Source organism: Phyllobates terribilis, unplaced genomic scaffold (genome assembly GCF_046119375.1).
Source record: "Phyllobates terribilis strain yellow unplaced genomic scaffold, ASM4611937v1 Scaffold_3__8_contigs__length_932513732, whole genome shotgun sequence".
Lineage (NCBI taxonomy): Eukaryota > Metazoa > Chordata > Amphibia > Anura > Dendrobatidae > Phyllobates > Phyllobates terribilis.
In genome coordinates this window covers 20749705-20821793 of record NW_027362763.1, presented here as the reverse complement: position 1 = coordinate 20821793, position 72089 = coordinate 20749705, and the positions used below count along the sequence as shown (strand labels likewise).

Here is a 72089-nt window from a genome sequence, read left to right as displayed (position 1 = left end):
CAAACTGATGAAGGCAACTTATCTCAAATTACAGCCACCTCGCCTCCCCCAGCGAACCTCGCCTCCCCCAGCGAACATCGCCTCCCCCAGCGAACCTCGCCTCCCCCAGCGAACCTCGCCTCCCCCAGCTAATCTCGCCTCCCCCAGCTAATCTCGCCTCCCACAGTGAACCTCGCCTCCCACAGCGAACCGCGCCTCCCCCAGCTAATCTCGCCTCCCCCAGCGAACCTCGCCTCCCCAGCGAACCTCGCCTCCCCCAGCGAACCTCACCTCCCCCAGCTAATCTCGCCTCCCCAGCGAACCTCGCCTCCCCCAGCTAATCTCGCCTCCCCCAGCGAACCTCGCCTCCCCCAGCGAATATTGACGCGGTTCCCCTCTATTCCCCAGTATTGCAGGATATCTTTTTTGCCACTGGACACCGATCTTCTCCTGATGAACCTTTATCATGTGGGGAAACGCGTTGAGATACACTGGGGGAGGTGAGATGGCTTTAATTTCAGATAAGTTGACTTTATCAATTTTACCTGCTCAGATCTTCAGCCCCAAATGCAGGACCAGGGTGCAGCAAACCCACATAAAGATGGCGGATACACAGGTACAATACTGATGAGACAATCACTCACAACCGACCATTTCATGGAGGGGTTGACGGCTTAGTATTTGCATTGCACACACAAAGGCTTGTATAGGGTGCTGTTCACACTGTGTTTTTTCTTGAATTTTTGTGGGAATTTTAATTCTTCTTATTATGGCTTTGCTTTTTGTGTTTAGTGTAGGGACTCGTAAGTATGAACACCCTTGACGCGGGTTATGAGCTTGCGTATTTTGGCCAAAATATATAACTAATGCCTCATATATTATATATATGCATTTTTGCACTTTTTTATTCCGGGGTGCAGCCAGGCCCATCAGTGCTGGCATTGAAAACTTGGGTGTCTGTTCCCATAGGATGTACTCAGATAGTACCGGGCAGCCCGCCTAATCTAATAGTATGGGCGTAACTAATAGGCTGTAAGCCGGATACTGTGCACTACCCAGGGGCGGACACTGACAGCTTGGGGCCCCTGTGCAAGAAATGTGTCTGGGCCCCCCACCATTTATGGCGACAAAGCTAAAGATGTGTATATAGCCACACACACATATATACCTCTTACATAGCCTCCTTTATTATGTATATGGTCGTCCCTTATTACACAGTACCCTCTCTTGTTATGTACAGCACCGTCCCTTACATATTGGATTATCTATAGCGCCCTGTTCTTTATTACATACCGTCTTTTCTTGTTCGATATATAATGCAGTGACGGCTGATGGAGCAGGGGAAAGCTTCTTTTCTGATGGAGGAGCTATAATCTCCACCGGCCAATAATATAAATGATTCAGTCTCTGTGACTCTCCCCAATTAACTGTAAGGCTGTGTGCACATGGAAAACATACAAGCACCCCTATCATTGCTCTGTCCCAGCACCCCCGTCATTGCTCTCTCCCAGCAACCCCCGTCATTGCTCTCTCCCAGCACCCCCATCAATGATCTCTCCCAGCACCCCCATCATTGCTCTCTCCCAGCACCCCCATCATTGCTCTCTCCCAGCACCCCCATCATTGCTCTATCCCAGCACCCCCATCATTGCTCTCTCCCAGCCTTTCCACATTGCTCTCCCCAGCCTCTCCACATTGCTCTCTCCAGCCTCTCCACATTGCTCTCCCCAGCCTCCCCTTATTGCTCTCCCCAGCTTCATCTCATTGCTCTCCCCAGCCTCATCTCATTGCTCTCCCCAGCCTCATCTCATTGCTCTCCCCAGCCTCATCTCATTGCTCTCCCCAGCCTTCTCACATTACTCTCCCCAGCCCCCTTCATTCTCTTGTTCCTCTCCCCAGCTTCCCCAGGTTCAGTTAAAAAAATAAAAAACACAACTTACCTCAGCTCACTCCCCTGCAGCATCCTTCTCGTCTCCGGTAACTTTCTCCCTGACACACAGGCCCGCGCTGCATAATGGTGTCATCAGGGTCTGTGTCAGGGAGGAAGCACCGGGCAGGAAGCAGAGGTGAGGATGAATCTCTGCAGCTCTGCTGACATTCTCCTCCTGTCAGCAGCGGAGCTGCAAGGATCGCTCCATGCCCACCGCATATGATGAGGGCAATCTGGCCATGGGCCCCCCGGAGCCTGGGGCTCCGAGAAGTAGGCTAGATTGCCCTCACTATCAGCCACCCGGCAAGGGCCCCCCTGCACCGCTGGGCCCCGGTGCAGCTGCCCCGGCTGCAGGTCTGCCCCTGTCACTTACGCTGAGTGCTGTATGTATAACATACTGATAATACAGGGGATGTACTCAATTATACTGAGCCCTGTATATATAATGTACTGATAATACAGGGGTGTACTCTTATACTAAGCGCTGTATATATAATGTACTGATAATACAGGGGTGTACTCACTTATACTGAGCACTGTATGTATAACACACTGAGAATACAGGGGTGTAGTCACTTATGCTGAACGCTGTATATATAACGTACTGAGAATACAATGGTGTACTCACTTATACTGAGCCCTGTATATATAATGTACTGATAATACAGGGGTGTACTCACTTATACTGAGCGCTGTATATATAATGTACTGATAATACAGGGGTGTACTCACTTATACTGAGCCCTGTATATATAATGTACTGATAATACAGGGGTGTACTCACTTATACTGAGCGCTGTATATATAATGTACTGATAATACAGGGGTGTACTCACTTATACTGACCGCTGTATATATAATGTACTGATAATACAGGGGTGTAATCACTTATACTGAGCGCTGTATATATAATGTACTGATAATACAGGGGTGTACTCACTTATACTGAGCCCTGTATATATAATGTACTGATAATACAGGGGTGTACTCACTTATACTGAACCCTGTATATATAATGTACTGATAATACAGGGGTGTACTCACTTATACTGAACCCTGTATATATAACGTACTGAGAATACAATGGTGTACTCACTTATACTGAGCCCTGTATATATAATGTACTGATAATACAGGGGTGTAATCACTTATACTGAGCGCTGTATATATAATGTACTGATAATACAGGGGTGTACTCACTTATACTGAGCCCTGTATATATAATGTACTGATAATACAGGGGTGTACTCACTTATACTGAGCGCTGTATATATAATGTACTGATAATACAGGGGTGTACTCACTTATACTGAGCGCTGTATATATAATGTACTGATAATACAGGGGTGTACTCACTTATACTGAGCGCTGTATATATAATGTACTGATAATACAGGGGTGTACTCACTTATACTGAGCGCTGTATATATAATGCACTGATAATACAGGGGTGTACTCACTTATACTGAGCGCTGTATATATAATGTACTGATAATACAGGGGTGTACTCACTTATACTGAGCACTGTATATATAATGTACTGATAATACAGGGGTGTAATCACTTATACTGAGCGCTGTATATATAATGTACTGATAATACAGGGGTGTACTCACTTATACTGAGCCCTGTATATATAATGTACTGATAATACAGGGGTGTAATCACTTATACTGAGCACTGTATATATAATGTACTGATAATACAGGGGTGTACTCACTTATACTGAGCGCTGTATATATAATGTACTGATAATACAGGGGTGTACTCACTTATACTGAGCGCTGTATATATAATGTACTGATAATACAGGGGTGTACTCACTTATACTGAGCACTGTATATATAATGTACTGATAATACAGGGGTGTAATCACTTATACTGAGCGCTGTATATATAATGTACTGATAATACAGGGGTGTACTCACTTATACTGAGCGCTGTATATATAATGTACTGATAATACAGGGGTGTACTCACTTATACTGAGCACTGTATATATAATGTACTGATAATACAGGGGTGTAATCACTTATACTGAGCGCTGTATATATAATGTACTGATAATACAGGGGTGTACTCACTTATACTGAGCCCTGTATATATAATGTACTGATAATACAGGGGTGTACTCACTTATACTGAGCCCTGTATATATAATGTACTGATAATACAGGGGGTGTACTCACTTATACTGACCGCTGTATATATAATGTTCTAATAATACAGGGGTGTACTCACTTATACTGAGCACTGTATATATAATGTACTGATAATACAGGGGTGTACTCACTTATACTGAGCGCTGTATATATAATGTACTGATAATACAGGGGTGTACTCACTTATACTGAGCCCTGTATATATAATGTACTGATAATACAGGGGGTGTACTCGCTTATACTGAGCGCTGTATATATAATATACTGATAATACAGGGGGTGTACTCACTTATACTGAGCGCTGTATATATAATGTACTGATAATACAGGGGTGTACTCACTTATACTGAGCGCTGTATATATAATGTACTGATAATACAGGGGTGTACTCACTTATACTGAGCGCTGTATATATAATGTACTGATAATACAGGGGTGTACTCACTTATACTGAGCCCTGTATATATAATGTACTGATAATACAGGGGTGTACTCACTTATACTGAGCCCTGTATATATAATGTACTGATAATACAGGGGTGTACTCACTTATACTGAGCCCTGTATATATAATGTACTGATAATACAGGGGGTGTACTCACTTATACTGACCGCTGTATATATAATGTTCTAATAATACAGGGGTGTACTCACTTATACTGAGCCCTGTATATATAATGTACTGATAATACAGGGGTGTACTCACTTATGCTGAGCGCTGTATATATAATGTACTGATAATACAGGGGTGTACTCACTTATACTGAGCACTGTATATATAATGTACTGATAATACAGGGGTGTACTCACTTATACTGAGCCCTGTATATATAATGTACTGATAATACAGGGGTATACTCTCTTATACTGAGCCTTGTATATATAATGTACTGATAATACAGGGGTGTACTCACTTATACTGAGCGCTGTATATATAATGTACTGATAATACTGGGGTGTACTCACTTATACTGAGCCCTGTATATATAATGTACTGATAATACAGGGGTGTACTCACTTATACTGAGCCCTGTATATATAATGTACTGATAATACAGGGGTGTACTCACTTATGCTGAGCGCTGTATATATAATGTACTGATAATACAGGGGTGTACTCACTTATACTGAGCCCTGTATATATAATGTACTGATAATACAGGGGTGTACTCACTTATACTGAGCCCTGTATATATAATGTACTGATAATACAGGGGTGTACTCACTTATACTGAGCCCTGTATATATAATGTACTGATAATACAGGGGTGTACTCACTTATACTGAGCCCTGTATATATAATGTACTGATAATACAGGGGTGTACTCACTTATACTGAGCGCTGTATATATAATGTACTGATAATACAGGGGTGTACTCACTTATACTGAGCCCTGTATATATAATGTACTGATAATACAGGGGTGTACTCACTTATACTGAGCCCTGTATATATAATGTACTGATAATACAGGGGTGTACTCACTTATACTGAGCCCTGTATATATAATGTACTGATAATACAGGGGTGTACTCACTTATACTGAGCGCTGTATATATAATGTACTGATAATACAGGGGTGTACTCACTTATACTGAGCGCTGTATATATAATGTACTGATAATACAGGGGTGTACTCACTTATACTGAGCGCTGTATATATAATGTACTGATAATACAGGGGTGTACTCACTTATACTGAACCCTGTATATATAATGTACTGATAATACAGGGGTGTACTCACTTATACTGAGCGCTGTATATATAATGTACTGATAATACAGGGGGTGTACTCACTTATACTGAGCGCTGTATATATAATGTACTGATAATACAGGGGTGTACTCACTTATACTGAGCCCTGTATATATAATGTAATGATAATACAGGGGTGTACTCACTTATACTGAGCCCTGTATATATAATGTACTGATAATACAGGGGTGTACTCACTTATACTGAGCGCTGTATATATAATGTACTGATAATACAGGGGTGTACTCACTTATACTGAGCGCTGTATATATAATGTACTGATAATACAGGGGTGTACTCACTTATGCTGAGCCCTGTATATATAATGTACTGATAATACAGGGGTGTACTCACTTATACTGAGCCCTGTATATATAATGTACTGATAATACAGGGGTGTACTCACTTATGCTGAGCCCTGTATATATAATGTACTGATAATACAGGGGTGTACTCACTTATACTGAGCGCTGTATATATAATGTACTGATAATACAGGGGTGTACTCACTTATACTGAGCACTGTATATATAATGTACTGATAATACAGGGGGTGTACTCACTTATACTGAGCCCTGTATATATAATGTACTGATAATACAGGGGTGTACTCACTTATGTTGAGCCCTGTATATATAATGTACTGATAATACAGGGGTGTACTCACTTATACTGAGCGCTGTATATATAATGTACTGATAATACAGGGGTGTACTCACTTATACTGAGCCCTGTATATATAATGTACTGATAATACAGGGGGTGTACTCACTTATACTGAGCGCTGTATATATAATGTACTGATAATACAGGGGGTGTACTCACTTATACTGAGCGCTGTATATATAATGTACTGATAATACAGGGGTGTACTCACTTATACTGAGCGCTGTATATATAATGTACTGATAATACAGGGGTGTACTCACTTATACTGAGCTCTGTATATATAATGTACTGATAATACAGGGGTGTACTCACTTATACTGAGCCCTGTATATATAATGTACTGATAATACAGGGGGTGTACTCACTTATACTGACCGCTGTATATATAATGTTCTAATAATACAGGGGTGTACTCACTTATACTGAGCACTGTATATATAATGTACTGATAATACAGGGGTGTACTCACTTATACTGAGCGCTGTATATATAATGTACTGATAATACAGGGGTGTACTCACTTATACTGAGCCCTGTATATATAATGTACTGATAATACAGGGGGTGTACTCGCTTATACTGAGCGCTGTATATATAATATACTGATAATACAGGGGGTGTACTCACTTATACTGAGCGCTGTATATATAATGTACTGATAATACAGGGGTGTACTCACTTATACTGAGCGCTGTATATATAATGTACTGATAATACAGGGGTGTACTCACTTATACTGAGCGCTGTATATATAATGTGCTGATAATACAGGGGTGTACTCACTTATACTGAGCCCTGTATATATAATGTACTGATAATACAGGGGTGTACTCACTTATACTGAGCCCTGTATATATAATGTACTGATAATACAGGGGTGTACTCACTTATACTGAGCCCTGTATATATAATGTACTGATAATACAGGGGGTGTACTCACTTATACTGACCGCTGTATATATAATGTTCTAATAATACAGGGGTGTACTCACTTATACTGAGCCCTGTATATATAATGTACTGATAATACAGGGGTGTACTCACTTATGCTGAGCGCTGTATATATAATGTACTGATAATACAGGGGTGTACTCACTTATACTGAGCACTGTATATATAATGTACTGATAATACAGGGGTGTACTCACTTATACTGAGCCCTGTATATATAATGTACTGATAATACAGGGGTGTACTCTCTTATACTGAGCCTTGTATATATAATGTACTGATAATACAGGGGTGTACTCACTTATACTGAGCGCTGTATATATAATGTACTGATAATACTGGGGTGTACTCACTTATACTGAGCCCTGTATATATAATGTACTGATAATACAGGGGTGTACTCACTTATACTGAGCCCTGTATATATAATGTACTGATAATACAGGGGTGTACTCACTTATGCTGAGCGCTGTATATATAATGTACTGATAATACAGGGGTGTACTCACTTATACTGAGCCCTGTATATATAATGTACTGATAATACAGGGGTGTACTCACTTATACTGAGCCCTGTATATATAATGTACTGATAATACAGGGGTGTACTCACTTATACTGAGCCCTGTATATATAATGTACTGATAATACAGGGGTGTACTCACTTATACTGAGCCCTGTATATATAATGTACTGATAATACAGGCGTGTACTCACTTATACTGAGCGCTGTATATATAATGTACTGATAATACAGGGGTGTACTCACTTATACTGAGCCCTGTATATATAATGTACTGATAATACAGGGGTGTACTCACTTATACTGAGCCCTGTATATATAATGTACTGATAATACAGGGGTGTACTCACTTATACTGAGCCCTGTATATATAATGTACTGATAATACAGGGGTGTACTCACTTATACTGAGCGCTGTATATATAATGTACTGATAATACAGGGGTGTACTCACTTATACTGAGCGCTGTATATATAATGTACTGATAATACAGGGGTGTACTCACTTATACTGAGCGCTGTATATATAATGTACTGATAATACAGGGGTGTACTCACTTATACTGAACCCTGTATATATAATGTACTGATAATACAGGGGTGTACTCACTTATACTGAGCGCTGTATATATAATGTACTGATAATACAGGGGGTGTACTCACTTATACTGAGCGCTGTATATATAATGTACTGATAATACAGGGGTGTACTCACTTATACTGAGCCCTGTATATATAATGTAATGATAATACAGGGGTGTACTCACTTATACTGAGCCCTGTATATATAATGTACTGATAATACAGGGGTGTACTCACTTATACTGAGCGCTGTATATATAATGTACTGATAATACAGGGGTGTACTCACTTATACTGAGCGCTGTATATATAATGTACTGATAATACAGGGGTGTACTCACTTATGCTGAGCCCTGTATATATAATGTACTGATAATACAGGGGTGTACTCACTTATACTGAGCCCTGTATATATAATGTACTGATAATACAGGGGTGTACTCACTTATGCTGAGCCCTGTATATATAATGTACTGATAATACAGGGGTGTACTCACTTATACTGAGCGCTGTATATATAATGTACTGATAATACAGGGGTGTACTCACTTATACTGAGCACTGTATATATAATGTACTGATAATACAGGGGGTGTACTCACTTATACTGAGCCCTGTATATATAATGTACTGATAATACAGGGGTGTACTCACTTATGTTGAGCCCTGTATATATAATGTACTGATAATACAGGGGTGTACTCACTTATACTGAGCGCTGTATATATAATGTACTGATAATACAGGGGTGTACTCACTTATACTGAGCCCTGTATATATAATGTACTGATAATACAGGGGGTGTACTCACTTATACTGAGCGCTGTATATATAATGTACTGATAATACAGGGGGTGTACTCACTTATACTGAGCGCTGTATATATAATGTACTGATAATACAGGGGTGTACTCACTTATACTGAGCGCTGTATATATAATGTACTGATAATACAGGGGTGTACTCACTTATACTGAGCTCTGTATATATAATGTACTGATAATACAGGGGTGTACTCACTTATACTGAACCCTGTATATATAATGTACTGATAATACAGGGGTGTACTCACTTATACTGAGCTCTGTATATATAATGTACTGATAATACAGGGGTGTACTCACTTATACTGAGCACTGTATATATAATATACTGATAATACAGGGGTGTACTCACTTATACTGAACCCTGTATATATAATGTACTGATAATACAGGGGTGTACTCACTTATACTGAACCCTGTATATATAATGTACTGATAATACAGGGGTGTACTCACTTATACTGAGCTCTGTATATATAATGTACTGATAATACAGGGGTGTACTCACTTATACTGAGCACTGTATATATAATATACTGATAATACAGGGGTGTACTCACTTATACTGAGCTCTGTATATATAATGTACTGATAATACAGGGGTGTACTCACTTATACTGAGCACTGTATATATAATGTACTGATAATACAGGGGGTGTACTCACTTATACTGAGCCCTGTATATATAATGTACTGATAATACAGGGGTGTACTCACTTATACTGAACCCTGTATATATAATGTACTGATAATACAGGAGTGTACTCACTTATACTGAGCTCTGTATATATAATGTACTGATAATACAGGGGGTGTACTCACTTATACTGAGCCCTGTATATATAATGTACTGATAATACAGGGGTGTACTCACTTATACTGAACCCTGTATATATAATGTACTGATAATACAGGAGTGTACTCACTTATACTGAACCCTGTATATATAATGTACTGATAATACAGGGGTGTACTCACTTATACTGAGCCCTGTATATATAATGTACTGATAATACAGGGGTGTACTCACTTATACTGAGCACTGTATATATAATGTACTGATAATACAGGGGTGTACTCACTTATACTGAACCCTGTATATATAATGTACTGATAATACAGGGGTGTACTCACTTATACTGAACCCTGTATATATAATGTACTGATAATACAGGGGTGTACTCACTTATACTGAACCCTGTATATATAATGTACTGATAATACAGGGGTGTACTCACTTATACTGAACCCTGTATATATAATGTACTGATAATACAGGGGTGTACTCACTTATACTGAGCGCTGTATATATAATGTACTGATAATACAGGGGTGTACTCACTTATACTGAGCGCTGTATATATAATGTACTGATAATACAGGGGTGTACTCACTTATACTGAGCGCTGTATATATAATGTACTGATAATACAGGGGTGTACTCACTTATACTGAGCCCTGTATATATAATGTACTGATAATACAGGGGTGTACTCACTTATACTGAGCACTGTATATATAATGTACTGATAATACAGGGGTGTACTCACTTATACTGAGCCCTGTATATATAATGTACTGATAATACAGGGGTGTACTCACTTATACTGAACCCTGTATATATAATGTACTGATAATACAGGGGTGTACTCACTTATACTGAACCCTGTATATATAATGTACTGATAATACAGGGGTGTACTCACTTATACTGAGCCCTGTATATATAATGTACTGATAATACAGGGGTGTACTCACTTATACTGAGCCCTGTATATATAATGTACTGATAATACAGGGGTGTACTCACTTATACTGAGCGCTGTATATATAATGTACTGATAATACAGGGGTGTACTCACTTATACTGAGCCCTGTATATATAATGTACTGATAATACAGGGGTGTACTCACTTATACTGAGCGCTGTATATATAATGTACTGATAATACAGGGGTGTACTCACTTATACTGAGCGCTGTATATATAATGTACTGATAATACAGGGGTGTACTCACTTATACTGAGCGCTGTATATATAATGTACTGATAATACAGGGGTGTACTCACTTATACTGAACCCTGTATATATAATGTACTGATAATACAGGGGTGTACTCACTTATACTGAACCCTGTATATATAATGTACTGATAATACAGGGGTGTACTCACTTATGCTGAGCACTGTATATATAATGTACTGATAATACAGGGGTGTACTCACTTATACTGAACCCTGTATATATAATGTACTGATAATACAGGGGTGTACTCACTTATGCTGAGCACTGTATATATAATGTACTGATAATACAGGGGGTGTACTCACTTATACTGAGCGCTGTATATATAATGTACTGATAATACAGGGGTGTACTCACTTATACTGAGCGCTGTATATATAATGTACTGATAATACAGGGATGTACTCACTTATACTGAGCCCTGTATATATAATGTACTGATAATACAGGGGTGTACTCACTTATACTGAGCCCTGTATATATAATGTACTGATAATACAGGGGTGTACTCACTTATACTGAGCGCTGTATATATAATGTACTGATAATACAGGGGTGTACTCACTTATACTGAGCCCTGTATATATAATGTACTGATAATACAGGGGTGTACTCACTTATACTGAGCTCTGTATATATAATGTACTGATAATACAGGGGTGTACTCACTTATACTGAGCACTGTATATATAATATACTGATAATACAGGGGTGTACTCACTTATACTGAGCACTGTATATATAATATACTGATAATACAGGGGTGTACTCACTTATACTGAACCCTGTATATATAATGCCCATCACCAGCCGCACTGATCCCACGACAGCTTTCTTTCCGGCACTCGCCTCATTCATTCAAGCTTCCCGCCATTGCAGTGCTCACGGCTTATCCACAGCGTTGGTCTATACGATCTGTCTTGTGCAATCAGCTCCTCTGCTCGGATTATGGTGGCTGTCACGCTCAGCTCCCGACACGTTCACCGAATCCGGTGGATGCCTCCATCTGGGTTACAGGCTCCAGACAGTTTCTGATCAGTAGAAGCTCCTGCTGCTTTATACTTCTGATGACAATGTTTGGTTCATTATCACCGTTGTCTTATTGAACCTTGTATTATCTGGGCTTCCTTTTGATTACTGGTCTCACACATTGTTTATCCCTTTATATATTGTGGATTGTTTCCCATCCTTTTTTTTTATTTAAATTTGTATATACTTTATTTATTCCTTTTAATTAATTTGTGCATTCTTTTTACTAATCTATATGTACAGTGCCTACAAGTAGTATTCAACCCCCTGCAGATTTAGCTGGTTTGATAAGATGCAAATAAGTTAGAGCCTTCAAACTGCAAACGAGAGTAGGTTTTATGAACAGAAGCATAAATCTTACAAACCAAAAAGTTATGTTGCTCAGTTGAATTTTATTAAATTTTAAACATAAAAGTGTGGGTCAATTATTATTCAACCCCTATGTTTAATATTTTGTGGAATAACCCTTGTTTGCAATTACAGCTAATAATCGTCTTTTATAAGACCTGATCAGGCCGGCACAGGTCTGTGGAGTTATCTTGGCCCACTCCTCCATGCAGATCTTCTCCAAGTTATCTAGGTTCTTTGGGTGTCTCATGTGGACTTTATTCTTGAGCTCCTTCCACAAGTTTTCAATTGGGTTAAGGTCAGGAGACTGACTAGGCCACTCCAACACCTTGACTTTTTCCCTCTTGAACCAGGCCTTGGTTTTCTTGGCTGTGTGCTTTGGGTCGTTGTCTTGTTGGAAGATGAAATTACGACCCATCTTAAGATCCTTGATGGAGGAGCGGAGGTTCTTGGCCAAAATCTCCAGGTAGGCCGTGCTATCCATCTTCCCATGGATGCGGACCAGATGGCCAGGCCCCTTGGCAGAGAAACAGCCCCACAGCATGATGCTGCCACCACCATGCTTGACTGTAGGGATGGTATTCTTGGGGTCGTATGCAGTGCCATCCAGTCTCCAAACGTCACGTGTGAGGTTGGCACCAAAGATCTCGATCTTGGTCTCATCAGACCATAGAACCTTGAACCAGTCTGTCTCAGAGTCCTCCAAGTGATCATGAGCAAACTGTAGACGAGCCTTGACATGACGCTTTGAAAGTAAAGGTACCTTACGGGCTCGTCTGGAACGGAGACCATTGCGGTGGAGTACGTTACTTATGGTATTGACTGAAACCAATGTCCCCACTGCCATGAGATCTTCCCGGAGCTCCTTCCTTGTTGTCCTTGGGTTAGCCTTGACTCTTCAGACAAGCCTGGCCTCGGCACGGGAGGACACTTTCAAAGGCTGTCCTGGCAGTGGAAGGCTAACAGTAGTTCCATAAGCCTTCCACTTACGGATGATGCTCCCAACAGTGGAGACAGGTAGGCCCAACTCCTTGGAAAGGGTTTTGTACCCCTTGCCAGCCTTGTGACCCTCCACGATCTTGTCTCTGATGGCCTTGGAAAGCTCCTTTGTCTTTCCCATGTTGACCATGTCTGAGTGCTGTTCACAAGTTTGGGGAGGGTCTTAAATAGTCAGAAAAGGCTGGCAAAAGCGATCTTTAATCCACACATGTGAAACTCATTATTCTTGGTGCCTGAACTACTTCTTAATACTTTAGGGGGACCAAACAGAATTCTTGTGGTTTGAGGGGTTGAATAATAAATTACACTCTGAATTAACTTTTAACGTTTTTAAAAAAAAACAAAAAACAAAAACAAAATTTGCTGCAGTGCATTTCCCACTTCCAGGCTGATCTACAGTACAAATGTCACAATGCCACGTTAATTCCGCATGTGTCAACCAGCTAAATCTGCAGGGGGTTGAATACTACTTGTAGGCACTGTAATGTACTGATAATACAGGGGTGTACTCACTTATGCTGAGCGCTGTATATATAATGTACTGATAATACAGGGGTGTACTCACTTATACTGAGCCCTGTATATACAGTTATATGAAAAAGTTTGGGCACCCCTATTAATCTTAAGCTTAATGTTTTATAAAAATTGGTGTTTTTGCAGCAGCTATTTCAGTTTGATCTATGTAATAACTGTTGGACACAGTAATGTTTCTGCCTTGAAATGAGGTTTATTGTACTAACAGAAAATGTGCAATCTGCATTCAAACAAAATTTGTCAGGTGCATAAGTATGGGCACCCTTATCATTTTCTTGTTTTAAATACTCCAACCTACTTTTTACTGACTTACTAAAGCACTTTTTTGGGTTTTGTAACCTCATTGAGCTTTGAACTTCATAGCCAGGTGTATGCAATCATGAGAAAAGCTACTTAAAGTGGCCACTTGCAAGTTGTTCTCCTGTTTGAATCTCCTCTGAAAAGTGGCATCATGGGCTCCTCAAAACAACTGTCAAATGATCTGAAAACAAAGATTATTCAACATAGTTGTTCAGGGGAAGGATACAAAAAGCTGTCTCAGCGATTTAACCTGTCAGTTTCCACTGTGAGGAACATAGTAAGGAAATGGAAGAACACAGGGACAGTTCTTGTTAAGGCCAGAAGTGGCAGGCCAAGAAAAACATCAGAAAGGCAGAGAAGAAGAATGGTGAGATCAGTCAAGGACAATCCTCAGACCACCTCCAGAGAGCTGCAGCATCAACTTGCTGCAGATGGTGTCACTGTGCATCAGTCAACTATACAACGCACTTTGCACATGGAAAAGCTGTATGGGAGAGTGATGTGAAAGAAGCCATTTCTGCAAGCACGCCACAAACAGAGTCGGCTGAGGTATGCAAAAGCACATTTGGAGAAGCCAATTTCTTTTTTGAAGAAGGTCCTATGGACTGATGAAACCAAGATTGAGTTGTTTGGTCATACAAAAAGGCATTATGCATGGCGGCAAAAAACCACAGCATTCCAAAAAAACACTTGCTACCCACAGTAAAATTTGGTGGAGGTTCCATCATGCTTTGGGGCTGTATGGCCAATGCCGGCATCGGGAATCTTGTTAAAGTTGAGGGACGCATGGATTCCACTCAGTATCAGCAGATTCTTGACAATAATGTTCAAGAATCAGTGACAAAGTTGAAGTTACGCAGGGGATGGATCTTTCAGCAAGACAATGATCCAAAACACCGCTCCAAATCTACTCAGGCATTCATGCAGAGGAACAATTACAATGTTCTGGAATGGCCATCCCAGTCCCCAGACCTGAATATCATTGAACATCTGTGGGATCATTTGAAGAGGGCTGTCCATGCTCGGCGACCATCAAACTTAACTGAACTGGAATTGTTTTGTAAAGAGGAATGGTCAAAAATACCTTCATCCAGGATCCAGGAACTCATTAAAAGCTAAAGGAAGCGACTAGAGGCAAAAGGAGGATCTACTAAATATTAATGTCACTTTTCTGGTGAGGTGCCCATACTTATGCACCTGTCAAATTTTGCTTGAATGCAGATTGCACATTTTCTGTTAGTACAATAAACCTCATTTCAAGGCAGAAACATTACTGTGTCCAACAGTTATTACATATATCAAACTGAAATAGCTGCTGCAAAAACACCAATTTTTATAAAACATTAAGCTTAACATTAATAGGGGTGCCCAAACTTTTTCATATAACTGTATAATGTACTAATACAGGGGTGTACTCACTTATGCTGAGCCCTGTATATATAATGTACTGATAATACAGGGGTGTACTCACTTATACTGACCGCTGTATATATAATGTACTGATAATACAGGGGTGTACTCACTTACGCTGAGCCCTGTATATATAATGTACTGATAATACAGGGGTGTACTCACTTATACTGACCGCTGTATATATAATGTACTGATAATACAGGGGTGTACTCACTTACGCTGAGCCCTGTATATATAATGTACTGATAATACAGGGGTGTACTCACTTATACTGAGCCCTGTATATATAATGTACTGATAATACAGGGGTGTACTCACTTATACTGAGCCCTGTATATATAATGTACTGATAATACAGGGGTGTACTCACTTATACTGAGCCCTGTATATATAATGTACTGATAATACAGGGGTGTACTCACTTATACTGAGCCCTGTATATATAATGTACTGATAATACAGGGGTGTACTCACTTATACTGAGCCCTGTATATATAATGTACGGATAATACAGGGGTGTACTCACTTATACTGAGCCCTGTATATATAATGTACTGATAATACAGGGGTGTACTCACTTATACTGAGCCCTGTATATATAATGTACTGATAATACAGGGGTGTACTCACTTACGCTGAGCCCTGTATATATAATGTACTGATAATACAGGGGTGTACTCACTTATACTGACCGCTGTATATATAATGTACTGATAATACAGGGGTGTACTCACTTACGCTGAGCCCTGTATATATAATGTACTGATAATACAGGGGTGTACTCACTTACACTGAGCCCTGTATATATAATGTACTGATAATACAGGGGTGTACTCACTTATACTGAGCCCTGTATATATAATGTACTGATAATACAGGGGTGTACTCACTTATACTGAGCCCTGTATATATAATGTACGGATAATACAGGGGTGTACTCACTTATACTGAGCCCTGTATATATAATGTACTGATAATACAGGGGTGTACTCACTTATACTGAGCCCTGTATATATAATGTACTGATAATACAGGGGTGTACTCACTTATACTGAGCCCTGTATATATAATGTACTGATAATACAGGGGTGTACTCACTTATACTGAGCCCTGTATATATAATGTACTGATAATACAGGGGTGTACTCACTTATACTGAGCCCTGTATATATAATGTACTGATAATACAGGGGTGTACTCACTTATACTGAGCCCTGTATATATAATGTACGGATAATACAGGGGTGTACTCACTTATACTGAGCCCTGTATATATAATGTACTGACAATACAGGGGTGTACTCACTTATACTGAGCCCTGTATATATAATGTACTGATAATACAGGGGTGTACTCACTTATACTGAGCCCTGTATATATAATGTACTGATAATACAGGGGTGTACTCACTTATACTGAGCCCTGTATATATAATGTACTGATAATACAGGGGTGAAGTTGACGCGCCCCCTGGGCCAGTGCTGTTAGGGATACCCGGAGCCGGATCAGATGGGGGTTGTAGTATCCGAGTGGCTGTGACCCGGTCCGTGCCCAGGGTGTCAAGCTCAGTGTGTGGCAGTCCTTATGATGTTACTAGATGTTCTTTTGTGTCGACTACGCCACCCGTTGATTTGCGGTCAAAAGGCCGCCGCTGCAGCAGGGTCCACTGAGGCTGGTGATGTGTGTGCAGCTTAGGTAGTATAACCCCCAACGGGAGGGGTATAGCCTCAGGGGGTCAGCCGTGGAGGATGGTGGTTGTGAAGGTGCAGCAAGGAGACTCAGAGGCATAAAATGCAGTTCCAGGGTTTTACTTACTGGTGTTGCTCGGGTCACTGTGTACAGCAGTGACCACCCAAGCCGTGCTGCGTCCACCAGGTCCTGGACTCGGTCAACTCCCAGGCAACTCCGGAGTGTGTTCCTGAGCTCCTTTCTGTCTCTCCCTTCTTCTGGCCGTTCCCACCAGGGATCCACCTAAGTCCGGCTCCCTCGGGCCTCTTGTTGGTCAAGCCTCCTCTGGGCTCCCTGACCCTATTCTTGGTTTGCCTTCCGGGTGGATTTAGTGGGTGGTCGTGGCAGATCCTGCCCACGACCTCCGGTTCCTGGCTAAGGTGTGCTGTAGCCTCTGCCAGCTTGGGATCCGGTACCCTGTTGCCGACCCTTCACCCTATTAGCTCTCTTATGGGCTCTTGGGGTCCCCTCTGCGCCTCTGGGTCTCTCTCTCTTCTCCTCTGCTCTGCTTCTCAGGCTCTCAGACAGACTGTCTGACTGACTGACTGTGGCTGACTGACCCTGATCTAAGATGGTGCCCACCTTATATACTCCCTCTATGTGTGAGCTCAGGTGACCAGCACCCAATGAGCTCCTAGCTTTACCCAGGCTGCTCCCCCTATCTGCCCCTACACTACTGGGATGTTCCACCCCCCTCCCACTCCAGCCAGGAACAGACACTGTCGTACCTGCACATTTCTCTAGTGGGAGTACCATCGGTCTGTTCCCCGGAAATGGGATGTGTGTAGTGCATGCAGCCTACTAGCTCAGTTCCACACTCCATCCTTACCCGGGAGTGGAATATCACACCTCTGGGTTGAGGTGCAATACCCCTGTAGCAGCCGAATCCTCAGGGTGCTACATTCCCCCCTGGTAAACCACAGCACGTCCTCGGGCTGTAAAATATAAACATCCAAAACATACAATTTTTTTTTTTTCATAAACATAAACATAGAAAACATCATATAGATATATCAGCAATAAACTTTTCATATAAATAACATTCTTGTTTCTGGTTCCTCCGGTCACTGTGCAACTTGTGACCGGGTAAAGTGCGACAGTCTCTCTTGGAATAAAACAGTTCCCTATAAAACCGGTAGGGGGCGCTTTAGGAAGCGCAACTATATACAAGGGGATATGGCCGCTCTCAGTCCTCGGCCAGGTATTAGGGAGGATTGACCGCTCTCAGTCCTCGGTCAGTGGGAATAGGGACACACGGGTTTCAGTTCAATCGGCTGGTCCCAACGGGGACTATATTTTAACTAGAACAGTTCTTATACCCTGACGGGTAACTATGTACAGTCTCTCTCTACCGTACTTCAACGACGGCGTCCTCCTGCTCTTTCTTGTTGGTTGGTTTCAGTTTCAGACCCGTCCGGGTCCTCTTGCTCCTCCTCACACCGCAGCTCCTCCTCCGTCAGGCGATGCACATGGAGGGCGTAGGGTTCTTTGGCACACTTGTGCCGGGTGAAGGTGACCTCGTCCCCTACATACAGGTCACGACCTCTGTGTCCCTCCGGCAGATGGCTTTCTACGTCTCTGCGGGTTACAAAGACGTCGCCGGGGGTCTGATGGTCTCTAATGAAGCCCCATCCGTGCTGCATGTTGAATTTTATCACAGTCCCGGTGGAAGGGGGACCATGAGCTGCACGGGGATTCCTCCTGGTCCGGCTCTTCTGCTCCGCGCTCCTTATCTGCGCTTGCTGTTCCCGGACCCGCCTCTCTCTCCGCTCCCTCTCGAAGACCTCGAGCTGCTGGCTGCAGCACTCTGCACGCTCTGCTGCGGCCGCCCGAGTCTCCTGAGTGAACCCCATGAGGTCTTCTCCGGTGGGGTCCCACTCGAACTGTGCCTCCTCCAGCGGGGGCGAGGTCCTCCTTGCGGGCTTCGGAACCGGAATCAGGGGTTCGTCTAGGGGTCTCTCTTTCCGGAGTCGGGGATGGTGAAACTCCGGTGGCCATATAAAGGGCTGCCCATCCGGGCACGTATGCTGGGCAAATAGATTTTCACCCAGGTGCGGCACTCTAGATGTTGAGGGCGCATTGATGGTAGCGGCGCCCGGGTTGACCAGGCCTTGCGACCAGGCTTGGGGCACCCTAAAGGCAAAGGGCACCGTAAGTACGGCGGCGCCCGTGGTTACTCGGCCCTGCGGCCAGGCCGGTGGCTCCGCGGAGGTAGGGGGCGCTGTTGGTATTGCGGCGCCCGGAGGTACTAGGCCTTGCGACCAGGCCGGTGGTATTTCCTGCTTGGCCACGCTCGAGGTCGAGGCGTGTGACGTCACAGGGGTCGCTGCCGCGGTTTCCGGTTGAGGCCTAGTCTGCGGCGGTGACGATGCAGCGACGGGCACGGCAGGGGGAATTTCGGGCTCTGCGACGGGGAGCTGGGGCAGGCACGCGGTTTTCCGGCTCGGGGTAGAGACGTCCCCTTTACCTGCCTCCGTCCGTTCAGCTCCCTTCTCGGCGCCGTCTCCGGCCTTCACTCCTCCTGCACCATCCTCAGAGGCGGTCTGTCTCCTCGTCTCGGGTGGCGTGCTCCGCTGACGGGTTCCGGTCTGCTGGGCCATCTCTCGGCTCCACTCCGCCAACGTCTCTCGCTGCACCCGGGCCATCCTCCGTGCGAGGCCCTCCAACGCGGTCTGTGCACACTCCCGGTCTCGGGGGAGCTGTGCTAGGATCTCCAGCAGGCCTTCTGGAGTGGCGACCTGCAACAGGCTCCTGACCACTGGGTCGGTGCTGCCTGACTCTCCCTCCATCTCCGGGTAGGCTCTCTCTGGACTCTCTTCCAGACGTCTTGTCTCCGGGTGCGCTCTGTCCAGACTGCTCCAGGCGACACCCATCTTTGTTCTCTTGTTCTGTCTCCGCCCACATCGAGGGTGGTCCCGGGGCAACTTTGTGATTGTCAGTTCCAGGGGCAGTTCTCTTACGCTGATGGACACTTCCAGCATCACAGTCTCTGTTGGTGGGCGCGGTTTCCGCTTTTGGCGCCATTCTTCGACCTGGCCCACGATGGGAGGTGGCCTTTTGCCACCCTCTGGCACGCCCATAATGGCGTCCGCTCTTCCAAGGCGGGAAATCTTTGGAAATGGCGGGAATCGTCTCCCAGTGGCGGGAAACTCCATGGATGGCGGGAAAAAGCTGCAAATGGCGGACAACCGGCGGGAAACGACCTGTGATGGGGCCCGTTGGCGGGGACCCTCCGGAACCGGCGGGAGACTTCTTTTTAAGGTAACGGTGAACTTTTCTTCAGGCACGCAGTACCCGGTTGTTGCGGGCACGTAATCCTGCCGGCTACGCCAAAGTTGACGCGCCCCCTGGGCCAGTGCTGTTAGGGATACCCGGAGCCGGATCAGATGGGGGTTGTAGTCTCCGAGTGGCTGTGACCCGGTCCGTGCCCAGGGTGTCAAGCTCAGTGTGTGGCAGTCCTTATGATGTTACTAGATGTTCTTTTGTGTCGACTACGCCACCCGTTGATTTGCGGTCAAAAGGCCGCCGCTGCAGCAGGGTCCACTGAGGCTGGTGATGTGTGTGCAGCTTAGATAGTATAACCCCCAACGGGAGGGGTATAGCCTCAGGGGGTCAGCCGTGGAGGATGGTGGTTGTGAAGGTGCAGCAAGGAGACTCAGAGGCATAAAATGCAGTTCCAGGGTTTTACTTACTGGTGTTGCTCGGGTCACTGTGTACAGCAGTGACCACCCAAGCCGTGCTGCGTCCACCAGGTCCTGGACTCGGTCAACTCCCAGGCAACTCCGGAGTGTGTTCCTGAGCTCCTTTCTGTCTCTCCCTTCTTCTGGCCGTTCCCACCAGGGATCCACCTAAGTCCGGCTCCCTCGGGCCTCTTGTTGGTCAAGCCTCCTCTGGGCTCCCTGACCCTATTCTTGGTTTGCCTTCCGGGTGGATTTAGTGGGTGGTCGTGGCAGATCCTGCCCACGACCTCCGGTTCCTGGCTAAGGTGTGCTGTAGCCTCTGCCAGCTTGGGATCCGGTACCCTGTTGCCGACCCTTCACCCTATTAGCTCTCTTATGGGCTCTTGGGGTCCCCTCTGCACCTCTGGGTCTCTCTCTCTTCTCCTCTGCTCTGCTTCTCAGGCTCTCAGACAGACTGTCTGACTGACTGACTGTGGCTGACTGACCCTGATCTAAGATGGTGCCCACCTTATATACTCCCTCTATGTGTGAGCTCAGGTGACCAGCACCCAATGAGCTCCTAGCTTTACCCAGGCTGCTCCCCCTATCTGCCCCTACACTACTGGGATGTTCCACCCCCCTCCCACTCCAGCCAGGAACAGACACTGTCGTACCTGCACATTTCTCTAGTGGGAGTACCATCGGTCTGTTCCCCGGAAATGGGATGTGTGTAGTGCATGCAGCCTACTAGCTCAGTTCCACACTCCATCCTTACCCGGGAGTGGAATATCACACCTCTGCAATAGCAGCCGAATCCTCAGGGTGCTACATACTCACTTATACTGAGCCCTGTATATATAATGTACTGATAATACAGGGGTGTACTCACTTATACTGAGCCCTGTATATATAATGTACGGATAATACAGGGGTGTACTCACTTATACTGAGCCCTGTATATATAATGTACGGATAATACAGGGGTGTACTCACTTATGCTGACCGCTGTATATATAATGTACTGATAATACAGGGGTGTACTCACTTATACTGAGCCCTGTATACAGTGCATTGTGAAAGTATTTGCCCCCTTGAACTTTTCTACCTTTTGCCACATTTCTGGCTTCAAACATAAAGATATCAAATGGGATATTTTAAACTTTAACAAATTAAAAACTGAAGAGTGGGGCGTGCAATATTATTCGGCCCCCCTGAGTTAATACTTTGTAGCGCCACTTTTTGCTGCGATTACAGCTGCCAGTCGCTTGGGGTATGTGTCTATCAGTTTTGCACATCGAGAGGCTGAAATTCTTGCCCATTCTTCCTTGCAAAACAGCTCGAGCTCATTGAGGTTGGATGGAGGGCGTTTGTGAACAGCTGTTTTCAGCTCTTTCCACAGATTCTCGATTGGATTCAGGTCTGGACTTTGACTTGGGCATTCTAACACCTGGATACGTTTATTTTTGAACCATTCCATTGTAGATTTTGCTTTATGTTTGGGATCATTGTCTTATTGGAAGATAAATCTCCGTCCCAGTCTCAGGTCTTTTGCAGACTCCAACAGGTTTTCTTCCAGAATGGTCCTGTATTTGGCTCCGTCCATCTTCCCATCAATTTTAACCATCTTCCCTGTACCTGCTGAAGAAAAGCAGGCCCAAACCATAATGCTGCCACCACCATGTTTGACAGTGGGGATGGTGTTTTGAGGGTGATGAGCTGTGTTGCTTTTACGCCAAACATATCGTTTTGCATCGTGGCCAAAAAGTTCGATTTTGGTTTCATCTGACCCGAGCACCATATTCCACATGTTTGGTGTGTCTCCCAGGTGGCTTGTGGCAAACTTCAAACGAGACTTTTTATGGATATCTTAGAGAAATGGCTTTCTTCTTGCCACTCTTCCATAAAGGCCAGATTTGTGCAGTGTACGACTGATTGTTGTCCTATGGACAGACTCTCCCACCTCAGCTGTAGATCTCTGCAGTTCATCCAGAGTGATCATGGGCCTTTTGGCTGCATCTCTGATCAGTCTTCTCCTTGTTCGAGATGTAAGTTTAGAGGGACGGCCGGGTCTTGGTAGATTTGCAGTGGTCTGATACTCCTTCCATTTCAATATGATCGCTTGCACAGTGCTCCTTGAGGTGTTTAAAACTTGGGAAATCTTTTGGTATCCAAATCCGGCTTTAAACTTCACCACAACAGTATCTCGGACCTGCCTGGTGTGTTCCTTGGTCTTCATGATGCTCTCTGCACTTGAAACAGAACCCTGAGACTATCACAGAGCAGGTGCATTTATACCGAGACTTGATTACACACAGGTGGATTCTAGTTATCATTACCAGTAATTTAGGACAACATTGGATCATTCAGAGATCCTCACTGAACTGCTGCACTGAAAGTAAAGGGGCCAAATAATATTGCAAGCCCCACTTTTCAATTTTTATTTTTTTAAAAAAGTTTAAAATAGCCTGCGTGGAGCATTATGTGGGGGGAACAGCCTGCATGGAGCATCATGTGGGGGCACAGCCTGCATGGAGCATTATATGGGGGCCAGTATTCTGTATGGAGCATTTTATAGGGGCCAGTATCCTGTATGGAGCATTTTATAGGGGTCAGTATCCTGTATGGAGCATTTTATAGGGGCCAGTATCCTGTATGGAGCATTTTATGGGGGCCAGTATTCTGTATGGAGCATTTTATGGGGGCCAGTATCCTGTATGGAGCATTTTATGGGGGCCAGTATCCTGTATGTAGCATTTTATGGGGGCCAGTATCCTGTATGTAGCATTTTATGGGGGCCAGTATCCTGTATGTAGCATTTTATAGGGGCCAGTATCCTGTATGGAGCATTTTATAGGGAACAGTATCCTGTATGGAGCATTATATGGGGGCCAGTATCCTGTATGGAGCATTTTATGGGGGCCAGTATTCTAGATATCGCTCATGTAATGTAAGAAGTGTAATCTTAGGCCTTGTACTATATATATAGTTCTCTGTGGTATCTGTGCATCATGAATCGTGGTATGTGTTAAAGGGGCCCACTGAGACTCTTTCGCCCAGGGCCCACAAAAACCTGAAGCCGGCCCTGCTTCGGAGTGTCCAAGTGTGGGATCAGTTTTCTCCGAGCACTCGGCATGGTGGGAGGAAGGAGGATCAGGGTGAGGAATATGCGGTCCAGACTCACGGCTACTGAGACTTGACTTTGTGGATGACAGGGTGGTGGTGGCTAAGTGACTGGAAGCATTATCCGCTATCCAACCAATAACCTTTTCACACTGGTCTGGCTTCAACAGTGGTGTTCCTGTCCCACTTTCTAGGAGGGACACAGAAGCTAGGTTTACCTGATGTGGGTGTTTGTTGTGCTCCCGCAGCAGGCACAGTTTCATCTTGCCCGCGGCCTTGGTGTGCACCATCAGCATCACATCCACTTTCCTGTCCCTTACCTCGCGCCTTCCCCATTTTAAGTGGAGTATAATATTTCACAGCTTCCAAAAAATTATAGGATTATTACGGCAGTAATATTTCATCACCTCTGATGACTAAGTTTCTCTGTAATAGCAGTATAGTGATGCTATTGGTCAGCAGCCAAGTCTGGATATATGTTTTGAAAGCACAACTGGCACACTTTAAATAAAGTATAATATTTTGAATACTCGGGGTCTTCTGTGGGCATAATACTACTCAGGCAACACAGGGTGCGGGTAAATCAGTGTGGCAATACCTTACTGAACCACACAGCGACCAATAAACACATAAAACAGTCCCAGCAAATACACACACAAGATGGTGGAATATTACACAATCTCACCCTTCTGCTGGCCCGCATGGGATAGAGCAATGAGATATGTGGTCAGGTGACCGGATTGTTCCAACCTGGATTTCTTCATAACGTCTCTGGAGTTCAGTGATATTCTGTGGAGCAGATCTGTATTCCTCTTGATGGAGCCATGTGTCCAGGTTACTGTCTTCAAGAGTCTATCTTTTTGTCAAGTCTCCCTGGTACAGAGGCATGTGCTCCTTAAATAGTTCACAATTGTGCTTTCAAGTACACATCCACAGATCAAGGATAAGGGATGATGATGTTATTTCACAGGGCTCGAGTATCCACAGCTCATCCCGCAATGTCGACTGGCAAACACCCTACAATGGTATTTAACATATCTAGCAGACATCCATTGTTCAGAGTCCCTGTACTGCAAAACTGGCAGACGATAGATTGTAAGAGCTGATATAAGATGTAGATGACAGCCATTCATCAAATACCAAGTATCACCTCAAGTGATCAACATTCAGGTTTATACGAACAATCGTCTGTGCTGAGCAACCAAAGAACACAAATTAAAAAGTCAACATAAAAATAAAGGTGTATGGCTCCCGGCCTACTGATTTGTATGTCTGGATAATTAAGAGGAAAATCTGTGTCATCACAAATATTTCACAGCTTCCAAAAAATGTCAGGATTATTACTGCAGTAATATTTGACCACCTGAGATGATGGAGAAGTTTCTCTGCTTCCACAATATAGCAATGCGAATAAAATCAACCAAATCTGGCTGTATGCTGCTAACAAGCAAATGGAGCAGTATAAATGGTGTATTAGATTGCGTTTCACAAAAATGATCAGGATTAAGAGCTAAAAGATTATCAGCCCTGATATCTAGGGCTATGGATAGGAGATCCTGCAGCAGGAAGAACGTGCAGTGGACCCTATTCTGTACTATAGGAGGTCTCCACCATCTCTCCCTAGCTCAACAGCAGCTCTCCCTACACTGTCTGATCCGGAGTGACTGTGATGAGCATGGCGGCGCCAGGTCTGATATACACCTGATGACGCTGTGCGGCCAGCCAATCACTGTAATGCCACAACCAACATGGCTACGGCATTACAGTGAGTGGCAGGCAATCCCTGCATGTTCATTGGCTCTCTAAAGACCACCAAACATGCAGGGACGGGGACCCGAGCTCCGAGTATTTCCAGCTGCTCGGGGATATGTCTGAATCGCTCCGTGTGATGATTTGTGACTGTTTGACAGCTTTATTACATGTGAGGAATGTGTAAGAAACAGACAAGAAATAGCCATTCCTCACATGTAATAAAGCTGTCAAACAGTCACAAATCATCACACGGAGCGATTCAGACATATCCCCGAGCAGCTGGAAATACTCGGCGAAAGGGTTAATAGAACAAACTGCTCACCACTACAGCGCACAGCTGAGGACAGGACACCAGGGGGCGCTGCACGGTCACCGGGGAAGGGGGAGAACGCGCTGACCTCATCACAGCTCCTTCATCACTAATCCACAGAGCCCCGCCCCCTGATCACATGGCGCTGACGTCACCACAGGTCCTTCATTACCACTGATCCATAGAGCCCCGCCCCCTGATCACATGGCGCCGACGTCATCACAGGTCCATCGCCACTGACCACAGAGCTCCGCCCCTGATCACATGGTGCTGACGTCATCACAGGCCCATCGCCACCACAGGTCCTTCATCACCACTGTTCTATAAAGCTCCTCCCCTGATCACATGGCGCTGACGTCATCACAGGTCCTGCAGTCTCGCCGTGCAGTGGGTACAGCTGATGTCTCCGGTGTGAGCCCTGCGCACAGGACGCGTTCACACGGCTGCGGTATCAGGTGAGGTGACAGCAGCCAGGACTCGGCTCTCACACACAGTCTGCTGCAGTCATGGCTTCCTCTTCCTCAGTCACACAGTGTCCGCCGGTGTTCTGCTCACTCCCTGCAGTCTCTGTGTCCCCTCTGTGACCGCAGACGTCTGAGTCCTCCCCGCGGTCCGCACACTGTCAGGAGGAGGAGGGACCGCCCCCTTGTCAGCTCTGGAGAAGGGACCGCCCCCTTCTCTGCCCTGCAGGAGGAAGTACCGCCCCCTTGTCTGCTCTGGAGGAAAAGGAGGAACCGCCCCCTTGTCTGCTCAGGAGGAGGAGGGGCCGCCCCCTTGTCTGCTCTGGAGGAAGAGGAGGAACCGCCCCCTTGTCTGCTCTGGAGGAAGAGGAGGAACCGCCCCCTTGTCTGCTCTGGAGGAAGAGGAGGAACCGCCCCCTTGTCTGCTCTGGAGGAGGAGGAACCGCCCCCTTGTCTGCTCTGGAGGAGGAGGAGGGACCGCCCCCTTGTCTGCTCTGGAGACTGTGCCTGTCTGTGACTGTATGAGGGGAGCGGTATACAGGAGGGATAGTGTGAGGTCGGTGTATGAGGGGAGCGGTATACAGGAGGGATAGTGTGAGGTCGGTGTATGAGGGGAGCGGTATACAGGAGGGATAGTGTGAGGTCGGTGTATGAGGGGAGCGGTATACAGGAGGGATAGTGTGAGGTCGGTGTATGAGGGGAGCGGTATACAGGAGGGATAGTGTGAGGTCGGTGTATGAGGGGAGCGGTATACAGGAGGGATAGTGTGAGGTCGGTGTATGAGGGGAGCGGTATACAGGAGGGATAGTGTGAGGTCGGTGTATGAGGGGAGCGGTATACAGGAGGGATAGTGTGAGGTCGGTGTATGAGGGGAGCGGTATACAGGAGGGATAGTGTGAGGTCGGTGTATGAGGGGAGCGGTATACAGGAGGGATAGTGTGAGGTCGGTGTATGAGGGGAGCGGTATACAGGAGGGATAGTGTGAGGTCGGTGTATGAGGGGAGCGGTATACAGGAGGGATAGTGTGAGGTCGGTGTATGAGGGGAGCGGTATACAGGAGGGATAGTGTGAGGTCGGTGTATGAGGGGAGCGGTATACAGGAGGGATAGTGTGAGGTCGGTGTATGAGGGGAGCGGTATACAGGAGGGATAGTGTGAGGTCGGTGTATGAGGGGAGCGGTATACAGGAGGGATAGTGTGAGGTCACGACCAGGAAAGAGATGGACTTTTCCAATTGGTCCGGGAGGCTTTTGGTACCTTGTAGAGATGCTTTTCCTCTGCACTGGTTCTTCTGCAGCCTGACGTCACTCAGCCATTCAGTGTCGGAGTTGATGCGTCTGAAGTGCCGGTGGGCGCTGTGTTGTCGCCTGGTGCATCTACTAGTAAATGGCGCCCGTGTGCATATTTCTCTAACTATTGTCCGCTGAGAAAAACCAGGGCTGTGGAGTCAGTGAGCCAAACCTCTGACTGCTCAATTTCCACGACTCCGACTCCCTCATACTTGGCTCATGTTTAACCCCTTTCCGACATGATACGTACTAATACCTATGTGCGCCCTGGGCCTTATGGACCAGATACTTATTAGTACGCGTAATCTTTAATGCGGTCCCACAACTTCGGTCGCGGTGATCGCATTAAATTTCCGGCGCCATCTTACCTCAGGGTAGATGGCGCCGGCATCCCGGGGGATGTCGCCGCCTCCCCGCAACCACGATCGCTGTGATTGTCTGTTCAATTCTGAACAGCCAATCACAACATTCTCACTGTTTCCGGCAATCAGATTGCCGGAAACAGTGATGTGCAGCCTAGGATCGGTGCAACTAAGGGCACCGATCCTAGGCTATTGCCTAGAAACCCCAGCCCTTGCCCCAAAGCTCGAAGATCTGTGCGATCGTCGGTTTCATAGATTGCACCAATCAGAGCACCTACCGCGAGGTGACCGAGTGGTCACAGGGCGGTGACCGGCTTGTTACCTTCCTATGACCCCCTGTAGTGTCTGTCCAGGCCCCAGTCGGCTCTGATTGGAGCGATCGATTATGACATTGATCGCTCCAATCAGAGTGCCTGACCGGGTGGTGATCGGCTTGTGACATTCCTGTCACCACCCTATTACCCCCCTGTGACCACCCTGCAGCTCCTCACACTTGTTGAGGATTTGTACAGAGCAGTCACACTTTTGATCGCTGGTGTGCTGGGTCTAGTGGTGCCACAGAAGCCTCTGTGACACCACAAGACCATCTCTTACCTGCTCCGGTCGCTGCTCCTAATGGGCCTACTGCTGCTCCTGTCTCCTGCTGCTGCTCCCATCGATGATCAACTGCTCCAGTCTCCTGCTGCTGGGCTTCTGCTACAGAGCCTGAAAGAAGAACAGACAAGAACTTTGGTAAGTCCATCTCTGATCTTCCCTCATCCACCCCCAATCCCCCGCTCCCCCCTTCCTCTCTCTCCTTCTTCTTAACCCCATCACCACCTTTTTACCTCCCCTGCCCCCCCCAACTGTGCACCACCTCCTTGTGCGCATCTAGCAGCCGCTGAGAGTTGATTGGTGACGCAAATCACCGATCAGCACTTGCGCACCCTACTTTACACTTTTTTTTTTCCACTAGCCTTTTTCCATTTGTAGAGGGCGGTCACGCTGTCCGATTGTGCGCCGTGCTGAGCCTTGCGGTGCCACAGAAGCCTGTGATACCACAATCGCCGCTCCTGCTCCAGAAGACATCTGACAGACGACAACTGTAAGTAGGATTTTTTTGATCCCTCCTCATCCACCCCAATCCCCGTCCCCGTCCGCCTTTCTGCCACCAAGTGCTGATCATTACTTGATCGCTCGACTTTTGTCCATTTTTTTCGTGCTTCCTGCAGCAGCCGAGCGCTGATCAGTGACCACAGATCACTGATCCGCACTCGTGCTCGCTGTTTTACACCCCCCCACCTTTGCACCACATCCGTGCGCACATCCAGCTGCAATCAAGCTGCCGTCGAGCGTTGATTGGTGACATAGTTCACCGATCTGCACTTGTGCTCGCTGTTTGCACCACATACGGTTTTCCCTTTTTTTTTTTTTTCTTTTCAGAAAAAAAAGTTCACACCAAGCACACACACACACTCTAAATAAAGTACTGACACACACACACACACACACACACACACACACACACACACACACACACACACACACACACACACACACACACACACACACACACACACACACACACACACTCTAAATAAAGTACTGACACACACACACACACACACACACACACACACACTCTAAATAAAGTACTGACACACACACACTCTAAATAAAGTACTGACACACACGCACCGCATACATAACAAAAAATGTCCCGCTGATCCAAAACTCGCTATTCAGCAGAGGAGGCATACGCTTTTCTTGCCTCCGACACTGACAGCGAGGGCGAGGATCCCACATTTCTTTATTTTTCCGACTCCTCGTCGTCGTCCTCCTCCTCCTTTTCCCCCTCAGGTGCTGCTGGACCGCTCCGCAGTCGTTGCAGGAGAGAAGATGATCCAGCGCCCCCCATTTCTGATCCCTTATGGACCTCGCCCCCCGAAAATTATGAGCCACTGATTCCTGATTTCGTGGCGGAATCGGGAATCAAGTTTGACACCACCGGCCTCACAGAAATAGACTTTTTCGAAGTCTTTTTCTCTGAGGATTTTATAAACCTCATGGTGGGCCAAACTAATTTATACGCTGATCAATTTTTGGAACAAAACCACTCTTCATCATTTTCTAACTGGTCTCCTGTAGATCTAGTAGAAATGATGAAGTTTTGGGGCCTGGTCCTTCATATGCGGATCCTGAAGAAGTCAGAACTTTGTCAATACTGGAGTGCTGACGTTTTGTATAACAGTCCAGTGTTCCGAATGGTCATGACTCGGAAACGCTTTCAGACTATCCACAAGTTCTTGCATTACAACGATAATGCAAGGTGTCCTGCACTCGATGACCCGAACTTTGATCGTCTTTTCAAAGTTCGGCCAGTCATCGAGCACGTCAACAACAAGTTTGCTGAAGTGTACGTGCCCCAAAGGGACATCTGCGTGGATGAGCCCTTAATCGCTTTTAAGGGGCGGCTTGGATTCCGGCAGTACCTGCCCAGTAAGAGGGCAAGGTACGGGATAAAGCTGTATAAACTGTGTGAGAGTACCTCAGGGTACACTCATAAGTTTAGAGTTTACGAAGGGATGGGCTCCTGGATTGAACCCCCTGAATGCCTCCTTGGTCTGGTAGTGAGGGGGGAAATTGTGTGGGATTTGGTGCACCCACTGCTGGATAAAGGTTATCACCTGTACGTGGATAACTTTTTATACCAGCGCCTCTCTCTTCAAGTCCCTCTCTGCGCGAGGTACCGCAGCCTGCGATACTGTCCACAAAAATCATAGAATCATAGAATCATAGAATGGTAGAGTTGGAAGGGACCTCCTGGGTCATCTGGTCCAACCCCCTGCTCAAAGCAGGATTCACTAGATCATCTCAGACAGATGTCTGTCCAGCCTCTGTTTGAAGACGTCCATTGAAGGGGAACTCACCACCTCTCGTGGCAGCCTGTTCCACTCATTAATCACCCTAACTGTCAAAAAGTTTTTTCTAATATCTAATCTGTGTCTCCTCCCATTTAGTTTCATCCCATTGCTTCTAGTCTTTCCTTGTGCAAATGAGAATAAAGATGATCCTTCTACAATGTGACAGCCCTTGACATATTTGTAGACAGCTATTAAGTCTCCTCTCAGTCTTCTTTTTTGCAAGCTAAACATTCCCAAATCCTGCAACCGTTCCTCATAGGACATGGTTTGCAGACCAGTCACCATTCTGGTCGCTCTTCTCTGAACTTGCTCCAGTTTGTCGATGTCTTTTTTAAAATGTGGTGCCCAAAACTGTACACAGTATTCCAGATGAGGTCTGACCAAAGAGGAGTAAAGACCGATAATGACTTCACGTGATCTAGACTGTATGCTTCTGTTAATACATCCCAGAATTGTATTTGCCTTTTTTGCTGCTGCATCACACTGTTGACTCATGTTCAGTCTATGATCTATTAGTATACCTAAGTCTTTTTCACATGTACTGTTGCTTAGCTCTATTCCTCCCATTCTGTATATGCTTTTTTCATTTTTATTGCCCAGATGTAGTACTTTGCATTTTTCCCTGTTAAAAACCATTCTGTTGGTTGCTGCCCACTGCTCCAGTTTATTTAGGTCTTTTTGAATCCTCTCTCTCTCTTCTCTAGTATTAGCTATCCCTCCTAGCTTTGTGTCATCAGCAAATTTAATCAGTTTACCCTCAATTCCTTCATCTAAATCATTGATAAAGATGTTGAACAATACAGGTCCCAGGACGGAGCCCTGTGGTACCCCACTTGAGACATTCATCCAGCTGGATGTGAAGCCATTTACAACCACCCTTTGAGTCCGATCACTAAGCCAGTTATGAATCCACTTAACAGTTGCCTGGTCCATTGCATACTTGGTCATTTTTTCAATAAGGATGATGTGAGATACTTTGTCAAATGCTTTGCTGAAGTCAAGATATACTATATCTACAGCATTTCCCTGATCCACCCAGTCAGTGATTCTGTCATAGAAGGAAATTAAGTTAGTCTGACATGACTTGTTAGTTACAAACCCATGCTGACTCTGGTTAATCACTTCATTCTTATCCATGTACTTACATACATGTTGTTTAATAATTTGTTCAAAGATCTTTCCTGGTATAGAAGTCAGACTCACCGGCCTATAGTTCCCTGGGTCCACCTTCTTCCCCTTTTTGAAGATAGGAACAACATTTGCTCTTCTCCAGTCTTCTGGGACTTCTCCTGTTCTCCAAGAATTTTCAAAGATTATGGAGAGTGGTTCTAAAATTTCTTCTACAATCTCCTTCAGTACTCTGGGGTGTAATTCATCTGGACCTGGAGACTTGAACTCATTTATGTTAGCTAAAAATTCCCTCACAATCTTTCTGTTTACTGATAACTTGGATTCCTCTATTCCTTTAAAAGGACAGTGAAGATCAGTTGATGTTACATTTTCTTTCTGAGAGAAAACAGATGCAAAATAGGAATTAAAAAGTTCGGCCTTCTCAACATCCTCTCTTACCATTTCTCCATTTTCATCCTGTAAAAATCCTATAGCATCTTTGACTTTTCTTTTACTTTTGACATACCCCCAAAATCCTTTTTTATTGCTTTTGACATCTCTTGCAAGCCTTAATTCATTGTCAGCTTTAGCTAACCTGATACGTGCCCTGCAGGATCTGCAGACTGCATTATAATCTTCTTTAGATATGCCTCCCTCTTTCCATTTAATAAACATTTCTTTCTTTCTTTTTAGCATGTGTTTAAGTTCTGTGTTCATCCATCCTGGTTTCCTTAAATGCTTCCCATTCTTCCTACTTTTCGGGATTGTTAACGATTGTGCTTTGAGAATCTCATTTTTAAAAATTTCCCATCCTTCCTGGACATTTTTGTCCTTAAGGACATCCAGCCATTGGATCCCTCCTATTCTCTTTCTGAGTCTCTTAAAATCTGCCTTTCTAAAATCTAACCTTGAAGTTTGAGTCTTCACATGTCTTCCTCCTCTAGTTATCCAAAATTCTATAATAGCATGATCGCTGCCTCCTAGGGTCCCAGCCACCTTTACCTCCTCAACCATTTCCTCCCTGTTTATAAGGATTAGATCCAAAGTAGCAGATCCCCTTGTTTTCTCCCCTACCTTTTGGAAGATAAAGTTGTCAGCAAGAGAGGATAAGAATTTGCTTGACCTGTTAGTTTTACTTGAGAGAGATTCCCAACAAATGTCTGGATAGTTGAAATCTCCCATGACCACTACGTCATATTTTTTGGAGAACTTGGTCATTTGATACATAAAGAGCTCATCTATATCTTCAGCTTGCCCAGGTGGCCTGTAGTAAATGCCTACAATGGTGTCCTTTCCGTTGTTCTCTCCTTGTATTCTTACCCAAACAGTTTCCACAGAACTCCCAGTCTCTGAAGCTTCAATCTCTGTGCAGATATACGCTTTTCTAATATACAATGCAACACCTCCTCCTCGTTTATCAAGTCTGTTTCTTGCAAATAAGTTGTATCCTTTTAGCCTTTTATTCCAATCATGTGTATCGTCCCACCAAGTTTCAGTGATTCCAATGACATCATATTCCTTTTCCTGCATTAGTAGTTCCAATTCTCCTTGTTTGTTGCCCATGCTTTGTGCATTTGTATAAAAACATTTTAGTTTGTGATTGGTTTCTCTTCCTCCCATATTTTTATTATTTAGATTTTTTTGTCTTTGTTCTTCTTTTCCACTTCCAGTAGCAGAGATCTCAATAGTATTTGTCAGCTGTATGGCTTTTTCTGGCCTTTTGCTTCCCTTCCCACATTGTTCTAGTTTAAAGCTCTTCTGATGAGTGTAGCAAGGCGACTTCCAAATACATGTTTTCCAGTCTTCGTAAGGTGCACCCCATCTCTAGCAAGTAGTCCATCGTATAGGTAATCAGAGAGCCCTCCCAAAGATTGGGCAGCTGCTCAGAAGGGGTAAGAGCAGAGCCCAATGTAGCGACCACCTACTGGTGGTCAAGTACAAGGACAAGAGGGATGTCCTTCTCTTGACCACCATACATGGTGATGGCAGAACAGTAAGAGGTTCCACTACACAGGTCGCCAAACCAGACTGTGTAGTGAGGTACAACAAGTACATGGGGGGAGTTGATCTCTCTGATCAAGTCCTCCAGCCGTACAGAGCTTTGAGAAAGGCCAAGGTATGGTATAAGAAGCTGGCCGTGCACATGGTACAGATGGCAATGCACAACGCTTTCCTTCTGTCACAATGTGCAGGCCAGACTTCTGCGTCGTACCTTCACTTCCAGGAGACAGTTATCAAGGCCCTGATATTTGGCAGCGGTGACGGAGCGGGCCCCAGAACTTCCGGAACTGAAGAACCGAGAATTATACCAGGCCAGCATTTCCCGGGGGAGATCCCTCACAGCAGAAAAAAAGGTAAGTCACAAAAGAAGTGCTGAGTGTGTTATAAAAGGGCAATACGCAAGGACACCATTTATCAATGTGACACCTGCCCCGACAAACCTGGCCTCTGCATGAAAGAATGCTTCAGAAGGTACCGTACTTCCATTGACTATTAAATTAATTTCTGACGTATGACAACCTGATGAACACTACACAACTAACATGACACTACATTATAAAATTAAAAAATCAGGTATCAGTTAAAAAAGGGGGCACTTGTTGGGCATTTCCACTGTTTAGGCCCATCAGGGGCTCTGAGAACGTGACATGACGCCCGCAGACCATTCCATCAAAGTCTGCATTCCAAAGCGTCACTCCTTCCCTTCCGAGCCCTGACATGCGCCCAAACAGTAATTTTCTCCAACACATGGGGTATCTGCGTACTCAGGAGAAATTGCAGAACAACTTTTGGGGTCCAATTTCTCCTGTTACCCTTGTGAAAATAAAAAAATTGTGACTAAAAGATCGTTTTTGTGGGAAAAAAAAGATTTTTTTTTTTTCACGGCTCTACGCCATAAATTTTTGTGAAACACTTGGGGGTTCAAAGTGCTCACTACAAATCTAAATAAGGTCCTTAAGGGGTCTAGTTTCCAAAATGGGGTCACTTGTGGGGGGTTTCCACTGTTTAGGCACATCAGGGGCTCTCTAAACGCGACATGGGGACCGCTATCAATTCCAGCGAGTTTTGCCTTGATAATGTCAAAGGGTGCTCCTTCCCTTCCGAGCCTTGCCGTGCGCCCAAATAATGGCTTTCCCCCACATATGAAGTATCAGTGTACTCAGGAGAAATTGCAGAACAACTTTTTGGGTCTAATTTCTCCTTGTACCCTCGTGAAAATTAAAAAAAATAGGGTCTAAAGTAAAATTTTAGTGAAAAAAAGTTAAATGTTCATTTTTTCCTTTATTGTTCAATTAATTTCTGTGAAGCACGTGAAGGGTTAATAAAGTTCTTGAATGTGGTTTTGAGCACCTTGAGGGGTGCAGTTTTTAGAATGGTGTCACTTTTGGGTATTTTCTGTCATAAAGGCCCCTCAAAGCCACTTCAAATGTGATGTGGTCCCTAAAAAAAATGGTTTTGTAAATTTTGTTGTAAAAATGAGAAATCGCTGGTCAACTTTTAACCGTTATAGCTCCCTAACAAAAAAGAAAATTGTTTCCAAAATTGGGCTGATGTAAAGTAGACATGTGGAAAATGTTATTTATTAACTATTTTTTGTGACATATCTCTCTGATTTAAGGGCATGAAAATTCAAAGTTTGAAAATTGTGAAAACTTTTAAAATGTTTGCCAAATTTCCATTTTTTTCACAAATAAACGCAAGTGATATCGAAGAAATTTTACCACAATCACGAAGTACAATATGTCACGAAAAAACATTCTCTGAATCAGGGGGATCCGTTGAAGCTCCAGAGTAATTACCTCATAAAGTGACAGTGGTCAGAATTGTAAAAATTGGCTTGGTCATTAACGTGCAAACCACCCTCGGTGGTAAAGGGGTTAAGTGATAAATTTAGTGCAGCACAGATTCATCTCCGATAAAAGTCCAGACCCTGAGATCAGGAATAGGACAGACATTTATAGGACATTTCAGAACTTTCCCAAATCCTTATGAAACAATATTCCCCACAAACTGCACTGAACTACTGTACCCAATTTATTATATATTTTTGGAGTTGGTCCATTTTATACCGACTCCACCAAAATGGCCACGGACTCTGACTCCACAGCCCTGAGAAAAACGATGACATCGGTAACAGGGAACTCTTGCCAATTAAGGTGGCTATTGAAGAGTGGTGTCATTTTCTGGAAGGGGCAGTAGATCCTGTCATGGTAATCGCTGATCATAAAAATCCATTGTATTTACAATCCGCTAAGTGTCTGATTCCTAAACGGGAAGATGGTCATTGTTCTTCACCAGATTCAACTTTTTAGTGACATATAGGCCGGGGAATAAGAATGTTGAGGCGGTTGCCTTATCTCGATATCCTGGGGGGGAGATATTTGTGGACCGCTTCCTTTATTACAGAAAGGAGAAGTTATTGCTTCTATAGGTTCTGATCTAGAGAAGGAGGTTGTCAAGGCTCAGGGGGGTTGTAGAGGCTCAGGGGCATGCCCCGGGTGTCTGTCCTATAGGTGAACTATACGTACCCATGAATCTACGTCTTAAAGTTCTAAGAGAACATCATGATTCGATCTTGGCCGGACATCCTGGTAGTAAGCCACCACAGATCTCCTTATCCGGTGTTTTTGGTGGTCTGGGGTCCAGGATGTTTGGGAGTATGTTCCTGCCTGTAGTTTGTGCACGTTCTAAGACCCCTGATACTCGTCTGTCTGGGTCTCTCCAACCATTGGCGATTCCCAGAAGACCTTGGACTCATTTGTCTGTAGATTTCATTAGCGATTTACTCGCATCTGCAGGTAATACAGTTATTTTGGTGGTGGTGGACAGATTCAGCAAGATATCTCACTTCATTGCGCTGTCCACCTTACCCATCGCCAAGACCTTGGTGCAAATTTTCATCAAACAAATCGTAAGATTACATGGGATTCCTACCGATATGGCTTCTGACCGGGGAGTGCAATTTATTTCCAAGTTTTGGAAAGCGTTTTGAGCTCATTTGAGGATCCATCAGTCGTTCTCTTCAGCACTTCATCCACAGTCTAAGGCTATGTTCACACACATTGGGTTTTGCAGCGTATTTTGCTGCAGATTTTTATGCAAATTTTCAGCTGTGTTTTGCAGCACCAGCAAAGTCTATGAGAAACCTGAATTCTCTGTTCATACATCATGTTTTTTTTCGCTTGCTATTTTGTGACATGGTTGTGTTTTTAGAAAATAGAGCATGTCACTTCTTTCAGCGTTTTTGCAGCACAAAACGCACCTGCGTTTTTGCTGCGTATTTGCAGCGTTTTTTCACCCATTTGAAGTAATGGGTGGTCAAAAATACGCAGCAAAAAACAATAAAAAACGCAACAAAACCTGCATTTTTAACACAGCTGTTTTCCTGCCAGAGAGAAGTTAGCAGCAGATTTGCAGCAGATAAAAACACGTGTGTGAACATAGCCTAATGGGCAGACTTAGACTTCTCTTAGGTGTTTCGTCTGAGAATCGGGAGGATTGGGTTACTTACCTCTAGCTGAATTCGTGGTGAATAACCATTCTCATGAGTCTACTGGTAAGTCCTTGTTCTTCGGGGCCTACGGTTTTCATCCTCAGTTCTGCTCTTTTAATAGGAATCTTTCTTCTGGAATACCTGAAGTAGAACAATTTTCATCATGTATTGCGTCTTAATAATTTGAAGAAGACCGGGACCAAATTTAAGAGTGTGGCTGATCGTAGGCGTGTGGTGGGTCCGGACCTGTGTGTTGGTGACTTGGTGTGGTTCCTCAAGGAACATAAAGTTGAAGGTTCCCTCTTGGAAACTTGGGCCCAGGTTCCTTGGTCCTTACAAGATTGTGGCCATCATCAATCCTGTAGGATTCCGCCTTGCTTTGCCACCCACTTTTAGGATTCATAATGTGTTTAAGTGGTCTTTACTCAAAAAATATGTTGCGTCTTCTGAACCATCACCACCATCATACGGTCATTGATTATGTCAATTTGGATTTTTAGATAGCTAAGATCATTGAGTCTCGCTTGGTTCGTCATTCTCTTCAGTATCTGGTACACTGGAAGGGTTACAGTCTTGAAGACAGAACGTGGGTTTTAGCATCTCATATCCATGCGGTCAGGTTGAACCAGTCCTTTCACGCGGCGCACCCTGATAGTCCCGGCCTTGAGGTTCCAGGGGTCCCCCTTAGAAGGGGGTACTGTCACGGGTATACCACGACAGAAAGGAGCCAGAAGACCGCACAGTCTGATTTCTCCTTACCCTCCTGCACTGAGCAGAAGCACTTCTCCTTCATATTAAATGGTGCAGGTTTCTGTTATCAATGCAGGGGTTAAACTGTCCAGCTTAGAGTTTCTGTAGCTTCCCAGCTAAGATGATCTCAGCTGTTCAGTAATGGCCACTTCTGTCTCCTATATATACTCTCCTCTGGCAATTTGGATTGCCAGCGTTAGTTTCGTACTGCCTGGTGTGGAGTGGAGGAGTCGGTTGTTGGTAGAGGCTTTCGCAGCATTGATCTCTGACTGTTGCTTTGGTGTTTTGTCTATGTGAAAACCCTCATCCGCTCTGTCAGAGTTTCACAGGGACGACACCGAGGAGATCGCACAATATCCCACCGCATGACACTTGTGTTACTTACGATAAGGCCACATTCACACATTCAGTATTTGGTCAGTATTTTATATGATTAGTAAGCCAAAACCAGGAGTGGGTGAAAAATGCAGAAGTGGTGACATGTTTTTAATTTATTATACTATTCCTCTGATGGTTCCACTTCTGATATTGGCTTACAAATACTGATGTAAAATACTGAACTTGAGAATGTGGCCTAAGAGTCATATGATCAGAGTGATGGCAGATGTGTGGTCTTATATACTCCCACCGCATATATAAGTATTCATTATAAAATATCTGAGAACACGAATGATGATGTCCCCTGTCATCTCCAGCCTCTCCCTCTGCCATAAAGACGCCGACACGACCAAAGCCGCCAGATCATCCAGTGAGCGACCCAACAAGGATGGACGAGGACAAGACAGAGATTAGAAGAAGAATAACGGACCTCGCCTTAGAGATAATCTCCCTGCTGAGCGGAGAGGTAAACTCTTCTATATTTCTATTATCTGCTGAGTGGAGAGGTAAACTCTTCTATATTTCTATTATCTGCTGAGCAGAGAGGTAAACTCTTCTATATTTCTATTATCTGCTGAGCGGAGAGGTAAACTCTTCTATATTTCTATCATTATCTGCTGAGTGGAGAGGTAAACTCTTCTATATTTCTATTATCTGCTGAGTGGAGAGGTAAACTCTTCTATATTTCTATTATCTGCTGAGCCGAGAGGTAAACTCTTCTATATTTCTATTATCTGCTGAGTGGAGAGGTAAACTGTTCTATATTTCTATCATTATCTGCTGAGTGGAGAGGTAAACTCTTCTATATATCTATTATCTGCTGAGTGGAGAGGTAAACTCTTCTATATTTCTATTATCTGCTGAGTGGAGAGGTAAACTCTTCTATATATCTATTATCTGCTGAGTGGAGAGGTAAACTCTTCTATATTTCTATTATCTGCTGAGTGGAGAGGTAAACTCTTCTATATTTCTATTATCTGCTGCGTAGAGAGGTAAACTCTTCTATATTTCTATTATCTGCTGATAATATTCCCTTTCGAGTAGAATATATGTTTGGTCCAGCCCTTAATGATCTTCTGGAGAAAGCTGCGGACAAAAAGAAATCTCTGCCGGAACCGAGAAACTACAGGAAAAGGCCCTTTCGCCCCACACAGGAACAAAACCCTCAGTACAAAGAGAAAGGAAAGTCTGGTCGGTAGGGCTACCCCAAAGGGGGGAAAGGCAGGAATATTTTTTTCTCCCAAGGGCAACGACAGCACAATTCGTGACGCCAAGCCGGTAAGGGGGCGCATTACAAAGTACCTTCCCCAGTGGCAAAAGGAAATTCAAGATGGAATCCATCAAGTCAGCAGTTCCCTTGATAGGACAATGATTCGTGATGGCGACCATCGACTTACAGGACGCATACTACCACGTCTCTATTCATCCGACATACCTGGCGGCGTCCTTGCATAGTGGTCCATCTCCCACTGTGCAAGAGCGCGTACTTGATCTCCAGTCCAGTCTGCTAGCCTGGCTTCCCTCCATGCTGTCTGCTTGCCTCTGTTTCTGCTGCTTAAGAGCGGCGCCCGATCACTTCCTGCTTCTTGTAGCTGCTGCGGGCACACCCCTTGTGCGTCCTCAGCCTATTGCTGTCTGTCACCTGGTATTTAACCCAGCTCCTCCCTGGAATCCATGCCTGAGCATTGTGTTCTGTCAGTTGGCTTCCAGTCACTGATGTGCCAGGTCTTGTCTATGCTTCCTGCCTTGCGGTATCAGTTCCCGTGTCTGAACTGAGTACAGACAGGACAATCTTCTCGCCCAGTGATTTTCAACCAGTGTTCCGCGGCACACTAGTGTGCTGCGACACATGGTCGGGTGTTCCGCGGGGAAAGTTCCCCAAACTATGGTGCCCCCTGTGTTTTGTTTCCCGGCAATGCGCTCGATGCGCAGTCACGCCTTCTTACAATGTAGGAGACATGTACAATAACACATGCGCAAGCTTTGAACTTCGCGCGACTTAATGACGTCACCGAGGCCGGCGCGTCATCCGGAGAGCGGAGAGAGTCTCGCATTTGCCCGCCGCCAAGGTAATGCCCGCCAATAATGCTGACTATATGAGCTTTTGCCTGAGTATATGAACTGTTGGAAGAATACTCAGCATATGAGCTGGTACTTTTAGTACTCCAGCAGTATACTGCATATAACAATGAGAAATGTAAAATGAGAAATACTATAGTCATGAGGCTGGAGTACTACAAGTACCAGCTCATATGCTGAGTATATGAGCTGGCACTTGTACTCTGGCCTCATGGCCATAGTACTTCTCATTGTACCCCTTTATATTGCAGTATATGAGCCACATAATAATCAGCACCATATACTGTGGCGCTGTACAGTGCACATCACAGTATATGATGCTGATAATCATGTGCTCATATACGTGGGACTGTATTTATGAGGTTACATGGGATTGAATATGTGAGGGGGTTAAACTTTTTTATTTCACTTTTTTAAAATAAATAATTTATTGAAAGGACCTCTGCCAGGCATATTTCACTCTTGAGGACTAAAAAAGTAGCTCTTGTGGTGGTAAGAAGCTGATTTAAAACCCCCAAGAGTGAACTCCGTGAGAGTTGTATGTATGGAATAATAAATGATATTAGTACCGTTCTTCAGCAGTCATGTCCTGCTTGAATTGACTCTAGTGGCGTAGCACTTGGCAGCCGGCTCTATTCTACTTATAGAGAAAGCTGAGTGCTACGTCACTAGTGTCAATTCAAGCAGGAAATGCAGACCGTAGTAATCTAAGTTATTATCACACACATACAGCTCTCGCGAAGTTCACTCTTGAGGGGTTTAAATCAGCTTCTTGTCACCACGAGAGCTGCTTTTTAAGCCCTCAGGAATGAAATATGCCTAGCAGAGGTCCTTTAAGTGTGGCAGATAATGTAATACTCTTCTATTTTAGTGTGTGGCTGCGCACACTATCTCAGCAGTGATGGAGAAGTATTTGAGAATGGAAAAGGCAAATGCCGAACAGGACCCTGGACACAATTCTAACCCAAATGAAGGCCCTAGTATGAGAGTTCGACAAAAGAAAAAAGACAAGACGGTGAGCTCAAGGCAATACAGTGAAAGCTACCTTTCATTTGGATTTACTTCCACTGGGGATGCGACAGCACCAACACCAAAACCAGGGGAGGAGTCCTGAGGAGATAATTTGCATATTCCCACTGCATTTTGGGGTAGGTGAAGAGTCTCCGCGAGCTCAAAGAACACTGGATTTTGGCTGTTGGAGCTGAAAAGAGGACATCGGTAAACCAGGGGAGGAGTCCTGAGGAGATAATTTGCATATTCCCACTGCATTTTGGGGTAAGTGAAGAGTCTCCGCGAGCTCAAAGAACACTGGATTTTGGCTGTTGGAGCTGAAAAGGACATCGGTAAACCAGGGGAGGAGTCCTGAGGAGATAATTTGCATATTCCCACTGCATTTTGGGGTAAGTGAAGAGTCTCCGCGAGCTCAAAGAACACTGGATTTTGGCTGTTGGAGCTGAAAAGAGGACATCGGTAAACCGCGCGCCTGCGGGCGCGCGCATTTTGAAGCTTTTTTTTTTAAGCTTTTTTCACTGTTTTCAGAACATTAACAGTAAGAACATGGAAGAGTCCAGGAGCCATTTGGTGAGCTGCATATCCTGCTACATGTTCACAGACTTGCCAGTGGAAAAGCCAAACTTCACATGCCAGAAATGCAGCTTGTGTCCCTGTTGGAGGAAAAGTTAGGAAATCTAGAAGAGAGGTTAACTACCTTGAAAACCATTAAGGAAGGTGAAGAGTTCTTAGACAGAGCAGAATTATCTCTTCATGATTCAGAAAGAAGAGAAATTCGAACTGCACCTGAGGAAACAGAGGAATGGAAGCATGTGACCCAGAGAAGCAGGAGGATCGAGAGGCAGTCAGCACCCATACTGCTCAGGAACCAGTACCAGGCTCTCACGCAGGAGAACCATGAAGAAATACAGCAAAATAAGACTTTGCCAGAAATGAATAACCTTTTAAGCCCTCAGAATCCTCCTGGATGGAGAAAGAAGAATGTTGTGAAGAAAAAACGGAGAGGTGGTCATGGGGGATTCCCTGTTAAGAGGAACAGAGGCCGCTATCTGCAGACCAGACATAACCTCAAGAGAAATGTGCTGTCTTCCAGGAGCAAAAATTAAAGATGTGTCTGACAGGATATCAAGACTCTTCAGACCTACAGATCACTACCCATTCCTGCTAATACATGTGGGACAAATGACACCACAAGAAAGGACCTGGAAACCATCTGCAGTGACTTTGAAGACTTAGGCAAGAAAGTGAAAGAATTGGGAGCGCAGGTGGTCTTCTCATCCATCCTCCCAGTGGATGGCCATGGAACAATGAGGTGGAATAAGATTCTACAGGTGAACAACTGGCTACGTCGATGGTGCCGTCAACAAGGATTTGGATTTCTGGATCACGGAATGAATTACCTATATGATGGACTACTTGCTAGAGATGGGGTGCACCTTACGAAGACTGGAAAACATGTATTTGGAAGTCGCCTTGCTACACTCATCAGAAGAGCTTTAAACTAGAACAATGTGGGAAGGGAAGCAAAAGGCCAGAAAAAGCCATACAGCTGACAAATACTATTGAGATCTCTGCTACTGGAAGTGGAAAGGAAGAACAAAGACAAAACAATTTAAATAATAAAAATATGGGAGGAAGAGAAACCAATCACAAACTAAAATGTTTTTATACAAATGCACAAAGCATGGGCAACAAACAAGGAGAATTGGAACTACTAATGCAGGAAAAGAAATATGATGTCATTGGAATCACTGAAACTTGGTGGGACGATACACATGATTGGAATAAAAGGCTAAAAGGATACAACTTATTTGCAAGAAACAGACTTGATAAACGAGGAGGAGGTGTCGCATTGTATGTTAGAAAAGCGTATATCTGCACAGAGATTGAAGCTTCAGAGACTGGGAGTTCTGTGGAAACTGTTTGGGTAAGAATACAAGGAGAGAGCAACGGAAAGGACACCATTGTAGGCATTTACTACAGGCCACCTGGGCAAGCTGAAGATATGGATGAACTCTTTATGTATCAAATGACCAAGTTCTCCAAAAAATATGACGTAGTGGTCATGGGAGATTTCAACTATCCAGACATTTGTTGGGAATCTCTCTCAAGTAAAACTAACAGGTCAAGCAAATTCTTATCCTCTCTTGCTGACAACTTTATCTTCCAAAAGGTAGGGGAGAAAACAAGGGGATCTGCTACTTTGGATCTAATCCTTATAAACAGGGAGGAAATGGTTGAGGAGGTAAAGGTGGCTGGGACGCTAGGAGGCAGCGATCATGCTATTATAGAATTTTGGATAAGTAGAGGAGGAAGACATGTGAAGACTCAAACTTCAAGGTTAGATTTCAGAAAGGCAGATTTTAAGAGACTCAGAAAGAGAATAGGAGGGATCCAATGGCTGGATGTCCTTAAGGACAAAAATGTCCAGGAAGGATGGGAAATTTTTAAAAATGAGATTCTCAAAGCACAATCGTTAACAATCCCGAAAAGTAGGAAGAATGGGAAGCATTTAAGGAAACCAGGATGGATGAACACAGAACTTAAACACATGCTAAAAAGAAAGAAAGAAATGTTTATTAAATGGAAAGAGGGAGGCATATCTAAAGAAGATTATAATGCAGTCTGCAGATCCTGCAGGGCACGTATCAGGTTAGCTAAAGCTGACAATGAATTAAGGCTTGCAAGAGATGTCAAAAGCAATAAAAAAGGATTTTGGGGGTATGTCAAAAGTAAAAGAAAAGTCAAAGATGCTATAGGATTTTTACAGGATGAAAATGGAGAAATGGTAAGAGAGGATGTTGAGAAGGCCGAACTTTTTAATTCCTATTTTGCATCTGTTTTCTCTCAGAAAGAAAATGTAACATCAACTGATCTTCACTGTCCTTTCAAAGGAACAGAAGAATCCAAGTTATCTGTAAACAGAAAGATTGTGAGGGAATATTTAGCTAACATAAATGAGTTCAAGTCTCCAGGTCCAGATGAATTACACCCCAGAGTACTGAAGGAGATCGTAGAAGAAATTTTAGAACCACTCTCCATAATCTTTGAAAATTCTTGGAGAACAGGAGAAGTCCCAGAAGACTGGAGAAGAGCAAATGTTGTTCCTATCTTCAAAAAGGGGAAGAAGGTGGACCCAGGGAACTATAGGCCGGTGAGTCTGACTTCTATACCAGGAAAGATCTTTGAACAAATTGTTAAACAACATGTATGTAAGTACATGGATAAGAATGAAGTGATTAACCAGAGTCAGCATGGGTTTGTAACTAACAAGTCATGTCAGACTAACTTAATTTCCTTCTATGACAGAATCACTGACTGGGTGGATCAGGGAAATGCTGTAGATATAGTATATCTTGACTTCAGCAAAGCATTTGACAAAGTATCTCACACCATCCTTATTGAAAAAATGACCAAGTATGCAATGGACCAGGCAACTGTTAGGTGGATTCATAACTGGCTTAGTGATCGGACTCAAAGGGTGGTTGTAAATGGCTTCACATCCAGCTGGATGAATGTCTCAAGTGGGGTACCACAGGGCTCCGTCCTGGGACCTGTATTGTTCAGCATCTTTATCAATGATTTAGATGAAGGAATTGAGGGTAAACTGATTAAATTTGCTGATGACACAAAGCTAGGAGGGATAGCTAATACTAGAGCAGAGAGAGAGAGGATTCAAAAAGACCTAAATAAACTGGAGCAGTGGGCAGCAACCAACAGAATGGTTTTTAACAGGGAAAAATGCAAAGTACTACATCTGGGCAATAAAAATGAAAAAAGCATATACAGAATGGGAGGAATAGAGCTAAGCAACGGTACATGTGAAAAAGACTTAGGTATACTAATAGATCATGGACTGAACATGAGTCAACAGTGTGATGCAGCAGCAAAAAAGGCAAATACAATTCTGGGATGTATTAACAGAAGCATACAGTCTAGATCACGTGAAGTCATTATCGGTCTTTACTCCTCTTTGGTCAGACCTCATCTGGAATACTGTGTACAGTTTTGGGCACCACATTTTAAAAAAGACATCGACAAACTGGAGCAAGTTCAGAGAAGAGCGACCAGAATGGTGACTGGTCTGCAAACCATGTCCTATGAGGAACGGTTGCAGGATTTGGGAACGTTTAGCTTGCAAAAAAGAAGACTGAGAGGAGACTTAATAGCTGTCTACAAATATGTCAAGGGCTGTCACATTGTAGAAGGATCATCTTTATTCTCATTTGCACAAGGAAAGACTAGAAGCAATGGGATGAAACTAAATGGGAGGAGACACAGATTAGATATTAGAAAAAACTTTTTGACAGGGTGATTAATGAGTGGAACAGGCGGCCACGAGAGGTGGTGAGTTCCCCTTCAATGGACGTCTTCTAACAGAGGCTGGACAGACATCTGTCTGAGATGATTTAGTGAATCCTGCTTTGAGCAGGGGGTTGGACCAGATGACCCAGGAGGTCCCTTCCAACTCTACCATTCTATGATTCTATGATTCTAACACCACTGTGCTTGGTGTGTGGTGAGAAGCTTTCCAATAGCGCTATGGTGCCAAGCAAACTTAAACGCCATCTCCAAACGAAACACCCTTCCGTTCAAAATAAACCGATGGAGTATTTTGTACGCTTACGTACAAACAATGAGAAAGGGGCAACTTTTTTGAGAAAAAGCACAAAGGTAAATGAGAGAGCCCTCAAAGCTAGCTACCTTGTTGCTGAACTCATAGCTAAATCAAAAAAGTCCCACACTGTGGCAGAAACATTAATACTACCAGCTTGTAAAGCTATTGTAAATGAGATGCTTGGCCCTGAAGCAGCTAAAGAGATAGCTAAAGTGCCTCTCTCTGATAACACAATTGCCAGACGGATTGATGACTTGTCTGCGGACATTGAAACAGTTGTTTTGGAAAAGGTGCGCATCAGTAAGAAATTTGCCTTGCAACTTGATGAGTCGACGGATATCAGTGGACATTGTCAGTTGTTGGCCAATGTGCGTTTTGTGGATGGTGAAGCCATTAGAGAAAACTTCCTATTTTGCAAGGCACTGACAGAAAAATCAACAGGAGAGGCAATATTCCAAGTCACATCGGAATATCTTGATACAAGTGGACTTACATGGGAAAACTGCACAGGTGTCTGCACTGATGGAGCCGCAGCCATGGTCGGGCGCATCAAAGGCTTTGTAAGTAGGGTTAAAGAAAGAAACCCAGATGTTCTTGCTACCCACTGTTTCTTGCACCGTGAGGCCCTCGTTGCAAAGACCTTACCAGCAGATCTAGCTCCTGTGTTGGATGATGTTGTGCGCATAGCGAACTTTGTGAAGACGCGACCTTTGAGATGTCGCTTATTTGCGTCTTTGTGTACAGAAATGGGAGCGGAACATAAAATCTTATTGCTCCACACGGAGGTCAGGTGGCTGTCACGCGGCAAAGTGCTGGCCCGTGTGTATGAGTTGCGAGAGGAACTTAAAATCTTTCTTACAATTGAGAGGTCCGATTATTCAAAGCTGCTGGCATACCTGGCTGATATATTTCAATATCTGAATGAACTAAACACACGGATGCAAGGTCGAAATGAAAACCTGCTTACAAGCACTGATAAAATGAACGGATTCCGTTTAAAGGTGCAGCTCTGGCAACAACATGTGCAGGGTGGCAACCTTCAGATGTTCCCACTCACCGAGAAACTGCATGATGACAATACTGCTGCAATGTGCGAAGCGATTGGCAGACATTTGAAAACTCTTGAGGAGAAGTTATCGTTCTATTTCTCTTCAGCCTTCACAGAATGCCTTGACTGGGTTAGGGACCCATACAGCTCATTATCCGTTGCTGGAAAGGACATGACTTTAAAGGAGCAAGAGGAACTCGTTGAACTGAAGCAAGATCGTGGTTTAAAGCTAAAGTTTGCTGATCTTCCTTTGGACAGTTTTTGGTTATCTGTTGCCAAGGAGTTCCCCTTTCTGGCCAACAAAGCTATTTTGACATTGCTCCCATTTTCAACCACATATCTATGTGAGCTGGGCTTCTCAAGCTTGACTGCGATAAAAACTAAAAACAGGGAGAAACTGAGAACTGTTGAGGAAGAGCTTCGTGTGTGTCTTTCCACCATTCCTACCAGGATATCCCTTTTGTGTTTATCGAAACAGGCCCAGGTTTCACACTGAGTGAGTAAAATAAATTTAGAATCTATATTATTAACTATATGTATAATATGACTGTTTTAGTGTCATTTTGTGCTATTTTGGTTGGTGGTGTGCCCCAGGATTTTCTAAGTATAAAAAGTGTGCCGCGGCTCAAAAAAGGTTGAAAATCACTGTTCTAGCCTGTTGTCTTCTGCCTATCCTGGAGGCTGTATTTCCAGGCCAGTGTGAACACGCTCCTAGCCTGTTTTTTCCGCCTTCTAGGGGCCGCATACCTAGACCCGTTCCTGTATCTTGCCTGTTCCTGTCTGAACACACTCCTAGCCTTTTCGTTCCGCCCTCTAGGGGCCGCATACCTAGACCCACTCCTGTATCTTGCTGCTGTGTCTTTTCTTGTCTGAATACTCTCCTAGCCTGTTACCTGTTTTTCTCTATGTCCGTACCTTCCCTTTTCCTGCAGAATCTGATACCGTACCTAACTCCTACTCGTTGTCCCTGTACTCCCGTTTGTGAGTTTAGAGTCCACTCGCTACTTCATTGCAAGTATCCTGTGTGTACCTGGTTCTGCCTTTCCCTTCCAGTCTGTTCCGTGTGAACAGAGCCCTGTCCCCTCTGCTCTGCCTTGCTCACCGCTCCGGCGGTTCTTGCCTGCTCTGCCTTGCTCACTGCTCCGGCAGTCTTGCTCTGCTCTGACCCTTTGCTCGCTGCTCCGGCAGTCTCGCTCTGCTCTGACCCTTTGCTCGCTGCTCCGGCAGTCTCGCTCTGCTCTTACCCTTTGCTCGCTGCTCCGGCAGTCTCGCTCTGCTCTTACCCTTTGCTCGCTGCTCCGGCAGTCTCGCTCTGCTCTGACCCTTTGCTTAACTGCTCCGGCAGTCTCGCTCTGCTCTGACCCTTTGCTCGCTGCTTCGGCAGTCTCGCTCTGCTCTGACCCTTTGCTTGCTGCTTCGGCAGTCTCGCTCTGCTCTGACCCTTTGCTCGCTGCTCCGGCAGTCTCGCTCTGCTCTTACCCATTGCTCGCTGCTCCGGCAGTCTCGCTCTGCTCTTACCCTTTGCTCGCTGCTCCGGCAGTCTCGCTCTGCTCTGACCCTTTGCTTAACTGCTCCGGCAGTCTCGCTCTGCTCTGACCCTTTGCTCGCTGCTTCGGCAGTCTTGCTCTGCTCTGACCCTTTGCTTGCTGCTTCGGCAGTCTCGCTCTGCTCTGACCCTTTGCTCGCTGCTCCGGCAGTCTCGCTCTGCTCTTACCCATTGCTCGCTGCTCCGGCAGTCTCGCTCTGCTCTTACCCTTTGCTCGCTGCTCCGGCAGTCTCGCTCTGCTCTGACCCTTTGCTTAACTGCTCCGGCAGTCTCGCTCTGCTCTGACCCTTTGCTCGCTGCTTCGGCAGTCTTGCTCTGCTCTGACCCTTTGCTTGCTGCTTCGACAGTCTCGCTCTGCTCTGACCCTTTGCTCGCTGCTTCGGCAGTCTCGTCCTGCACCTCTCTCTCTCACCGCTCCAGGCGGCCTTGTCCTGCTCTTCTCTCGCTCACCGCTCCAGGCTGTCTCGTCTTGTTCTGCTCTTGCTCGCCGCTCTGGGCGGCCTCACTCTGCTGTGTTTGTCCACCGCATCTGCGGTTCTGTTCCTGAGTCCCAGTCTGTACTGGGTCCTATCCACTCGGTGCTCCAACCTGTCGTACCTGCCAGTACCTCCCTGCCTGCATACCAGTCGTGCTTACCAGCATCTGCCAGTCTGCATACCAGCCGTGTCTGCCTATACCCAGCAGTCTGTGTGCCAGCCTAACCTGCCTGTTCCTGTATTCCCCTGTGTGGGTCAACAGCCGTGTCCGGGGTCTGTCCTGGAGTAGCACCTCGTCCCTCTGCTCGGTTCCTCCTTGGTGCACTGGCGTCGTATGCCGTCGTGCGACCCTGGTCGGATCGGGTGAATACTTAGTTACGCCCCTCCAGGCATTCACTCTCCGGCACGGTCCAGTGGAATCACTACATATACACGCACACGCCGCTCAGCCCGGGCATGTGCATTACACCGGAAATTCTTAAGATTTGCGATAATCCAAGGAAGACAGACACTACATTACCAATTCAATGTCTTACCGTTCAGAATATCTTCAGCGCCACAAATCTTTACAAAGATTATGGCGGAAGTCGTAGCCTCCATCAGGAAGAAAAATATATTTGCATTATTCCTTACCTCGACGACTTCCTACTAGTTGGTCCCTCAATATCATCTCTTCTGGAAGATCTACAAAAAAACAAGCCAGATCCTCACATCTCTGGGATGTTTGGTGAATCACTGAAAGTCAGATCTGATCCCCTCTACAGAAAATACTTTCCTGTTAAACTTCCACGAACAAACCTCTTTCTTGCCAACAGACAAACAGTGTCCCTAAGATTCACAATGTCCGTCCTTGGCTCCATGACCGCATGCATACAATCGGTAGCTTGGGCCCAACCACACACCAGAGTGCTGCAGACCTATATCCTCACACAGTGGGACGGATTTCCAAACTCCTTAAACAAGAAAATTCTAATCCCCCCTCAGGTAAAGACATCTTTAACCTGGTGGCTCAATCCAAGAAACCTAAAGACAGGAGTTCCTTGGATCCACTATCCTCTAATAACAGTAATCGTAGATGCCAGCAAGAGAGGTTTGGGAGCCGCGGTCGCCCAGACTTCCTTCCAGGGACTCTGGAGGGAAGAAATCAGCAGACAATCCTCCAATTTCAGGGAACTAAAAGCAGTGGAGGAGGTACTCAGGACATCAACATCAATAATCGGGGGCAAACACGTAAAAGTCTACTCGGACAATATGACTACTGTTGCCCACCTTTGCCATCAGAGAAGCACGAAGTACGAGAACCTGAAAGACTTCTCGGAGAGAATATTCTCCTGGGCAGAAAAACATTTTCTCTCCCTATCAGGTTTACATATAAAAGGCTCAGCTAACATCCAGGCCGATCTTCTGAGCAGGAGAGACATTCATCCAGGATAATGGAAACTGAACTCAGACATTTTTCAGATGCTGGTCAGATGGTGGGGTTATCCAGAGGTAGACATATTTTCAAGACGCCAAAATACCAAAGTGAACCAATACTTCTCCCTGAATCCAGACGATACCTGCTTAGGCGTAGATGCATTTGCCCATCTTTGGCGTTTCAATGTAGAATATGCTTTTCCCCTGATTGCAGTTCTACCCAGAACACTAGAAAAGATAAGAGCCGAGAGGGTTAAGATAATTCTGGTCGCTCCACTATGGCCAAAGAGGAGCTGGTTCGGCGCACTAAACAGCCTAAGCATAGAAGGTCCCCTGATTCTGCCAACAATCAGAAATCTTCTCTACCAAGGTCCAATACTCCATCCGGATCCAGAGAGTCTTCATCTAGAGGCCTGGCTTATGAATTCACGATTTTAATAGCCAAAGGCCTCTCGGACCGACTGATCCATATCCTACAAAAAAGTAGGCAAAAAGTGATGAATTCCATATTCTGCAAAATATGAAAGACTTTCCTGACATGGTGTAAGCCAGGTTCACCAGATCTCCATCATCCTGATATGGCTCAGATTTTGGACTTTCTGCAAGAAGGGCTAGAAAAAGGCCTTTAAGCCCAGCACCCTCAAAGTGCAGATTGCAGCCTTAAGTTCATACTTTGACCAGAGCCTGGCCGAGCATCGTTGGATAAAAATGTTCATGACTGCAGCTACCCGTCTTCGTCCCAGACTAATCAACCTTCGTCCTTAAAGGCCTGACGTTACCACCATTCAAACCTTTGTCTTCAATAGAGCTGGATAAATTATCCTGGAAAACAACCTTCCTAATAGCAATTACTACAGCCAGGAGAGTGGGAGAAATCCAGGCTTTCTCAATAAACTTACCATATTTGAGAATTATGGACGACAGAATTGTTCTTCAACTGGACCCATCTTTTCTACCAAAAGTTGTATCGGACCTCCATAGATCACAAGAAATAATCCTACCTTCCTTCTGCCAAAATCCAACAAATAAAAAAGAAGAAGCGTTCCATTCCTTGGATGTAAGATGAGTTGTCCTTCACTACCTCCAGAAAACAGAGGCATGGAGGAAGGATCAAAATCTCTTTATTCAACTGTAAGGTCAAAATAAAGGCAAGAAGATCTCGAAAGGTACTATTGCCAGGCAAAAGCACTTCTACTAATATTAGAAGGGTACAATCTGTAGTTCAATATAGTACCACACAACCTGATAACAACTGGGCACTAGCTTCATTAGACACCATGAAGGCATTCGATTCAGTAGAGTGGCCATTTCTGGCGGCATGCCTTCAAAAGTTTGGATTTGGCCCAAAGTTCCGTAAATGGATACATATCATATATGTAGCTCCTAAGGCCAAAGTAGTAGTAAATGGCCTCCCTTCGACATCCATCTCGCTTGAAAGGGGGGACTTGTCAGGACTGTCCTCTCTCCCCTGTTTTATTTGCACTGACCATTGAGGCGCTGGCTGTCCAAATACACTCGGCAACACTAATTAAAGGCATATCGATAGCTAACCGGACAGATACCATTGGGCTATACACAGACAACATGGTTATTTTTATGGATCAGGTCCAGGATACTCTGCCCTGGGTTATATCTACTATAGAAAAATTTGGGAGATTTTCTGGCCTCACCACAAACTGGAACAAGTCAGCGCTGTTGCCCCTCTTGGGTGGGCCTTATACCCAACTTGATTCCTTTTCAAATATTCCAGTGGTTACACATTTTAAATACTTAGGGATCAATATTACCGGGATAGTAAAATGGATTTTCTTGCTAATATTCTGCCTCTATTGGATTATGCTACACGGAAATTTAATCTATGGGGGGAGCTGCCTCTATCGGTGCCAGGCCGCATAAATCTAATTAAAATGATACTGCTGCCAAAATTCAGTTACAGTGGTGGCCAAAAGTATTGGCACCCCTGCAATTCTGTCAGATAATACTCAGTTTCTTCCTGAAAATGACTGCAATCACAAATTCTTTGGTCTTATTATCTTCATTTAATTTGCTTGCAAGGAAAAAACACAAAAGAGAATGAAGCAAAAATCAAATCATTGATCATTTCACACAAAACTCCAAAAATGGGCGAATACTTGGTTGCACAACCTTTAGCCAAAATAACTGCGAACAACCGCTTCCGGTAACCATCAGTGAGTTTCTTACAATGCTCTGCTGGAATTGTAGACCATTCTTCTTTGGCAAACTGCTCCAGGTCCCTGATATTTGAAGGGTGCCTTCTCCAAACTGCCATTTTGAGATCTCTCCACAGGTGTTCTATGGGATTCAGGTCTGGACTCATTGCTGGCCACCTTAGAAGTCTCCAGTGCTTTCTCTCAAACCATTTTATAGTGCTTTTGGAAGTGTGTTTTGGGTCATTGTCCTGCTGGAAGACCCATGACCTCTGAGGGAGACCCAGCTTTCTCACACTGGGCCCTACATTATGCTGCAAAAATTTGTTGGCAGTCTTCAGACTTCATAATGCCATGCACACGGTCAAGTAGTCCAGTGCCAGAGGCAGCAAAGCAACCCCAAAACATCAGGGAACCTCCGCCATGTTTGACTGTAGGGACCGTGTTCTTTTCTTTGAATGCCTCTTTTTTTTTCCTGTACACTCTATGTTGATGCTTTTTCCCAAAAAGCTCTACTTTTGTCTCATCTGACCAGAGAACATTCTTCCAAAACGTTTTAGGCTTTCTCAGGTAAGTTTTGGCAAACTCCAGCCTGGCTTTTTTATGTCTCGGGGTAAGAAGTGGGGTCTTCCTTGGTATCCTACCATACACTCCCTTTTCATTCAGACGCCGACGGATAGTATGGGTTGACACTGTTGTACCCTCGGACTGCAGGGCAGCTTGAACTTGTTTGGATGTTAGTCGAGGTTCTTTATCCACCATCCGCACAATCTTGCGTTGAAATCTCTCGTCAATTTTTCTTTTCCGTCCACATCTAGGGAGGTTAGCCACAGTGCCATGGGCTTTACACTTCTTGATGACACTGCGCACGGAAGACACAGGAACATTCAGGTCTTTGGAGATGGACTTGTAGCCTTGAGATTGCTCATGCTTCCTCACAATTTGGTTTCTCAAGTCCTCAGACAGTTCTTTGGTCTTCTTTCTTTTCTCTATGCTCAATGTGGTACACACAAGGACACAGGACAGAGGTTGAGTCAACTTTAATCCATGTTAACTGGCTGCAAGTGTGATTTAGTTATTGCCAACACCTGTTAGGTGCCGCAGGTAAGTTACAGGTGCTGTTAATTACACGAATTAGAGAAGCATCACATGATTTTTCAAAGGGTGCCAATACTTTTGTCCACCCCCCTTTTTTAGGTTTTGTGTGGAATTATATCCAATTTGGCTTTAGGACAATTCTTTTTGTGTTTTTTCATTGAAGACAAATTAAATGAAGATATTAATACCAAAGAATTTGTGATTGCAATCATTTTCAGGAAGAAGCTGAGTATTATCTGACAGAATTGCAGGGGTGCCAATACTTTTGGCCACCACTGTACATGTTACATCATAGTGCGGTACCAGTTCCCAAATCCTTTTATACAACACTGAACTCATTAATGTCCTCATTTGTGTCGGGAAGCTCTCGTCCTAAACTGAAATTAGCCACGCTTCAAAGACCCAAAAAGCTAGGGGGTACAGCTAAAAGAAATAAGTAGTTGGATGCCAGGCTCTCAGCTGCCAAACTCAGAGAGTCACCGGGTGGTAGCGGCAAACACTGGCTGTCTGCTAGGATTCTTAGAGATGAATAAACCTGATACTCCAAAAATGTTGCCTATGCACAAAACGGCCCTTCTGGTGTGGAAACAGGCGAGACGAATGTCAGATTTCACCCATATTCTGGCAGACATGCCTCTGTGGAGGAATCCCTATTTTCCACCTCTAGTATCTCATCCGTCCTCCCAAACTAGGATTTCCCATAAAATCCTTTTTGTAGGTGACCTGTATGATCAGAATATATTTTTATCATTTGATCAATTGTATATCAATTGTGTAGTATGAGGTGCCAAAATCTCAATTTTTTAGGTATCTTCAATTGAGATCTGGTCTCCAAGCACACTTGCATATACAAGATGCTCTGATAATTGTATCCTCCTCTCCGCTGATAGGTATCTTTAAATCACAAGGACCGCAAGGTCTCATATCAGCCCTGTACACTTACTTGCTCTCTTCCAAAGCAGTCACTTTGTTGGTCTTCAGAAAACTAAATAGCAGAGAAGGAACGTGGTCTTCTACTTTAGAGATTCCTTGTCATCGCCATCCCTCATAATCTTCTCTCCTTAGATCATAGATCTTATTGAGAGAACCACAGAGATGAGCCAGGAGAAGACTCTTATTGATAAACTGCTTCCATTCTTAGTATAGCTAATTGGATGTCTTTGAGAGATCCTCATTTCTATTCTGAGAAGTCTCCAGGTTTTCTACAGAATGGTCTCCCATATTACTGCCTGTACCGTGCTAGTCTCACTCCTTACTGCTGTGTTCAGCACATTGCTGACAGAGCGTCCCCGATAACACCACCACCAAACTACAGGCGGCAACTTTTGGTTGACTCTATCCATCTCCAACTCCGAGGGCCCTCAAACCTCTCAAACAATGAGTAAACCAGCAGAAACAGGCAGTGAGTGCCACATGAGTCCTGCTCTTATCTTTCTAGAATACTGATCAGCATCTTTTTTTTTATACAGGATTACACAATAATAAAGAAGACCTCGGGTAACTGTGAGACTCCCATCATCCATCACCACGTATCCAGAAGAAGGAGCAGGAATGAGAGCCCCATCACAGAAGCCCCGCACTCCCCAATGCCTGAGAAGAAGATCCTAGATCTCACCAACAAGATCACAGAGCTGCTGACCGGAGAGGTGACTGCTGGGAATGCTGGGAGATTCTACTGTAATACACTGAAGGATTCTGGGTGATGTCAGTATATGTGTGTCAGGTTTCTGTCAGGTGTCAGGATGCCGCTGTCTATTTCTCCATGGAAGAGTGGGAGTACATGGAAGGACAGAAGGATCAGTACCAGGACGTCAGGATGAAAACTGACCCCCCGAGGATCGACCAGGACAAAAGCAACATGACTGCAGGAATATTACTCCTCGCCCTGGAGATCATCGACTTGTTACAGGGAAAGGTGAGAGTCTGACATGAGATCACTCTTATCTCTATTACTATAACAGGAAAGATGGAAGATGAGTAGAATCTATGTGGTGATCAGCGTCTCTCCCTGTACACAGGAGCACACAGTGGTGAAGAAGACGTCCGGTGACCGTGTGACCCCCTGTGTGTCCGGAGGACGGAGCCAGATCCAGAGCCCCATCACAGAAGCCCCGCACTCCCCGACACCGGAGAAGAAGATCCTAGAGCTCACCACCAAGATCATTGAGCTGCTGACCGGAGAGGTGACTGCTGGGAGATTATACACTGGAGGATTCTGGGTGATGAGAGGTGACTGCTGGGAGATTATACACTGGAGGATTCTGGGTGATGAGAGGTGACTGCTGGGAGATTATACACTGGAGGATTCTGGGTGATGAGAGGAGACTTCTGGAAGATTACACAGTATGCTCTGGAGGATTCTGGTTGATGAGAGGAGACTGCTGGGAGATTATACAGTATATACTGGAGGATTCTGGGTGATGAGAGGAGACTGCTGGGAGATTATACAGTATACACTGGAGGATTCTGGGTGATGAGAGGAGACTGCTGGGAGATTATACACTGGAGGATTCTGGGTGATGAGGGGAGACTGCTGGGAGATTATACACTGGAGGATTCTGGGTGATGAGAGAAGACTGCTGGGAGATTATACACTGGAGGATTCTGGGTGATGAGGGGAGACTGCTGGGAGATTATACAGTATACACTGGAGGATTCTGGGTGATGAGGGGAGACTGCTGGGAGATTATACACTGGAGGATTCTGGGTGATGAGAGGAGACTGCTGGGAGATTATACAGTATACACTGGAGGATTCTGGGTGATGAGAGGAGACTGCTGGGAGATTATACAGTATAAACTGGAGGATTCTGGGTGATGAGAGGAGACTGCTGGGAGATTATACAGTATACACTGGAGGATTCTGGGTGATGAGAGGAGACTGCTGGGAGATTATACACTGGAGGATTCTGGGTGATGAGGGGAGACTGCTGGGAGATTATACACTGGAGGATTCTGGGTGATGAGAGGAGACTGCTGGGAGATTATACACTGAGAATTCTGGGTGATGAGCGGAGACAGCTGGGAGATTATACACTGGAGGATTCTGGGTGACGAGGGGAGACTGCTGGGAGATTATACACTGGAGGATTCTGGGTGATGAGAGGAGACTGCTGGGAGATTATACACTGGAGGATTCTGGGTGATGAGGGGAGACTGCTGGGAGATTATACACTGGAGGATTCTGGGTGATGAGAGGAGACTGCTGGGAGATTATACAGTATAAACTGGAGGATTCTGGGTGATGAGAGGAGACTGCTGGGAGATTATACAGTATACACTGGAGGATTCTGAGTGATGAGGGGAGACTGCTGGGAGATTTTACAGTATACACTGGAGGATTCTGGGTGATGAGAGGAGACTGCTGGGAGATTATACACTGGAGGATTCTGGGTGATGAGGGGAGACTGCTGGGAGATTATACAGTATATACTGGAGGACTCTGGGTGATGAGAGGAGACTGCTGGGAGATTATACACTGGAGGATTCTGGGTGATGAGAGGAGACTGCTGGGAGATTATACAGTATACACTGGAGGATTCTGGGTGATGAGAGGAGACTGCTGGGAGATTATACAGTATACACTGGAGGATTCTGGGTGATGAGAGGAGACTGCTGGGAGATTATACAGTATACACTGGAGGATTCTGGGTGATGAGAGGAGAGGAGACTGCTGGGAGATTATACAGTATGCACTGGAGGATTCTGGGTGATGAGAGGAGACTGCTGGGAGATTATACACTGGAGGATTCTGGGTGATGAGAGGAGACTGCTGGGAGATTATACAGTATACACTGGAGGATTCTGGGTGATGAGAGGAGACTGCCGGGAGATTATACACTGGAGGATTCTGCGTGATGAGAGGAGACTGCTGGGAGATTATACACTGGAGGATTCTGGGTGATCAGCGGAGACTGCTGGGAGATTATACACTGGAGGATTCTGGGTGATGAGGGGAGACTGCTGGGAGATTATACAGTATACACTGGAGGATTCTGGGTGATGAGAGGTGACTGCTGGGAGATTATACACTGGAGGATTCTGGGTGATGAGAGGAGACTGCTGGGAGATTATACACTGGAGGATTCTGGGTGATCAGCGGAGACTGCTGGGAGATTATACACTGGAGGATTCTGGGTGATGAGAGGAGACTGCTGGGAGATTATACAGTATACACCGGAGGATTCTGGGTGATGAGAGGAGAGGAGACTGCTGGGAGATTATACAGTATACACTGGAGGATTCTGGGTGATGAGAGGAGACTGCTGGGAGATTATACACTGGAGGATTCTGGGTGATGAGAGGAGACTGCTGGGAGATTATACAGTATACACCTGAGGATTCTGGGTGATGAGAGGAGAGTAGACTGCTGGGAGATTATACAGTATACACTGGAGGATTCTGGGTGATGAGAGGAGACTGCTGGGAGATTATACAGTATACACTGGAGGATTCTGGGTGATGAGAGGAGACTGCTGGGAGATTATACACTGGAGGATTCTGGGTGATGAGCTGAGACTGCTGGGAGGTTATACACTGGAGGATTCTGGGTGATGAGCTGAGACTGCTGGGAGATTATACACTGGAGGATTCTGGGTGATGAGGGGAGACTGCTGGGAGATTATACACTGGAGGATTCTGGGTGATGAGAGGAGACTGCTGGGAGATTATACACTGGAGGATTCTGGGTGATGAGCTGAGACTGCTGGGAGATTATACACTGGAGGATTCTGGGTGATGAGAGGAGACTGCTGGGAGATTATACAGTATACACTGGAGGATTCTCGGTGATGAGCAGAGAGGAGACTGCTGGGAGATTATACAGTATACACTGGAGGATTCTGGGTGATGAGAGGAGACTGCTGGGAGATTATACAGTATACACTGGAGGATTCTGGGTGATGAGAGGAGACTGCTGGGAGATTATACAGTATACACTGGAGGTTTCTGGGTGATGAGAGGAGACTGCTGGGAGATTATACACTGGAGGATTCTGGGTGATGAGCTGAGACTGCTGGGAGGTTATACACTGGAGGATTGTGGGTGATGAGCTGAGACTGCTGGGAGATTATACACTGGAGGATTCTGGGTGATGAGGGGAGACTGCTGGGAGATTATACACTGGAGGATTCTGGGTGATGAGAGGAGACTGCTGGGAGATTATACACTGGAGGATTCTGGGTGATGAGCTGAGACTGCTGGGAGATTATACACTGGAGGATTCTGGGTGATGAGAGGAGACTGCTGGGAGATTATACAGTATACACTGGAGGATTCTGGGTGATGAGAGGAGATTGCTGGGAGATTATACAGTATACACTGGAGGATTCTGGGTGATGAGAGGAGACTGCTGGGAGATTATACAGTATACACTGGAGGATTCTGGGTGATGAGGGGAGACTGCTGGGAGATTATACAGTATACACTGGAGGATTCTGGGTGATGAGCAGAGAGGAGACTGCTGGGAGATTATACAGTATACACTGGAGGATTCTGGGTGATGAGAGGAGACTGCTGGGAGATTATACAGATACACTGGAGGATTCTGGGTGATGAGAGGAGACTGCTGTGAGATTATACAGTATACACTGGAGGATTCTGGGTGATGTCGTTCTCGTTGGTTGTCAGGTTCCTCTCCGGTGTCAGGACCTCGCTCTCTATTTCTCCATGGAGGAGTGGGATTATGTAGGAGGACACTGGGATCAGTATCAGGACGTTGTGGTGGAGGAGCACCGGCCTCTGGTGTCACCAGGTAAGAGGAGACCTCAGTCATTTCTTTGTGGTTGTTGTGGTCGTTTCTGTGGTCGGCGCTGGCAGATGTAGTTCATCCTCACCGCTGTCCCAGGCCGTGCAGACACGTGTCTGTAATTACCGGTTAGTATAATTATTGCCTTTTGGTTCGTTGTCTGAATGTGCACTGATCAGTAGTGTATACAGTTGAAACCAGAAGTTTCCATACACTATATAAAAATACACACATACAGTACAGACCAAAAGTTTGGACACACCGTCTCATTTAAAGATTTTTCTGTATTTTCATGACTATGAAAATTGTACATTCACACTGAAGGCATCAAAACCATGAATTAACACATGTGGAATTATATACTTAACAAAAAAGTGTGAAACAACTGAAAATATGTCTTATATTCTAGGGTCTTCACAGTAGCCACCTTTTGCTTTGATGACTGCTTTGCACACTCTTGGCATTCTCTTGATGAGCTTCAAGAGGTAGTCACCGGAAATGTTTTTCACTTCACAGGTGTGCCCTGTCAGGTTTAATAAGTGGGATTTTTTTGCCTTATAAATGGGGTTGGGAACATCAGTTGTGTTGTGCAGAAGTCTGGTGGATACACAGCTGATAGTCCTACTGAATAGACTGTTAGAATTTGTATTATGGCAAGAAAAAAGCAGCTAAGTAAAGAAAAACGAGTGGCCATCATTACTTTAGGAAATGAAGGTCAGTCAGTCCGAAAAATTGGGAAAACTTTGAAAGTGTCCCCAAGTGCAGTTGCAAAAATCATCAAGCGCTACAAAGAAACTGGCTCACATGAGGAACGCCCCAGGAAAGGAAGACCAAGAGTCACCTCTGCTTCTGAGGATAAGTTTATCCGAGTCACCAGCCTCAGAAATCGCAGGTTAACAGCAGCTCAGATTAGAGACCAGGTCAATGCCACACAGAGTTCTAGCAGCAGACACATCTCTACAACAACTGTTAAGAGGAGACTTTGTGCAGCAGGCCTTCATGGTAAAATAGCTGCTAGGAAACCACTGCTAAGGACAGGCAACAAGCAGAAGAGACTTGTTTGGGCTAAAGAACACAAGGAATGGACATTAGACCAGTGGAAATCTGTGCTTTGGTCTGATGAGTCCAAATTTGAGATCTTTGGTTCCAACCACCGTGTCTTTGTGCGACGCAGAAAAGGTGAACGGATGGACTCTACATGCCTGGTTCCCACTGTGAAGCATGGAGGAGGAGGTGTGATGGTGTGGGGGGCTTTGCTGGTGACACTGTTGGGGATTTATTCAAAATTGAAGGGATACTGAACCAGCATGGCTACCACAGCATCTTGCAGCGGCATGCTATTCCATCCGATTTGCGTTTAGTTGGACGATCTTTTATTTTTCAACAGTACAATGACCCCAAACACACCTCCAGGCTATGTAAGGGCTATCTGACCAAGAAGGAGAGTGATGGGGTGCTACGCCAGATGACCTGGCCTCCACAGTCACCAGACAAGAACCCAATCAAGATGGTTTGGGATGAGCTGGACCGCAGAGTGAAGGCAAAAGGGCCAACAAGTGCTAAGCATCTCTGGGAACTCCTTCAAGATTGCTGGAAGACCATTTCCGGTGACTACCTCTTGAAGCTCATCAAGAGAATGCCAAGAGTGTGCAAAGCAGTCATCAAAGCAAAAAGTGGCTACTGTGAAGAACCTAGAATATAAGACATATTTTCAGTTGTGTCACACTGTCTTGTTAAGTATATAATTCCACATGTGGTAATTCATAGTTTTGATGCCTTCAGTGTGAATGTACAATTTTCATAGTCCTGAAAATACAGAAAAATCTTTAAATGAGGTGTGTCCAAACTTTTGGTCTGTACGGTACATGTTTTTTTCAATATCTGACATGAAATCAGAATAAACCTTTCCTGTTTTGGGTCAATTAGAATTACCATAAAGTTTAATATTTGCCAAATACCAGAATAATGAGAGGGAATGTTTTAAGCCATTTTAATTACTTACTGCAAAGTCAAAAGTTTCCATTCACTACGATTACTATGCCTTTAAACAATTCTGGACTGCCCATAATATGATGATGTCATGTGTTTGGAGGCTTCTGATAGATTTTTTGGCAACATCTGAGTTGAGACACACCTGTGGATGTATTTTAATGCACACCTGAAACACACTGCTTCTTTGTGTAGCATCATTGGAAAGTCTAAAGAAATCAGCCAAGATATTAGTAAGAGAATTGAGGACTTGCACAAGTCTGGCTCATCCTCGGGTACTATTTCAAGATACCTGAAGGTGCCTCGTTCATCTGTACAAACAATTATACGCAAGTACAAACAAGATGGGAATGTCCAGCCATCATACCGCTCAAGAAGGAGCCTGTTTCTGTGTCCCAGAGATGAACGTGCTTTGGTCCGACATGTGCATATCAACCGAAGGACAAAAGCAAAAGACCTTGTGAAGATGATGGCGGAAGCTGGTAAAATTGTGTCAATAACCAAAGTGAAATGAGTATTGTATCAACATGGGCTGAAAGGCCAGGAAGCAGCCATTACTCGAAAAGAAACATAAAAAAGCCAGATTAATGTTTGCAAATGCACACAGGAACAAAGCCCTTAATTTTTGGAGACGTCTTGTGGTCTGATGAAACTAAAATTTTAATTTTTGGGCATAATGACCATCATTACTTTTGAAGGGAAAAGAGAGATATTTGCTAGCGTAAAAACACTATCCCAACTGTGAAACATGGGGGTGACAGCATCAGGTTGTGGGGTTGTTTTGCTGCAGGAAGGACTAGTGCACTTCACAAAATAGATGGCATCATGAGAAAAGAAGATTATGTGGCAATACTGAAGCAACATCTCAAGACATCAGCCAGGAAGTTAAAGCTTGTGCAGAAATGGGTCTTTTAAATGGACAATGACCCGAAGCATACTGGCAAAATGGTAACAAAGTGGCTTAAGGATAACAAAGTCAATGTTTTGGAGAGGACATGACAAAGCCCTGTTCTCAGTCCTATAGAAAATGTATGGGCAAAGCTGAAAAGGCTGCGAGCGCCGAGCAAAGCGACCTACACACCTGGATCAGGTACTCCAGTTTTGTCAGGAGGAATCAGCCCAAATTCTGACCAACTATTGTGAGAAGCTTGTGGAAGGAGATCCCAAACGTTTCACCTAAGTCATTCAGTTTAAGGGCAATGGTACCAAATACTGATGAAATGTTTGGAAGCATTTGACTTAGCAGTAAGTAATAAAAATGCCTTAAAAACATTCTCTCTCTCTCATTATTCTGGCATTTGGCAAATATTAAAAATTATGGTAATTGACCTAAAACGGGAAAGGTTTATTCTGATTTCATGTCAGATACTGAGAAAAACATGCAGATGTACAGTGTCCATTTTAGGACATGATCAGATATCAAAATCAAACATCAGAATGATGTCAGTTTGAGGCTAAATACCGATTCTGACGAGTGATTTTGACAAGTGATTTTGATTAGTGATTCTGACAAGTGATTTTGATGAGTGATTTGATGAGTGATTCTGACAAGTGATTCTGACGAGTGATTCTGACGAGTGATTCTGACGAGTGACTTTGACAACTGTAATAATAAAAAAAAAAAACTGTTCGCTGATGGGACTTGAACCCAAAATTCTGTGTCCCAAAGCCAGTGCACTAACCACTGAGTTAAAAATTCAGTTATAAAAACCTAGGAGTTCTATTTGGTTATATGATTTTCAGTGCAAACTTGTCTAAAACTCATTGGGACTTATGCACAGACTGCAAGCAAGCCAAATTCAAATGATGTTTGATTTTGATATGTGAGTCTGATGAGTGACTTTCTTCAAACATCAGAATCAGAATCACAATGACTTTGTCACCCTGAGTATTTTCATGGTTGATCTCATAAGAAAAGAAAAGCTGCCAGTTAGTATCACTTGACTGGATAGTGCAATGGTAAGGCATCAGCCTCTGGAACTACAGTGTTAGAGTTCAAATCCTGATAGGAATATGTTTTTTTTATTTTTATTATGGCTATTAAGGCTATCGCTGTCTATTTGCATGGTAAATTACATAGCAAAAGTAAATTGGGAGTTTGCAGCCAGTACTTGGGTGGATGGAAATAAAAATTTACAATAAAGACATTTTATCATTAGACCCCTTTAAGAAATTATGCAAATATAAAGTCACTTGGAAATAGATATGTAGTAAATTATTGCCTCCCAATTTACTTTGGCTATGTAATTTACCATGCAAATAGACAGCATGTCTGAAACTCTTAACACATCAGGATGACAGAGTGTCAGATATTAAAAGTAAAACACCCCCGTAGTTTGTGTGCTAAACAGTCATAATTAAAAAAAAAAATTTTTTTATTCCTATCAGTTTTTGAACTCTGACACTGTAGTTTCAGAGGCTGATGCCTTACCATTGCACTATCCAGTCAAGTGATACTAACTGATAGCTTTTCTTGTCTTATGAGATCAACCATGAAAATACTCAGGGTGACTAAAAGTCATTGTGATTCTGATGTTTGAAGAAAGTCACTCATCAGACTCACACATCAGAATCAAACATCATTTGAATTTGGCTTGCTTGCAGTCTGTGCATAAGTCCCAATGAGCTTTAGACAAGTTTGCACTGAAAATCATATAACCAAATAGAACTCAAAGGCTTTTACAACTAAATTAATAGCTTAGTGGTTGGTGCACTTGTTTTGGGACACAGAATTTTGAGTTCAAGTCCCATCAGCGAAGTTACTTTTTTTTTTATTATTATTATTACAGTTGTAAAAGTCACTTGTCAGAGTCACTTGTCAGAATCACTCATCAAAATCACTCATCAGAATCAGTTCTCAGACAGGGTATTTAGCCTCAAACTGACATCATTCTGATGTTTGATTTTGATATCTGATCATGTCCTAAAATGGACACTGTACAGATGTGTCTTTATATATAGTGGATGGAAACGTCTGGTTTCAACTGTACATTACACCGGTATACAGTGGATTTTGGTGCCAGTGATGTCTGAACGGTTTTATATTAGGTTTATGTTCCTGATTTAAGTATTTGACTTCGGTTTTGAGATTGGCTCTAGTTTCTGACATATTTTGTAGTTAATTACAGTAGAATTCTGGCTTTGATAGCATTGTAAGCCTACAAGTTGAAATACAAAATAATTATATGGGATATTTCATTACCTAAAGTCCAAAAGCTATTGCATCTGTTATCACACACAAGTCGCATTGGGGGAATGCATTATTTATATTGACAAATTATCTCAAAAACTAGAACCAATTCAGCAAAAGTAATGGGATATTTTAATTCATCACCCTCAAAATACCCTAAATCCATTGAAAAAACCTTGGCATCTGAAAAAAAAATTGTAGACTTGTTATTCTTACATAAAAGATTAAGACTTCTTCAGTCCTAAGATTGGAGCAGGAAACTTTGTCTTTAAAATCATGGTAGAGGAGCAGGTTTGCTCTGTGACATGGTCTGGAAGTCCAGGGGTCTCCTTTGTTCTACCCCTGATGATTGTTGAGAACTTCTCAGACACAGTTATTGGGGAAGCAAGAACCACAGGAGGATCCCATAGTCTACACATTCTGTTCTCCTGGTGATCCAGGGATTTGACCCTAATGTGTATTGGATTCCATAACATTTCTTCTAGATCTTCCTTCTTGGATCAGCGGTGGGACATGACTGGGTCTTTACACCACCCCTGCTGTGAGGTGATGCTAAGCTGTGGATTTGTTTTGAGCACCGCAATGTGTGTGGGTTCATAATGTATGTATTAATACGATGGCCTAGAAGTGATGCTGCCTCAGGCTACTCAATAGTAACACAGACATCTGTTTGGAGAATGTCTTGGAGGGAGATAACCCTTTCGGAAGGGGACTCTTGGAAGTCCTTATTTTTTTTTTTTTTTTTAGAGATTTAAGGAAACCACCAGACAGTACTACAGATAACTGAAAAATGGGAATTATGTGCTAAAACCTTATGTCATTAATGTATGTGATAGATCATTTTAGATCATAGTAGAGAAATCTTAGTAATTTCAAAACATTAAGTGCATTGACAAGTCTAAAGGTGAGAGACTAACCTCGATGAAAGGGAGAGGACAAGTGTAAAGGTGAGAGGCCAGTCTTCGTGAAACTGAGATGACAACATTAGCGGTGTCCTCACAGCCCCCCTATACATGGTAGGATGTCCCACAAAGCTTAATCCACACAGTATGATGCCCCGCACAGCTTCATCCACACAGTATGATGCCCCGCACAGCTTCATCCACACAGTATGATGCCCCGCACAGCTTCATCCACACAGTATGATGTCCCCACAGCTTCATCCACACGGTATGATGTCCCCACAGCTTCATCCACACGGTATGATGTCCCCACAGCTTCATCCACACGGTATGATGTCCCCACAGCTTCATCCACACGGTATGATGCCCTGCACAGCTTCATCCACACAGTATAATTATCCCACACTATGATTGTACCCAAAGTACTGATAAGTATAAAAAATGAAATAAAAATGACTTGTTCCCTCCGATGCACTGCTTCACTCTGTACAGTGTGTTGACTGTGGCTCTGCGTTGTGGGTGATCTCTAGTGACATCATTGTGTCTGCTGTGCTAAGACTCAACCAACCTAGCTGAAAGGTGGCACAAGGAACCGACTGCTCCCAGTTCCATCATTATGTTCAACGATCTATGTATCAGTGGTATCTACGTCATGCTGGTCCCAGATTCTCTTTAAGATCAGGTTTACAAAGTGCAAGATTCCTTTCTTCAGGCATGCAGAGTCATTTTTTGTGAACATGTGGTGCCGCATTCTGCACGCCTGATGAGAAGAAGCTGTCACTACCGGATCTTCTCCCTTTTTGCCCTCTGCAAACCTACTCCTCTGATGACTCCTCATTACTGAGGTAAAAGCGCGTCGGGAGGGAGTTTTAGGGTTATACCAATCAGTGCCAGTATAACACTTGGGTACTGTCCTTGTTATGGTGGGAACTACCATATGGGGCACCACAGGGAAATTAGACAGCACTAGTGTCCTATTTATCCTGTGAACGATACCTGGATGCTCTTTGAATCTTAATACGACTTCATCAGACTTTGGTGAGATCTAACCTGTTTATTATGAGCACGGATATTATTTAGCATCTTAAATGTATTACTGTCATGTTGTCTAAAGTTACTGCTGACATATTTCTCCCATAGGTTTTTTAACTTGTGTGTATTTGGGCCAATCCCCCATTTTTAATATATTTAAAAGAGTATTTTTACTTTGACACGAATTGTTGAAATTCCATGTGTGCTGTACCTGGATCCAGGATAGACCAATATCATATTGGCGGGTGTTGGACTCAGCACTAAAAAGCTGATTAAGGGGTAACATGCGTGTTATGGATTTTGTTTCAGAAATTTCTCTGACTGAAAATCGATTCCATTCATCTGATTAGCATTGTTTCAGATGAAAGGGGCAGTTGTAGAACTTTACGCAACAAAATCCACAACAAATGTGCATCATGTTCAATGTATCTATAGAGGCTGAAGTCTCTTTGTGAAAGAATAGGTGACCAATTGGGAAAGAGACCAAAAAATTTACAACACAATGGTGAAGATTTCTTGACCCCTTATTAATATGGGACATACATACAACTTACATGGTGGGTGCCGGTGTTTCGAACTTGCTCAGGAGCTTACTGCACCAATAATAACGTGAATTTCCAGTCTAATAGGAATGTTTGGAAATTTGTCTAAGTTGTTGTTGAAAACAAATAATGAAATCTATTTTTATTTCTAACAGAAAATTCAAGTAAGAGTTCTGAAGGAAATGTCCCGATATCGCTAAAATATAATGTAAAAAATGAAGAAATCTTGTATCAGTCTTCAGAAGAAAATCTTTTTACCGTTAATGTACGTCCAGAACATCATGTTAAAGATATGAGAATTCACACAAGAGCGAAGCCGTATTCATGTCCAGAATGTGCGAAATACTTTTCAAAGAAACATCATCTTATTAGACATCAGAGAATTCATACAAGAGAAAGGCTGTTTTCATGTTCAGAATGTGGGAAATGTTTTTCCCAAAAATCACACCTTGTTAAACATGAGAAAATTCACACAGGAGAGAAGCCGTATTCATGTTCAGAATGTGGGAAATGTTTTATTATCAAAGCTTTTCTTATTAGGCATCAGAGAATTCATACAGGAGAAAGACCATTTTCATGTTCAGAATGCGGAAAATGGTTTATAGATAAATCAGATCTTGCAATACATGGGAGAATTCATAAAGTGAAGCCGTATTCATGTTCAGAATGTGGGAAATGTTTTACTATAAAATCACATCTTGTTATACATGTGAGAGTTCACACAGGAGAGAAGCCGTATTCATGTTCAGTATGCCAGAAAAGTTTTACATATAAAGCAAGTCTTATTTCACATGAGAGAATTCACACAGGAGAGAAGCCGCACTCATGTTCAGACTGTGGGAAATGTTTTATAGATAAATCAAACCTTCTTAAACATAAGAGAATTCACACAGGAGAGAAGCCGTATTCATGTTCAGAATGTGGAAAATGTTTTAGAAAAAAATCACATATTGTTGCACATGGCAAAAGTCACACAGGAGAGAAGCCGTATTCCTGTTTAATATGTCAGAAAGTTTTTAAACAAAAATTAAGTCTTATTGCACATGAGAGAATTCATACAAGAGAGACATACTCATGTTCAGAATGTGGAAAATGTTTTCTGCGTAAATCATATCTTATTTCTCATGTGAAAATGCACACAGAAGAAAAGCCATATACATGTTCAGAATGCGGAAAATTCTTTATGAGTAAAGCAAATCTTACTAATCATATGAAAATGCACACAGAGGAAAAGCCGTATTCATGTTCAGAATGTGGGAAATGTTTCCATACTGAAGCTTTGCTAAGTTCTCATCTAAGAGATCACACTGGAGAGAATCCGGTTACATGTAGCGAATGTGGGCTCTGTTTTATATATGAATCAAGTCTTCTCAGACATAAGAAAGTTCATGTTCAGAGTGTGGAAAATGTTTCTATAAATGAATCATTTCAGGTTAAACATCAGAGAAGTTACACAGTAGAGAAGCCGTATTCATGCTCCGAATGTGGGAAATGCTTTATTAGCAAAGACAAACTCCATAGTCATCAGAGAAGTCGCACACAGGGGGGAAGCTGTTTTATATGAAAAAATATTTTACAAATAAATTATAAAGCGGATTATATTTTTGTTTTAAAAGTCAAAAATTGTATTTGTAGACATTAAACTTTTCTGTGGATCTGTCAGACACCTAAATTACATTTACCTGAGGTCATCTTGTGACATAGATCCCTTGAGGACAAGAATTGTGGACATAAACAAGAAATAAACATACAGTGCCTTGAAAAACTCTTCATACCCTGCAAACTTTTCAAACATTTTTCATGTTACAAACACGTTTAAATGTATTTTATTGGAATTTTTATGTGATACCGGCACTACCAGCAACTAGTTGGTCCGCCAGTACTTCATCCAATGGACCCAACCCTCTGTGCCTGTCTTGGGTCTTGTTGGTGATGTGGACCGTCACTTCCTGCAATGCATTAACATACTGAACTACAGCCTCACTGTCCCCTTGGACCCGCATGAACAAGCGCATGTGAAGGTGTCCTAAGTCCATGGTGCATGTCCTCCAAGATTTTTATCACCTTATCCACAGTGTCACGGTCCCTAGGTGGGCGGTATATAGCCATCTGTTGGGCCTCCCCGTCAAGGGTCAGGAGGGTTAACTTTGCCTGAATGGAGGACGTCAGGGAATGCATGCGCAGCATGCTTTTCAGCCTCTTTACCCAATCCCACAGCGACACACTGCTTCCCATGAACTTGGGAAGATTGCTGAGCATATCACCGAAGGGTATATGTTCCCTGACAGGCTCGTCACGGACTGGTCCGCCATGTCTGTGTCTGAATGTTGTATCCTGCCAGGGTCGGCTCCAGGTTTTTGTGGACCCTGGGCGAAAGAGTCTCAGTGGGCCCCTTTAACACATACCACGATTCATGATGCACAGATACAGCAGAGAAATATATTTATATATATATATATATATATATATATATAACTTTCGGGAGTAAATCATTATTATTTACCAGCTTCGTTCTTGTCCTATGTCGAGCAAACACGTTCCTCACCCGCTAATTCACGTTACCTAACGGGTACCCGATCCACCTGTTAAGCGATCGGTGGTGGCAGTATGCGAGTATTTATGTGATATTGTGGTTTGAGGGTGGCTGGACGGAGGTATATATATGTTCCTGGAAGGAACTGGTGGTATATATACGTCCTGTCACATCACGTGCCACAATAGTCAACATAAATGAGAGCAGCTGCGCCCTGTTGCTTATCCTCTGTCAATACCGTGTTTGACCAGCAGGATAAGGGGGCGCCAGAGGGCTGCAAGGTCTGACCAAGTTTTCCTGACAATTGGTGGCAAGCGGTGGGATCATAGGACATTAGTGATCTGCAATCCTTCCTCTCACTAAAAACCTGCATGGTTCTTACCTGGACCCTGCACAAAAGTTTTGAAGATCGAATTCAGTGTTTATTAGACCTGAGACAATACTGTACAGTCATGGCCAAAAGTATTGAGAATGAGACAAATAGTAATTTTTCCAAAGTTTACTGCTTCATTTTTTGTAATGGCAATTTGCATATACTCCTGAATGTCAAAGAGTGATCAGCTTAACAGCAATTACTGTACTTACAAAGTCAATATTTGCCCAGAAAATGAACTTTAACCCCCAAAACACATTTCAACATCATTGCAGTCCTGCCTTAAAAGGAGCAGCTAACATCGTTTTAGTGATTGATCCATTAACACAGATGTGGGTGTTGATGAGGACAGGGCTGGCGATCAATCAGTCATGATTAAGTAAGAATGACATCACTGGACACTTTAAAAGGAGGCTGGTTCTTGGTATCATTGTTTCTCTTCAGTTAACCATGGTTATCGCTAAAGAAACACGTGCAGCCATCATTGCACTGCACAAAAATGGCCTAACAGGGAAGAGTATCGCAGCTACAAAGATTGCACCTCAGTCAACAATCTATCGCATCATCAAGAACTTCAAGGAGAGCTTCCATTGTTGTCAAAAAGGCTCCAGGTCGCCCAAGAAAGACCAGCAAGCGCCAGGACCGTATCTTAAAACTGTTTCAGCTGCGGGATCAGACTACCAGCAGTGCTGAGCTTGCTCAGGAATGGCAGCAGGCTGGTGTGAGTGCTTCTGCACGCACTGTGAGGCGGAGACTCTTTGAGCAAGGGCTGGTTTCAAGGAGGGCAGCAAAGAAGCCACTTCTCTCCAGAAAAAACATCAGGGACCGACTGATATTCTGCAAAAGGTACAGGGAGTGGACTGCTGAGGACTGGGGCAAAGTCATTTTCTCTGATGAATCCCCTTTTCGATTGTTTGGGACATCTGGAAAACAGCTTATTCGGAGAAGAAGAGGTGAGCTCTACCACCAGTCTTGTCTCATG

At 44.1% G+C, this 72089-nt stretch overlaps 1 protein-coding gene across 1 annotated transcript; it reads left to right on the top strand.

Annotated features, from left to right (window-relative positions):
• Positions 1 to 26899: 26899 nt before the first annotated feature.
• On the top strand, positions 26900 to 69933 carry LOC141258702 (uncharacterized). Its single transcript, XM_073673722.1, has 7 exons — positions 26900 to 27050; positions 39659 to 39807; positions 56271 to 56447; positions 56525 to 56716; positions 56820 to 56984; positions 60429 to 60552; positions 68357 to 69933. The coding sequence occupies exons 2-7, from the start codon at positions 39730 to 39732 to the stop codon at positions 69763 to 69765; spliced, it is 2145 nt and encodes a 714-aa protein (XP_073529823.1). The 5' UTR covers positions 26900 to 27050; positions 39659 to 39729; the 3' UTR covers positions 69766 to 69933.
• The last annotated feature ends 2156 nt before the right edge of the window (positions 69934 to 72089 follow it).

What these genes read in the sequence shown, in the direction of transcription:
- LOC141258702 (XM_073673722.1), top strand. Translation starts at nt 39,730, where the DNA reads ATGGACGAGGACAAGACAGAGATTAGAAGAAGAATAACGGACCTCGCC. An exon ending in TCTCCCTGCTGAGCGGAGAG is followed by an intron (nt 39,808 to 56,270) that starts GTAAACTCTTCT and finishes TTTTTTATACAG; the next exon opens with GATTACACAATAATAAAGAA. An exon ending in TCGACTTGTTACAGGGAAAG is followed by an intron (nt 56,717 to 56,819) that starts GTGAGAGTCTGA and finishes CCCTGTACACAG; the next exon opens with GAGCACACAGTGGTGAAGAA.